The 72,089-nt window shown below is 40.6% G+C and overlaps 3 protein-coding genes and 1 long non-coding RNA gene across 12 annotated transcripts; 3 read left to right on the top strand and 1 right to left on the bottom strand.

Annotated features, from left to right (window-relative positions):
* Positions 1–305: 305 nt before the first annotated feature.
* On the bottom strand, positions 306–800 carry LOC135211806 (craniofacial development protein 2-like). The gene has a single exon (XM_064245017.1). It carries the CDS (start codon positions 798–800, stop codon positions 306–308), a length of 495 nt encoding a protein of 164 aa, XP_064101087.1.
* A 12,973-nt stretch (positions 801–13,773) lies between these two features.
* LOC135211874 (sorting nexin-9-like) lies at positions 13,774–19,333 on the top strand. Its single transcript, XM_064245094.1, has 2 exons — positions 13,774–13,970; positions 17,159–19,333. Exons 1-2 carry the CDS (start codon positions 13,920–13,922, stop codon positions 18,533–18,535), a joined length of 1,428 nt encoding a protein of 475 aa, XP_064101164.1. The 5' UTR covers positions 13,774–13,919; the 3' UTR covers positions 18,536–19,333.
* A 1,515-nt stretch (positions 19,334–20,848) lies between these two features.
* Positions 20,849–31,290, top strand: LOC135211873 (uncharacterized). 9 transcript variants are annotated; one of them, XR_010313763.1, is made up of 3 exons: positions 20,849–20,872; positions 24,994–25,127; positions 30,686–31,290. It is a non-coding gene; the product is annotated as an uncharacterized LOC135211873 (long non-coding RNA). The 9 variants fall into 9 exon arrangements; XR_010313761.1 differs by lacking the exon at positions 20,849–20,872 and adding an exon at positions 22,541–22,568; XR_010313756.1 differs by lacking the exon at positions 20,849–20,872 and adding an exon at positions 22,550–22,662.
* Positions 31,291–43,716: 12,426 nt separating this feature from the next.
* LOC135211805 (CD109 antigen-like) lies at positions 43,717–63,154 on the top strand. The gene is made up of 5 exons (XM_064245016.1): positions 43,717–44,586; positions 61,327–61,507; positions 61,736–61,904; positions 62,069–62,139; positions 62,966–63,154. The coding sequence occupies exons 1-5, from the start codon at positions 44,387–44,389 to the stop codon at positions 63,152–63,154; spliced, it is 810 nt and encodes a 269-aa protein (XP_064101086.1). The 5' UTR covers positions 43,717–44,386.
* The last annotated feature ends 8,935 nt before the right edge of the window (positions 63,155–72,089 follow it).

Here is a 72,089-nt window from a genome sequence, read left to right as displayed (position 1 = left end):
TCTGGTGTCTAATATAGACTTCTTCCATTTCTGATTTACAATAACATAATCTATCAAATTTTGTACCAATCCATTTGGCGACACCCATGTAGTTTTGTGCTCTAATTTATGGTTGAAATATGTTTCAACCACATAGCTCTAGGAGTCTTCTCCCATTATCATTTCTAACTCCAATTCCAAATTTTCCAATTGTTCCCTGAAAGCCATCATACTCTCTTCCTACTGTAGCGTTAAAATCCCCCATCAGCAACAACATATCATGTCTTCTAACCCTCTGTATAACTCCAGTTAGCTTTTCATAAAATTCATCCTTCTCCACTCTCTTCAGTAGGGGCATACACCTGTATAACGGTGATGTTTGTATATTTACCTCGCAACCTGCAAGTGACTATTCTCTCATCATACATTCCTAATGCTCCAACCATTTTTTCAGCTTTCTTACTCAAAGCAATTGCTACACCTCTCTCATGTTCTCCCTGGTCTTTACCAGAATAGATGAACAACACATCCTCTATTCTTACTTTTCCACACCCAAGCCACCTAGTTTCACTCAATCCAGCAATTTCCAAGTTGTATCTCTTGATTTCCTGTGCCACTAAACTTGATCTTCCTGTCATATACATTGTTCTCGCATTTAGACATCCAACTCGACAACTTTCTTTTGTGTTGAAGGGTGGCCGACTCCCTTCTGGTGAGGCACCTCTGTGACCATCTTCCACCAACCTCCTCCCACCAATGTCTTGGGGGTTTGGGAGGAAAGCATCATATGAGCCAGTTCGAAGTAAGGGACCAAGGTCCATGGCCACCCTGGCTCGGGCCTCATTAGTATCCTCAGGACCATGGTGAAGCTCACATCTCCCAATGTTCGCAACCCCAACTGTATCAGTTTCTGTCGTAGGGGTATCTTTTTATGATGCAGGTTACGAGCCCACACCCAACCCTCCCCATTTATCCGGGCTTTTTATGAATTATTTCTTTCACTAATTCATTTACCATAATTCAACTTATTTAACCTTCATTACGGCGCTGAATGACTTTTTTGGCCCCAGCGCCTGGGTTTTAGCAGAGCTCAAATCCTCTCAAGAAGAAGTGGACACCCGCATGTTGCTGCATGCTCTCAAAGCAGCAGAGTCTGGTTACAAGGCTGTGATCATTACTGCTGAGGACACAGATGTGTTGGTGTTGTGCTTGGGCTTGAGCAACCACATCCCATGCAGCATGTATCAGAAATGTGGAACACAAACCAACATCTGGTCTGGCCCATGGACTATTGTCCATGGGCCAGACCAGATGTTGGTACCATCTGAAAGGGCAAAAGTTTACTTCTACTAAGTTGTTTATGGGTTAATATAAGTGATTTAATATGTGATAACCTTTGCACAAAAGCAGCTTTTCATACTTTTTTTCATGTTACAATTTTTGGGGGTCGGCGCCTTTGCGAAATGTGCAAAATCAGTCAATATCATGTGAAAATTGATGTTATTGGGCATTACATAACATTACCACAATTATTTGGTTGATCATAATTGTGCAAAAGAATGCAGCTTTCAACTTTCAGCTTTCAGCATTTCAGTTTTCAGCTATTTCAGTTTTTAATGGAAACGTTACTACTTCCAGGGAGACTGCTGAATCTGAAAAACTTGGAGCTTTCAGGTATAGAACTTAAGCTAAATTTATTTCAGATACCACCAGCTCATGGAAAGCTGCTGGTTGAACCCATTCAGTCCAGATCATGCAGAGTTTGTCAGCTTGTCAACTGCCATTGTTGCACCACCAGATGTAGCCAGCGATCTCCTTGATGCTTACAGGATAGGAGAGAAAGTGTGCCAAGCTTTTAAAAAAAGAATGACTGGAGTCAAATCCACCAACAACTCAGTTCTATGAAAAAATGACAAAAAATAAACTGAAAACGTTCTCAGACATCCAAAAGAAACCACAGAACCAAGGGCAAGCCAAGCAAGCAGTTCTGAATGCTGACAGGAACCTGTTTGGCCACATGATTCTAGTGGCTGAGAGTCAAAAGCTTCACATGAGTGACGTCTTGGCACATCCCCTGGGTCCCCTGCCATGGGCCCTTGCCAATGGTGATGGATCTCTACGCAAGGCGAATAAAGCAGCTCTAGCCAGGGAACTGGAGAAGATTGTTTCTCCTGCAGAAGTTATGCCAGAACCATCAACAACCATCATAGACGGGATGAGCTTGATACAGAAGATGAAAGGGAATGACAAGACATTTGCCCAGTTAGCAGAATCAGCCCTGGCCAAAGTTCTCCACGAAGGAGCCAAGAGCCGACGCATAGATGTTGTCTTTGATGTTTACAAGGAGGCATCCATCAAAGATGTAGAAAGAGTAAACAGAGGTGAGGACAGGGGCATCCAGTTCAGGAATATTGCGCCTGGCCATAACATCCAGCAATGGCAGAAACTACTTTGCAGCTCTGCTAACAAGACAAATCTGATCAAGTTCTTGGTAGACGAATGGAAAGGATCCAAATACAGGGAGAAACTCCAAAACAAGATTTTGTATGTCACCTGTGAGGATGACTGTTTCAAGATAGGCAAAGACCGATGGGAAGAGGTTGCAGAGCTCAAATCCTCTCAAGAAGAAGTGGACACCCGCATGTTGTTGCATGCTCTCAAAGCAGCAGAGTCGGGTTACAAGGCTGTGATCATTACTGCTGAGGACACAGATGTGTTGGTGTTGTGCTTGGGCTTGAGCAACCACATCCCATGCAGCATGTATCAGAAATGTGGAACACAAACCAGGACAAGGTTCCTTGACATTACCAAGCTAAGCAACTCATTGGGAAGTAATGTATGTGACGCTCTGGTTGGCATGCATGCTTTCACTGGTTGTGATACCGTCAGTACATTTGCGGATCGTGGAAAGATGGGTACCTTCAAGTTTTTGAAGACTGAAAAGGCCTTCCAGGAGGCATTCACTGAGCTTGGAAGTTCATGGAATGTATCCGATGAGCTGCAAGAGATCACATGCCATATGTATGCACCCTGCACTCACACAACAGACGTGAACACACTTCGCTATCAACACTTTTGTGCCAGACGTGGTGAAGATGAATCCAGTCAGCTCCCACCTTGTGAGGATTGCCTCTCAATGCATGTTGCCCGTTGCAACTATCAGGCTGCCATATGGAGGCGGTCTCTGCAGACTCGACCTTCTGTACCAAATCCCAAGGACCATGGGTGGACCACAGATGATGATGGAAAGATGGTCATCAACTGGATGCGTGGCTCACCATCACCAGATTCGGTGCTAGTTTCTCTCCTACAAGTGTGTGAGATCCTGCAAATTACCTTGATTGCACATGTCTCACCAATGGCTTGAAGTGCACAAATATGTGCAAGCTACAAACCTGCACCATCCAACCGAGTGAGGAAAAGCCAATTGCGGAACTAACAGACTCTGATGTAGATGATGATGGTGACTGAATTACAAGTGTCGTAATATAGTTGGAAGTATGGACTTTACTAACAATGATATCGGCTCAATTTAGGTTGAGTCAAAGTTTGTTAAGTTGAACACACCAGTTATTAAAATAGAGTGAACCAAGTCTAGTGTACCAGCTGTATAATAAATGATGCCGCAGGATTCACTGTATTATCAATCAATTATTCAGTTCACACTAATTACCGCTAAGTAGGTTTCCGCGTATACAACTGCATTGTGTTTTAAAATAAAGGAGCAATTGAACTATATGACATATCACATTATTTGGCCGTCAACTTATAAAATGCAAAGTGGTCGATTTGTTGACTACAGGAAACTTAGCAGTAGGAAATAAATTATAACAAAAAAATCCGAAAAATTACTGACCAAATGCACTGCAAATTTGTCGAAAGCAGCCTGAATTTTAATGCATAACTGAGAATAAGTACTTAGGCTAGTAAGTAGGAGCGTTATATGTATTTATTGGTGATTAGTAACTAGTCGTGGGTGGCCATAATGACATAACAGCTGATGCTCGGAGAAAGTGTCTTTCTGAGTCGAACTGATGTTGGGTCTGTCAATTCAAGAGGCGATTACCAGTAATAAGCTGCCACTCTGCAAGGGTTATCTTGTCAAATTGTGATCTAGGGATATACACCAATAAAAAGAATAGCAACCAGAATTTGCCCACCCAGGTGGTACAGATACGTAAAATTTTAGGTCTTGGCCCATGGACTAAAATATACATCCATCTAGACCACCCTGTCTGCTTCAGGAAAGAGTGAGGTGGAGGTAGGCCTATAGTTGTCAGCGGGGAGTAATATGGGATATGCGCTGGTCGATCTTATCCAAAATACTATCTGAGAATAAGGTGGTAGTAAAAATATAAATAAGTAAAAATAAAGAAGTGGGAGGAGGAGATATAGGCCAAGTAAGTGACGTCTAGTTGTCATAAGAGAGAAGATGGAACTCAAGAACACTTATCGAGGAAGCATGAAAGTAAAGAGTAAATACAAATGTCATATTTTTTAAAGTATCACGTGTATGCAGGGGGTTGACGCACTCCTAATGAGCCCTCTCTGAAGGTATTTGAACCGGCTGTTGATAAATATATATAAAAAAATCCAACGAAGGCATCGCCTTGTCTCGACACATGAAAAATAAAATTGGCCCCGCCTTTTTTTTCCTTTTCTTTGTCCCCGGGAGGACTTTTAAAAGGAAATCTATGGCTTATTGATAAAATAAAAGCCACAGAAACTATTAATCTGTTAAACAAGCCTTTGCGGAATATTGTTCATATTCAAAACACACTTACAAATGCGTTATAAAGCATCAGAAAGGCCATACTTATTTTGCGGCAATAGGCCGATGTTCGGTTACGAATCTTCAGTAATGAACTTAAAAAAAGGATCGTAGGCCTATACCGTTTTAAGAACTGTGCCATAACGTTCATGAAAAAAATATAATAATTCGGGGTTGGAGATGGTCTTCCATTTATGTTTTCTAGACATATAAGGTTTATTATTGTTTTGATCTATCTATATATACAAATGGTATAAGTGATGCTCATGTTACAGTACTTCATCTTTAGCTGAAATGTGTTAATTCTGATCCAGAACAAATGTAACAGAGCGAAAAACAACAAATATCGAAACCTTACACGTGTATTTTTATGGGGCTTTAAAACAGGCAGTTTCTAATTCAAGTGACATATAGTATGTCCGCTGACAGCTAGACAAGTTTAACACATCCGGATTTACTACTCAAGATAATTGTGTGTGTGCATACTTATCACGTAACCTTATCATAACATCGATAAGGTTTACTTTAGACCCACCGACAATATCCCGGGTTTCTGGGGACACGATAAGTAATCTGTCCTTCACAACGGTGATTTTGTAATGAAACACTCACCGTCAATTTGCATTAGCCACGTCCAGAGACTGCTAATCTCTCTCTCTCTCACACACACACACACACACACACAGGCATGCACTCACACGCATCACGGTATCATTTCCAAGGCAGAGCGAATTGGATATTGAATGACATTCGTAGCTTCATGTTTTGTGTATAAAAATGTCACTGTGAATTGCGATAAAAATTCATGTATAGGCCTACACACACACACATATATATATATATATATATATATATATATATATATATATATATATATATTGCTACGTTTATAGAACGCCTCGCCTTCCCAGCAGAGTTTTAGTTTTGTTTAATTATAAAAGTAGCAGCCATGCCGTCTCTTGAAGCTACTGTTGTTGGGAGAGTGGGGATGTCGTAGGAATGATATTTCGGTCTGACGGAAGCTTAGGGTAGAGAGGCAGGTCACAAGAGTAGCTAGGCTTCGAGATGGATTTTAGGGACTTCTACAATAAGACCTATTTTCCTTCCCAATTTGCTGGCGTTGTGTTTACCACCTTTCAGGCAATGCTCGAGGCGGTTGTTGGAAGCCCCGTGATTCGAAAGCAAGGAGGTATCGCTCTCAGTCGGCCGCGAGACGTGGTCTCGGACAGAGGTCAAATGGCCAGCTCCCAGAATTAGGCCTACCACGACGCACTGGTGGACCGGACCCCAGACCTGAACAGAGGTCGGACCGCATTCTTCTACAAGGATACCAGAATATTGCATAAAGGTACGTCTGAAAGTGTAAACTTCAACCCAGCACCTTTTACTACCATAACGACTCTTGCTAAATTCATTTCCAATTCTTATTTTACCCCTTCTACATCAGAAGCCCTTTGTCCTCATCGGGCCACGTGCTCCCCTTTGTGACTTGTTCAAGACCTAGTTTTCGTGCATACCTCAGTGAACCATTCGAGTTTACCTTCCCCAATATTAGAGAATTAATTAATCAAAGCAAGAAGTCATTTTTTCTTTCATGTCGTTTAATCTGGGATTCTTTTCCAGATTCCATGAGTCACGTGCCGTCTCTCTGTCCGCAAGTGTGCATTAACCCACGTGAATGAAAATCAGCTTGAATTGAATGAGACTATAAGCCCCAACGTGGGGGCCAATATCCTTTAACTTTTCTCCAGGCCAGCACGGGCCTCTTTGTAAATAAATAGTTTTAAAGTAACGAGCTGAGTTTTCTGGCGACCTTCCCTCTAAAGAAAGAAATCAATAATAATCAGTTTACGGTAAGTTCAAGCAATTCCCTCTTGAAATCCCTCAATCATTTCTGTTTACGTATCTAGCTTCTCCACAAGGCCCTATATACGTAATATTGTCGACCTCGCCGAGGATCGAATCCGGGCTTGCTTAAAAAAGCTTGTAAATCGCGTTATCTGTTGTAAAACGTAAACTGTAAATTATTTTACAAAGCGTAAATCAAGCACACTTGCAGGGAAAGAAGACACACTGACTCACGGTAAGGTATTCCATTCATTAATATGATTATTTATAACCTATGTTAGCTTAAGGTACGTTAAGGATTTTTGTTTAGAAGTGTTTTAAACAAATGTGAAGGTAGAAATATTATTATATTGTAACGGCCAGAGCGCCGAGCGAATTCTGTTATTTTATAAATCGCATTGTGCTCGTCGGACGAGACAGCACGTGTGCAGATAGATGCCAGAAAGGACCAGATCAAACTAGGAAGTGCTTTGCCAGGGTTTATTGCTGTGTTTGAAAGCCTAGCTAGTTAGGAGTGTTTTACTAATAGTTACGGCAAAAGAAGTGTACAATTCTTTTGTCTGTGATATGTTAGGTATTCATTTTTAACTTAGTTTTCATTCCAAGTGTTGGTAACCGCTTACCTCTCAGCTAATTCAGCTTCGCGCTCTCTCGCGCCTGCGCGGTCTCAACCAGCCGTCGTCTTCGCTCACAGCGGCAGCCATGTTTTTATCCCTTTCAACATTATCTAAACAATTTAAGCAAAGTAACGTAAGTCTCGAAGTTTTAACGTAAATAATATCGATCTCGGTACTAGTATCTATCGTCCTGCCAGAGAAATTAACGTAATTCGCCTTTAATAAGAAACTAAAAGTTCGTGTTGTAAATTACCTTCGCATTTACAGAGAATCAGCTGTTTTGAACGACATGCTGCGCGCTAGCAGCGCTACCCAGCTCGCCTCACGTGTTTCACCTCGCATCGCTCACTCGCGCGCTGAGCGAAAGTTTCTTTTCACTTCGCACTAAACGTAACCTCTTCTTTTACAATTGTTTGCTAACATCGTTTTCAAATCCTTACCATAATTTTTCACTTGTCCTTACGTAAAGTTAACGTAAATCTTAAAAGTAGAGTCACTTGCAAGAATTGTTAACGTAAAACGCGTCGTTGTAAAATTCATATTGAAACGCAAATCATTTCATAAGCGCAAGCCGCTAACATTAACGTAAAAATCGTTCAACGCGAGCGCGTTATCATTTTTCATAAAGCGTTATCAAAAGCAATTCTTTCACAAAAAACGTTAACGTAAGTAGATAATTTAACGCAAGTTGCGTCATATTAAACGAACATTAGTAGTTCAATTCAAATATAAGGGAGTTCATTCATATATCATTTTCACCCTCTCCGAGAGAGAGAGAGAGAGAGAGGAAAAAAACCAGAATCCATTATTCACGAAGCCAAGAGTGCTACATCTTACCATTAATTATAGCATGCAGAATTAACATTATTTTAGTCTCTTGTGTCTTTCATTTACACAGCGTGATACGTACGCGCATGTGTCCATTGCAGTTTGCAAGCATTTATTTATTTCATTTATCGAGTACTTCAGCGAGTGACTGAGCATTTCTAAAATTTCCATTACCTGTCGTTGCCCGAGTGGTCTTTTCATTTTTCTTTTATCACAAAAGACTTGCGTATACCGCAAACACAATTCGCACAGTGTGCCACGCAAATTCATTACTTCCAGACAGGGAAGTCGTTACCAGTTTAGGACTGGCCACCACCAGTGCACGTCAGGTCTTACCATTTTACAGTGCCACTAATTCTTGACACTGTCCATCGACTGGCTGCTGAAGTACTCCCACCTTTTACTTTCTCTCCTCCACCATTACACTCTGCCCTGAGCAGTGCCCTTTCACTTCGGTATACTTAAGTATACTGCATCTAGTGTCGTCCGACGGGACACACCAGCACGATACCAGTGCTCCAAGGAACGCCTCCATAAGTGCCATTGCACCTGTACAGGCCGTACAGGTAGCCATTAAACCTGCGTGTCCGTCCTTACGGAACGCCCAAATAATTAGTGTGTCCGTGTACAAGGGTCAGTGATCTTTCGGAACACTCAACAAAGGGAACGCCTCCCGAAGCGCCGCAATACCAGCCCTAAGTGCTGACAAACCTGCGTGTCCGTCCTTACGGAACGCCCAATTCATTAATGTCCGTGTACAAGGGTCAGTGACCCTTCGGACCAATCAAGGGAACGCCTCCCGAAGTGCCGCAATACCAGCACTACTAGTGCTGCCCAAGGAACGCCTCCTCATAAGTGCCGCGCACCTGTACAGACGTACAGGTAGCCCTATACCTGCGTGTCCGTCCTTACGGAACGTCCAATTCATTAAAGTATCCGCCATTTTGGATCACTGAACCAAGGAACGCCTCCTCATAAGTGCCGTGCACCTGTATTGGACCTACAGGTAGCCCATTCCAGCGTCTCCCAACTTAGGAACGCCCTTAAGTGTGACGTACGCCGTACACTCCATTGATTTTTTCGCCTCTTTAGAAGGTGCCAATCCAGAAGTGCCACCAACTTACGGGACACTTCCCAAGTGCCACCGAGCACCCAGTCTTTTCACTTTTCACTACCACATTGCAGAACCCATTTCCAAGTGAGTGCCACTTTCCACAGTAGGCACTCCTATTCCATTCAGTACCCTTTCCTGGCCATTATTTTCATTTTCTTTCGAGCCTCTACTGTAGCCTAAGGGAAATGTCTTCCCCTGCTTCCCGTGACTTCTTTGCCAGAGAGCTAGAGAAGCTCGGAGCCCTCATAACTCTGGGCAGGGAGGCTGGTTACACTGGACCAGCACTTGACCAGTGGATAAAGACGCAGCAGGCTGCTGCGCGCCAGCAGGGAAAGGAAGAAAGCGAAGCAGAGAGGAAAGCCGCAGAAGCAGAGAGAAAAGAAAGAGAAGCAGAGAGGATAGCCAGAGAAGCAGAGAGAAAGGAAAGAGAAGAAGAGAGAAAGCATGAGCTAGCTCTCCTAGATGACGCAATCTCTCTGCTAGTTTCCAAGCCCCAGACCATGAGCTGGACTCCCGGTAAGAGGTGGTTGCGGAGGTTCTGCACCACTTGTTGTGTGCGTGGGCATGCTGTGGATTCCGACCAGTGCCCAAGTCGGTCTCTACCTTGGGAGGAGAGCTTCCAGGGTGAACTTCTCCAAGGCTACCATGTAGCCCTGCCTGATGAACTGTCTCTACGCCCTATCAGTGGGTACAAGTCATGGCCGACACCGAAGCCCAGGTCTCCCTTATTTACCAGAAAGGCATGTGCCATAGGGGTTGCCAAAATCCCCCGGTAACGGACGAAGAAATTCAGTTCGAATGGATTGACGGTAACCTCTATTCTGTTCCTTCAGTCCTTCTGAATGTAAAAATGCCCTTTCTGGACCAGGTGACCAAGGAAACCACATTGTGCCGCCTGGGCGTAGTGGACCAATTTCATGATGTTTATCAGGTGATATTGGGCCGAGATTTACTTAAGCCGTATCTCCCCTGGACGCAGCTCCCACTACCAGATGCACCGGACACCTGCAGCATGCCAGATAATCAACCCTATATTTTAGATTCAGAGGCTAGTGCCTCCGATGTCCCAGACATCCCTTTTATTTGTGAACCTGGCCCTGACCCAGTGTCAGAGCCAGACGTTTCTCCCGCATCATCTCGGCCTCTTACCATTTTACCGCCTACCTCCTCCACTCTGGAAGAGGTAAGCCCACCAGTTAACCCCGGACTTGCTTCCGAGGATGATTCAACGGAGGTTTCCTTAACCTCCCACGTCACATCACTGCCAGAGAGGACTCTCACCTGTGCCAGAGCACACTGCCAGCCTTGGTGACTCCGCAGATTCGCAACCTGTGGGGGCATCTCGGCCTTATCATCCAGTGCCACGGAAGAGGTTCTGGAACAAGTTCTGCCGAGACTGTGGGCCGCAAGGGTCACATGTCTGCAAATTACGGAGGGTGCGCGAACCACAATATTCCGGCCATCGCAATGGCCGTCACCAATCCTTCTTCTCTAGGACCCCCAGCTAAGGGCCCTATAACCGTCGCACCCCTCCAAAGCCATTATCAGCCAAGCCACGTCAGAGCCTACGAGACTCTGGCGCTCAAATCTACCCTGATACGGGAAGACCGAATCCCCCGAGGGGCTAACATTGATAGACGTCGATTTGATCACCATTGAAGGTATCAATCACATTAAACTGATCCTTCCGACCGTCCAATGAGGGTCACTAGACCTCACTTCTCCAAAGTTTGTACCCTTGCAGTTGCAAGCTACATTCCAGGAGGTTACGACCTCCTCCTAGGGCAAGACATGAAGTCTCCCTCGCATTCCAAACAGCCTAGGGGTCCTAACCCCACAACAAATCACTCTAAAGCAAGGAGTAATCGAAATTTTACTTCCTCCAGGAAGTACAACCACCAACAGTCTCCCTCGTTACCAGGAAGGGAGATTGATCATTCACAGTTCCGTTGCAAAACCTGCAACGTAATAGGGCACTCTACTAATTGGCCGCCTAGGTGCCCTAGCCGACTATCAGCAGCGGACACTGGTCCATGTTCCACAAGGCCTAGCCTTCAACCAGAGACAGGAGCCTCTGTCTCCCATTTCCCAAGGGCACGCTGAGAGGTATTGCACCTCCGGTACCCGCCACAGGTCCAGTCGACCTCAACTCTCTGCCAGTGCCACTTGGCAGCACTGTCCAGTACCAAGCTCCGTCCAGCCTGGACGTAGAGCCACCACCGAACTTGACTTCTGCGCCTGGCCCCGAGCTAGTGCCGGCGCCTAACCTACCCAAGGATCCTCCTACAGGAGATCCTCCAACAGGCTGGAGCTTACCGCAGCCCATGGCCAATCACTAGTTCCGTCTTCTTCACCCTCACCACTGTCGCCCGAGGATGAACCTCCGGCAGACCTCACCTTCATACCGCCTCAGGCTACCACTGCTCTGCTCCTGCGGCGTTTTCTGGCCTTTCCCAGAGTCGGTGCCTCCGTCTACTCCAAGGACTGGTATAGCCAGTCCTGGGGGAATAAGAAGAAGAAGAAGAAGGGACGTCATTAACAAACTAACATCAAAAGAGCCACATGCTCTCCTTGACACCTGTGCCCGAGGTACAGTGTCGCATTCATTTGCAGAATGATCCTGGCACCTACCCAGAGAAGTAGCCAGCCTGATCTCTGCCAGTAGAACTAACCTCTAACCCCTAGAAATTGTGATACTAACACTCATGTAAATGTCATAACTACCTCATTGCATTTCCCTCCTGGTAATTTAACCACTCATCATCCCAACGCATCATTACCTCTCATTATGTATTTTACAATTCCGTCGCTGAACTACTGCTGTGGTACCACACTCTGGAATGATTGCGTCTTCATTTAACTGTATTGAGTAGGTTAGGCTAATGATTTAGTACCAGGGCATTAGGTTAGTAGCAAGTAGAATTTTCAAGTAACCTTATCTAGGGGTAGAGTAGACTGTCGTCACAAGACAACCTGTAGTTGTTTATTAGGCTAGGACTACATCACTTATATTAAGTAGTACACTTAGCATCTTTGCCTATAAGTTAGGTAGGCCATTGTAGTCAGCCGTATCGCTGCTCAAAAAAACTTCAAGTTAGAGTAGGAGAACTGGGTTGTCGAGGCGATCAACTTATTTAAGCCAAGACCTTCACGCCCGAAAGGGAGATGAACCTGCTTCTTAACAGGGGGAGCTGCTACGTTTTATAGAACGCCTCGCCTTCCCAGCAGAGTTTTAGTTTTGTTTAATTATAAAAGTAGCAGCCATGCCGTCTCTTGAAGCTACTGTTGTTGGGAGAGTGGGGATGTCGTAGGAATGATATTTCCGGTCTGACGGAAGCTTAGGGTAAGAGAGGCAGGTCACAAGAGTAGCTAGGCTTCGAGATGGATTTTAGGGACTTCTACAATAAGACCTATTTTCCTTCCCAATTTGCTGGCGTTGTGTTTACCACCTTTCAGGCAATGCTCGAGGCGGTTGTTGGAAGCCCCGTGATTCGAAAGCAAGGAGTATCGCTCTCAGTCGGCCGCGAGACGTGGTCTCGGACAGAGGTCAAATGGCCAGCCTCCCAGAATTAGGCCTACCCACGACGCACTGGTGGACCCGGACCCCAGACCTGAACAGAGGTCGGACCGCATTCTTCTACAAGGATACCCAGAATATTGCATAAAGGTACGTCTGAAAGTGTAAACTTCAACCCAGCACCTTTTACTACCATACGACTCTTGCTAAATTCATTTCCAATTCTTATTTTACCCCTTCTACATCAGAAGCCCTTTGTCCTCATCGGGCCACGTGCTCCCCTTTGTGACTTGTTCAAGACCTAGTTTTCGTGCATACCTCAGTGAACCATTCGAGTTTACCTTCCCCAATATTAGAGAATTAATTAATCAAAGCAAGAAGTCATTTTTTCTTTCATGTCGTTTAATCTGGGATTCTTTTCCAGATTCCATGAGTCACGTGCCGTCTCTCTGTCCGCAAGTGTGCATTAACCCACGTGAATGAAAATCAGCTTGAATTGAATGAGACTATAAGCCCCAACGTGGGGGCCAATATCCTTTAACTTTTCTCCAGGCCAGCACGGGCCTCTTTGTAAATAAATAGTTTTAAAGTAACGAGCTGAGTTTTCTGGCGACCTTCCCTCTAAAGAAAGAAATCAATAATAATCAGTTTACGGTAAGTTCAAGCAATTCCCTCTTGAAATCCCTCAATCATTTCTGTTTACGTATCTAGCTTCTCCACAAGGCCCTATATACGTAACAATATATATATAAGCTAATACCACAGAGATGCACGTGACTTTAATTCAATTAAATAAGCGAATACTACAAGGAAAATGATATATGCAGAAATCCAAGCGCTTTATTCGTCTTTACTAAACCATTTGTCAAGGAACAATATGTCTTAGTGAAGAGAAAGCGCTTGGATATCTGCCTATCACTTTCACACACACACACACACACACACATATATATATATATATATATATATATATATATATATATATATATATATATATATAAAACATTACAATCCCGTACAATCTTCATCATCAACGATAATGTCTCGACCCCGACCCTATGTTTCTAATGTCCTGTTAACAATGACGTAACTGCGCTTGCGCAGTGAGCCTGAGCGGATCCTCGCGGGCCGCACGTCCCCGAGCAGCCTTCAGCCATCCAGCTTAGCGTACTCGACAACAACCAACGAACAGTTGAAAACTAAACTTTATTTCGGTGATGCGCCTTCTGTCTTTGCCCGAGAATCATGGCAGCTTCGATTTTCAAACAAGAAGTCACCAGTGCGAAGGGCAGCAAGGTTGGTTAGCGTTGTTACGTTCAGGAATTATAGGAAAATAACACGTGAAGTGTTGGAATGTGTTATGGACGGGAAGTCTAGTATATACATTGCTCTCCCAAAACTACCATTCGCGTATAATACGAGTTGAAAAAGCCACTTTTGGTCATTAGTGAATGTTTTTAGTGACGTTTAAACGTAAATGACGTTATGTGAGTGATAGTTTTCACGATAAATGAGAGTGATTTTGGAATCGTTGTCCAGTTGAGAAGTTTTCTCTAAAAAAATGTTGAAAACAGCGATGTCTTAAGTGTAGTATGTATACTAGTATGATTTTATGTTCATTCGATTTAATGTAGCGTAAGTGAAACGCCATGTTTTTGTAATAATTTATTAAAAGGGTGGATAGCGAATACAATACTCAGAGTAGTACACTTTGCTGTCGGGATTTATCAGTGCCATGTGACCTTGGAAGTTGCTGAGCTACTGTTAACTCTCGCCGATCAAATGGTTGTGTGGAGTGCTGGGTTTACCATGAACACGCTCCGTACACGAGCACTTGTCAGTGTCGTTAGATTTATAATGTGAAAATCTATGCACTGATCGACATGATTAATGTTTGATGATATAATGAACGTTGTCCGGTTGAACGGGGAATCGGACATCGATATTGTTGCCTCTTTTGTTTGGGTCCAAGCAAGTTTTTGTACGCTACTCCTATCCGTGATTTAAATGTAACCTGGTTTTTTGTGTGCGATAAGACGGCACAATGTTTTTGTTTTGGGGGTGGCTGTGTGCTTTTGAGAGAGAGAGAGAGAGAGAGAGAGATTGTTATACATCGCTTTGGAGCCAGCACATTGTGGGGGGAACTTGGCGACTTGGTAAACATGGTCCATGCCCGACGCCTTGACAATTTCATTACCAAACCTTGAATACTTATTTCTTATGATAGAATATTTATTAAGTAAATGTGAAGGTTGCGAGGCATGAGTGACTGGATTGCCCAAAACATCTCAGCTTGTTTTTTACGTCAAAGGATGTTGCGTTTTACGTCAAAGGATGTTGCGTAGACCACATAGGATATCAGACTATGTTCCTCTCCCCGCTGTGGCGTGCAACTCATCACGCACGGTGACGCAAGAAGTGATGAATTCTAACTTAATCGGTCGGTCATTTCTCTCTTTCGTGCATGGAATTTCCGCTGTTTTCTAGAATGAAAAAACTCCTTAAAGTATCATTGACAATAACGTATATTTGACAGTTACGCTATCAGCATTCGGTTGTAACCAATGAGGATTTTGTTCACATATCTCCACTAGTACCATGATAATGTACCTACACAGGATTTGAGTGAGATGTCTCATTGTGAGTTGATGCGGTCTTCGGCATTGTTGAATAGCTCGTAATAGATTTTAAATCATTTATTAAGCCGTATAACTTTATTTATGCGTCCGTAAGTCGTGTCAATGGATGAAAATCCTGAACGATTATGGACACATTATACAGGTTTACGTATATCAATGGCTCATGAGTAGTTTTATTTTTTATTCTTCTGAGTTTAATTTTTATTCTTCTGAGTTTTAAAACTTAAGCAACCGGTATAGTTTGGATGATAAATATTATTATTATTATTGATCCCCCAAGTTAACACACAAATCATGGTGTTTGTAGCATGACCCCGTTTTGTAACAATAGTTTAAAATGCAAAAAAAAAAAAAATAATAATAGTAATAAAAAAAAAAATAATCTTTTATTTTCGAATGAAGGGTGAACATTTGACCAAGGCTAAGTTAGGCGAGTTGGACAGCTAGTAGGGAAAAAGACAGAAAAGGATTCAAATTAGAATGCAGAAAGCTTGATGTTAGAATACCAAGAACCCCTCTCTCTATAGCTGCTACCCACATAGGTCTACTAAACAGCTAGGTATATAGCTCAGTGCTAAGGTCCACACACTCGTAGTGGATGTAAGACAATGCTCTCTACAGCTGACCATGGCTACCTTTACAATATAAAATAGATATATATATATATATATATATATATATATATATGTGTGTGTGTGTGTATGTATAAAAAGATATATACCACAAGGAAAAATAAATGAAGGAGTATCTGCGAGACCTTTCAACGTTAAATGTCCTTCACTAAGCGGAAACTGATATACATGAGGAAAAAGACAATACAAGAAGATTCGTATAAAACTGACAGAATAGGTACTAATCTCTTTATAATCCCTATCTGTCAGTTATACGAATCTTCTTGTATTGTCTTTTTCCTCATGTATGTCAGTTTCTGCTTAGTAAAGGACGTTTAGCGTCGAAAGGTCTCGCAGATACTCCTTCGTTTATTTTTCCTTCGTGGCATATATCTTTATTTATGAATTTATCACGTTCCTAACTTTCGTGATTTCAGTTATACATATATATATATATATATATACTATACTATAAGATATATATATCTATATATATATATATATATGATATATATATATATACTATATATATATATATAGATATATTATATATATATATATATATATAAATAACCAAAAACCACCAGAAGAGCAAAAAACCTTTATACATAGCATCACGTTTTATATACTTCGTGATCAAGTTTTATTCATATATATATATATATATATATATAGATATATATATATAATATATATATATATATGTACTTTATGAGTATACACTTCTTCAATTCATATATTTACCTAAAAGGGTGCAGCTGTAAGAAAGTATATATTCAAGTAGAAGTTGAAAAAGTATTTCGTATTATCCAACTGAATTTAACTTTCATACATTTTGTAAAGCCCAAATGTATAGGATGTTGAAAAGTATATTGATCACACTCTTAAAGAAACTGTATCTTAAGAAAACAAAAGAAAATAAAAAAAGAATGAGTCCTCTCGAAAGTTCACATATGCAGGATGTATGTTCCACCTCTCCTGAGGGATACATCTTTCAAAAGTATACCTCAGGAGAAGTGGAACATACATATATCCGGCCTATGTGAACTCTTGAGAGAGAGCCTGAGAGTTTCTAACCCTGTGGTTGGCATATCAACAGCCCATCAAGAGCTTCGTAAGGGACAGGCCTAAACATCAGATGCACGGTTGATGTGATCCTACTATAGTATAAGTTTTTAGCTTGTTATTACCTGACATTCTACAGTCGAATTTACAGTGCCACTTTCTATTTTAGGAGGGCGACCCAGACCTGCAGTGCATTGTGTGTGAAGAGGAGTATAGCGATGACTCGCCACCAAGGAACCTTGGCTGTGGCCACACCTTGTGCACAACATGCCTCAGCCAGTACTTCTCCAAAAACCACCAGAAGAGCTGCCCAGAATGCCGCCGACCATTTCACGCCAAAAGTGCCTCGGATTTGACCATCAACTACCCCCTCTTGAGGTTAGCCCGTTCCCTGAGCACAGCCAGTTCCACTTCGAAAGGTTCCCAAGAAACTAAACTCAGGTGGGACAATAGAGTTATAATTGAAGACAGTGACTTTGGTCCTGTATGGAAGCCGAGTCCATTTGATTACATGTGTGAAATAACTTCTCCCAAGAAACAGACCGAGTTTTTTGGTATGAAAAACTACATTGCGTATACTGTGACACCGTCTTTCTCAGCAAAACACGTGTTAAGAAGGTATAAACAGTTTGATTTTATTCAGGAGAAGCTGAAGAGCCTCTTTCCTCTGATCATTTTACCAAAGTTGCCTGAAAAACAAATTCTAGGTAAGTTTAATGATGAAGTTGTTGAATACCGACAACAGGTACTTCAGACTTGGATCGATTATATTTGCTGTCACCCAATCTTGTCACAGAGTGACATCTTCCGTCTCTTCATCACTGTATCAAATGAGGTATCTTGGGAGGCAGCTGCCAAAAAGATGAAAACTGAATCTCATGTCCACCGTAGTTTCTTCTCCGGTGTTCAGACGCCAAAGTCGGACTTTGATCTGCAAGAGGTAGACACGAAGCTTGAGAGCTATGCTGTCTTTGTCAGGGAGCTTAAAAATTCTGTTAAGGAGCTGCAATCTGCTAGTTTAACTCAATTTAATAATTGGCAGATGGAGTATATGCAAGACAAAGAACAAATCAGTCAAGCCCTCTTGAAGCTTGCTCAGACTTTCAGTACAGCGTCATGTGAGGACCCAGAGCTCCCTCTTCTTGTCTTTCGTGTGAGCGAAGCTTATTCCAGCCTTGCCACTTTACCCAAAGAAGAAGTTCAGGCAGCTTGGCAGTCTTTATATAAAGTGGCATCTGAGTATTCTGTGTTAATCGATGAACTGGACAAGATCCTGACTGTTGCTAGAAAGAATGTGGCCCAGGCATACCGTCTGGAAATGGCTGATTACGAAGATGCTCGAGCGTCGTCTTACGTTTTTCTAGCTGAGGTGGCCCACCTGAAATCCAGTTTTATCAGGGACATTAAAAAGGTTATCAAGGTTGTTTTCCAGAACCAGTATGAGTTTTACCAGAGTATTACAGATCATCTGAGAAGTAAACTGGAAGAAATCATGAGTGATGGCACAGGAGTACCATCAGCACCTCCCCTTGATCTTTGGGAATAACTTGAAATAGAAAATGATTGTACTATTCAACATGAAGTTGTATAAGAAATCTTTTCGCATAACATTTGGCTAAAGTCTTGGAGCATTGAAGAAAAAAGCAGTTTTTATAGCATTTTATTTGTCTGAGGTAAGAAACTTGCATATAACAAAAGTTCAAGGACCTTGTAAGGATTAGTGCAGCTTGTGAACTTCAGTTGTGGCACAAGATTACTGTGAAATTTTTTCCATAACTACACTTGAAATTGAAAATATTTAGTTCTGACTTATTGAAATCAACATCAAAACACTGAAATTTACTTAGACTTTCAAATAAAATTTATTTTCGCAACTTTATATAGGCTTATCGTTTAAACTTTTGCATTCTCTGCATTTTGAAGAACTTGTTATTGAATACGTTTACCGAACATTAAATTTAATTAGAATATACGTACAATAAGTAGAAAAAATATCTCCTTAAAATTATCCAAAAGCCTATTAAAAGAATCAAGAAGTTGATTTGGTTTGTTTTGTTTAATTCTGATCAGCTGATCCAGCCGTGCCACGAGTGTTTCATGTGACTTTTATAGTGAGAAAATGTGTCCAATGCACCATTTAATTTGATCCGATACTAGTCCGGTCAGTGCATTGTAGGCTATAGATTTAAGCCTTGATGCATTCATGAATTTTTATTAATACTTATATTTGATTTGGTAGTACTTAAGATACCTTGTGCTATGAAATTTTGATGGCCTAGTCTGGCAACCTCTAGCAATCGTAGCATGGGTTCTGCGTATGTGGATTATTGGGGGTTTGCTGTATATATATCATATATAAATATATTATTATATATATATATATATATATATATATATATATATATATATATCATAACGTTTCAGTGAGAATTATCATGATTAATTACTTTAAACAATATTTCTCTATGAAGTTTCACAAATCACACCAAGTGAGAAGTAAAATGTAAGTTTGTATGTTTTCATGGTGCTCAATGATGACAATCATACTTGAGAATTAGGTATTAAGTTCATGTAGTACATTCACCAAGAGTATATTTTTTTATACATCAGAAACATTAAATTTTGTAAGTTTTTGGGAATCTCGTGTATTTTCCATTAAAAGTTGTATTAAAAGCTTGTGTTAATTATTTACTTCCATATGCAATAGACCAATATGTATAGTTTAATTTTTATTTTTAAATATGTAAAGCTAAATGAAAATTTCTATGTAGAAAGTTCATGCAAAGGATCCCTTCAAGTGAATTTATATTGAACAGTGGGGTTCTGCAGGAGTGTTATTTCACCCTTATTGTTTATTCTTCTCATAGTTTTGTCATAAAAAATGGTCGAAAGCATTAAAATACAAGATTTAGAATGTTTGCTCAGTATATAGACTGCATCATATAATAAGAGAGCTTTGGCTGAAAGTAAATAAAAGTAGAACCAATGCGGACGGGGTACATACATTTAACATTAGAGAAAGGACTAATTAGATTGATTCATTCAAATATTTAGGAACAATATCCAGCACAGGTTTCCTTCAGTTAGTTAGACTAAAAAATGGTCAGGTCGAAAAAGGTTTGCAAATCAAATAGATTAATTATAATTTACTACCAAAGTACAATTATACTTGAGTCTATAAGTCTTAGTATCATTGTATGGATATTTATCTTTGTTCTTAAAGCATTAACAAAAATTATTAGTGGATGCAAATGAGAACATGTTAAAGAGACGTGGTCTCTTTCTATTTTAACGTTACCCACATTTTTGTATTTCGTGCAAGATAATGCAGACTGAAATGAAAATTAAAAAATCCACAAGATACTTTATTATCTTTTTACTAATATTAGAATTATAAATTACGGTTTCTTTTCTTATCAGTTGGCCATTCCTCTCATTAGCCTAAGGACCATTTGTATAAAAAAAATTGCTTTCATAAAGTCAAACATCAATAGAATTAACAATATTGTTCAATATTGCTTACTTGTACTTATTCTTTAGTTGTAGGACATCAATTTAACCGAACATTGTAATTATTTACTAAATTTGAACGAATTATGATATAATGTAATCGCCATTGATCTCTCTCCCCCCCCCTCCCCTACACATAGTTAATTGGAACTTGCATAGGCCTAGAGATACTAGAAAAAACAACGTAAAATAAATAGTACAGTGCATTAAACAGTCGTTAAAATAAAAAATATACATAAAATATGTAATAATACCTCTAAAGGAGGTAGGTTAGGTTTATGGCAAATTAATATTGCAGTACCGGTCAGTGGTCACGATCAAAACATTGAGGCAAGAGCGAGACCAACCAGTTACCTGTGTAGTGAATTTATAGGTGAGCCATATTTCGTTATTAAAAATTAAAACAATGTAAAAAACAAGTAGAAAGACGACTCTAAAGCCACGGTAAGTAGTCCCTACGACCCCGACCTCTCACGACCTAAACCCTTCGAAACATGGCGCGAACATTAAAAAACAAAAAAAGGGCAACATGTCTCCTATAACTCACCCAGCCCCCACCCCATTGGATTTACGCTACTGTCATTCCCGTTACGAACTTACGATACCGCACTTTATTAACATAGGTGACGATGTAGGCGTATTCCGTAATTATTTACCTACAGTTTTGAGAGCCAATTTCCAATTTCCCGGGCCGCACGCCATTCAAACAAGCATGGCGGCTCCTCCGCGCCGCGAATATTCAAAACTGTATCCTCTAAAAAACCTCACCGAGCCCCCATTGCCTTTCCTTCTGCGAATTCCGTTACGATATCGCACTTTATTCACAGTTTTGGGAGCCAATTTCCAATTTCCCGGGCCGCACAACACCCAAATCCAACCGCTGCGCTAAGTAGTCCCGTCGACCCAGCATGGCCTTTATCAGCTGGGCCGACCCCGCGAGTTTTCAAAGCAGTCAACATGGCGCATCCCGTAACATCACACCCGTCCCTCGCTGCTTTTTTGAGTGAAAGTCCGGTTACTTTTGGTGTGCTACATACTTTATGTCAAGACGTTGATGTACTACGTACATATCTTTTCAAAAGCGGACTGTTGGGCGATTTCAGTGGAACTTGTGACAAGTGTAGAGTGGGAACCGTCAGCCTCGTTAAAGAGGAAGACAGTTTCGTGTGGCGCTGCAGCTTACGCACGTGTCGTAAAAGAACGACGATACGGAACGGCTCTTTCTTCTCCCGCTCACACCTGGATTTCGGCACAATCCTCCAATTAATTTATGGCTGGATCTACGAGCTACCACAGGCCTTTATGAAAATGACTCTTCATATCGGTTCACCTAACACCATGGTGGACTAGTACAATTCCTGCCGGGAAGTCTGTATCGACATTTTGGTTCAGGACAATCGCAAAATCGGTGGAGACCCGGCCACATTGTTGAAATTGACGAGTCAAAGTTTGGCAAACGTAAATTCAACAAAGGTCGGCGTGTTGATGGTTGTTGGGTTTTAGGTGGAATAGACCGCGAAACAAATCGTTCAGGACCGATCGGCCGAAACCTTGCTTCCCATCCTCATTGAAAATATTCATCCAGATTCAATCATTATTTCAGACTGTTGGGAATCATCACACAACACTAAGTAAGCACTTTAAAGAACACTTAAATATCAATCACTCTTTACACTTCGTCGATCCAACCGACAAAAACATACACACCAACACTATCGAATCTACATGGCGGGTTTTAAAAAGAAACGTTTTGCCGCGGAGTGGTACGGTGAGATCACTGTACCCTCCGTACTTTTCAATGTACTGCATTAAAAAACGATACTTTAATAACAGTGGTTGCCCGTTCAAAACATTCCTCGACCTCATCAAACGCACTTACCCATTAAAGAAAGCAGAGGCAACGCCAACGAAAATCGGTCCTTTGTGCCGCAGTACTCCTCAACCTCGGCGAACCCGTGACCGCGGTGTCCAAACCGAAATGCCGATGCTAGACGTCCCGCCCCCAGTCAAAGGCCTAATCGCCCAACCATAATTTCTCTGATCTGACATGGAAGATTTTCAAGTATAAGGTAGTTTACTTTACATCCTAAGTGCGGTTAGGTTGGTTTCTTCGGCCTTACCGACCGTACACATAAATCGTTTCCCGTTTGTAGAGTAAAATATGTTAAGTAGTCCTAAATTTGGGTAAGGAGTAGGCTAGCAGCGCGTTTGCAGAGTAAGGGGTCAACCTGCTGTTAAATTTTACGTTTTTTTTTTCGTCCCACAGGCACCGACTCTGCTTCCCCCCACCCAAAAAAACACCCGGTTCCCAATACGTTCCCCCATTACCGTTTATATAAAGTTTTCGGTGGTCATCGACACTCGTATTTGCATCCCCCCAAAACCCCCGGATTCCTAATGGGGTTGTCCTCCTTTACCCTTTCGCTTTAACTTTCGGAACTACTGTCTTTGTTATTGTTGTGGTATTTTGGTATCGCCGCCATATTGGTTTTGGTGTTCTTTTGCCGATTTCGGACTTAAGGCACGGCCAAGGTGAATGCCTAGACCTAGGCCTATGCAGTTTGGTTTTAGTCTAAACCTAATTAATGACTATCTTACCCACCATGGCCTGTATCTTCTATTGTCGTAGGTAATGATCCTTTCCCTTTTGGATTTAGCTTAGGCCTAATATTTAAGGATCTTGCCCACCATGGCCAGTATCTACTGTTGCTTTAGATGTAGGTATTTCATCAGATATTTTACTATTTAGGTTATACCTAATGGGGTTTGGTTTAGGTACCTCAAAGCTTCAAGTTTACATTGTCGTAGGTGTACCTAGTGAGCCTTTGCCTTTTGGTTTTAGTTTAGGCCTAGTTGTTGACGATCTTACCTACAATGGCCAGTATCTACTGTTATTTTAGATGTGTTTTATCATGTATTTTACTATTTAGGCCATTATGTAGGTTCGTATACCCATTGTCGGAGGTAGTGAGGGTGAAGGTCTACCATTTTGGGCTGCTGGAAATTTTGACTTCAGTCCTAAGACTAGGTTCTTTTCCTGAGGTATACCTACACCAATTTGGAAGCCTTGCCTGAGTCTTTTTCACTATCATAGACTTTTTAATTCAGTTTTTGCCCTTTAGGAAGTAGCTTTAGCCTATTTCCTTCAAATGGGGTTAGACATAGGCTAGATAGGCTATGACTAATGGTAAAATTAATGTCAAAATCACGAGCCATTATTTTTGGGTAGAGTGCCGTGATGGGTCACAACTAAGCCTACTTTGTGGCAGTCCGTCCGTTGGGCACTGCGTCTAAAGTTAGGTTAGGTAAAGGTAAATCTGGTCAGACCATATGCCCACTGAAATGTGTACTAGGCCTACAGCAGCCTGACCCTCACTCAGCATACGATGCAGTGTAATGTATGTTACTGTGCCCATTTTATACCTTACTGCACTGGGAGCTTTCAGAACTGGAAAGCAATGAATAGATCCTTCCGGCAGTAAAGATGGAATATTGTCAAAACGCCATAGAAACAGTAAAAGTACCTATATGATTGTGTTGTGGGCTAACCCTAATTATGGTAAAAGAGTATTAGCTACAGTTGTATAAATTGTGGCCACAGTTTATGACCTTTAAATGAATTCAGACATTTATATTTCAAATTTCATTAGGGATGCACTCTAACCTAACCTTTCTTAAACCGCTGTACCCAGACTTGGCTGAGGTGAGCCTTGGCTTTGTCCTCCTTGGACCCCAGACTGAGATATCATGCATAACAGAATGTGTCCATAACTATTCTGCAGCATTACCCTTGTTACCAAAAATCACAAGATAAAAACAGGACAAAGTGCGTTTGGTAGCCTCATTACAAAGATGGTTTGGATACCAACCTTACCTGACCTAGGGCGCCAGACTGCTGGTGCTTTGTCCGCCATATACACCCTGAACTAACCTTTATTATAAACCTTAGCCTAACCTAACATAAGCTGAAATTTTCCAGACTAAAGGTATTCGCCTTCTTAAGCAACTTAAGGCTTTTAAGGGAATTTTGCTTGTAAAAATTTAAGTAAATGAGTTTGGTCATTTCCTTTTGAGAAGCCTAGTGTCTCTAGGAGGCTCACTCATCACCATCACCTGCCCATCTTATATATTTTAGTTCTTAGCCTTCAGTTACTCTTAAGTAACTGAGGGACCTATGGCACTCATAATGCATTGAAAGGCAAATACAGGTGATTAAAGACATTTAAAACTTTATTTTTTCAGGTTTATTCCTCACGTACCTTTCCATAAATTGTCATTGCCAGAAATTGTAGTTCTAATAAGTATTATGTGTAAGTACTCTTAAAGCTGAGGTATATACTATAACATAATGTATTTCATGTTGAAGCTCATTTACAAAATACAGTACTTTGGTAATAATACTTTATAGATAATTTTAGTTAATTGTGATTTGTATTTTCTATGTAGACTTATTCATATTGTAGATTTTCACACTAATTGCATATAATTCAACAGGTAGACTGCTACCACCCAGACAGTTGTAGATGACAGCCCTGTGCCTGCCCCAACCTTAACAGAGGTTATTCTTCTGAAAGGGTAGTAAATTTGGCACTGCATAAGAGATATACGTACTGCACTAAACTTACTAGGTAAGACATAATCTAAACCATATTGTAGTTTTATTGCTTTAATTTGTAATTTTATGCCCATTGATACTGTAGCATAATTGGTGATAATCGATGATTCATACTCTTTCTCATTGAGCAAGTGATTGTTTGACGAGTACTATGTTATTAATGGTCACTATCTATAGGCTACTGCAGTGTACTGTATTCTATTGTTCATTATGCAATAAGACAGGGTAATAACAATGTAACCATATGCTAAAGCAGGAGTTGGCAACCTCCAACTCATGGGTCGTATCTAGCCCTCCAATTTAACACCTGGACACTAATTATTTAATGGTTGTTACCTAGTTTAAGGCGTTGAGTGATCCTTATAGTACATTTAATATCATGGCCCTCCTACGAGACACTACATAGCTGTTTGGCCCGCTCTCTCCAAAAGGTTGCCAACCCTTGTGCTAATGTTTGCTGTCCTTAAAAACAAAAGTTCCTATTTAGGCTAGAAGCATACTTATGCCCTCAGCATTCTTGTCCATGTAGAGATTGATGAAGTTGGTAATTTTGCAATAGTACATAGCTACGAGTAAACTTCTAAGATTCACAAGTGTAGCCATACTGTGTGTAGATGATCTTAATTGAGTAGATGTGATGCATTGCAAGATGGTAAATCATGTGTATTCCGTAGAATGAATAACAATGTACTACTGTGTGAGAAGGGTATTTGAAAATTATAAGTTGATCTTTTGTAGTATCTTTCAGAAAACTAGATACCTGGGAATACCTTAAAATGTTAGAATCTTGCTAGTAGCCTGTTTATTACCACATGGGGAGTTCATTATTATATCTCACCTATGTAATAACTTGTATGAGTTGTACATTCTAATTGTGGTTTCTGCCTGGAATTTAATTTTTTTTATGTTTTTAGATATTTTAACCTGTGCAGTGTAAGACTGATCCTCACTCTTTATGAATAAGTCTACCTAAACAAGTGCCGTTCTTTTAAGGGGGCCGGCCGGCTAATGCCCTTTTTTAAGGACAGGACTTTGATATTCATACCACTTAATAAGGTGACTTGGGACATCTCCAAACCGCATATGATTTTCGCCTCTGACCTTAGGTTTTGTGACGCCAAGGCGATTTATCCCGAAAATAACCACTTTTCAAATTCTATCTCCTCCCTTGATATTTAATATTAAGACCTGGGATTACTACCATATATAGACCTGATGTAGACCTCCAATTGAATGAGGATTTTGTTTTTTTTCTAAAAGTCATTTTTTGTTTTTGCTAGATATTGAATTTTTTTCAATATGGTAAAAAAATAAACCCTATAAATCAGGAGAAAAAAAATTATAAAAAAAATACGAAACAAAAATTGGAAAAAAGGGCTCTATTTGATTGTTCTATAATGTCTTTCTGAGTTATATACCAAATTCCAATGTTATAGCTTTAAAACGAAGTGAGAAGATAGATTTTGAAGGTCAATAAGTATAGTTTTGAGATACGGGCGTTCCAAGTTTTCCTTCGTATTTCTATAAAGACAATGTTAATAATTAATGATTATTATGAATGTATATTTCTTTTTTGTGTATTAATAAACCAAAACTATTTTATTTATCATAATTTAATCATAAATGATAATCCTCGCAGCCTGGGGCACTGCTTGAGGCAAGATGGGGCACTCCTTCCTACGCAATTCTCTCTCCCCTTCGCTAACTCGGCTTATTACAGCGAATTTTCTTCTTCTGTATGTTAGCGAGATGTTTTCCTTGTATTTTCCTCTTTGGCATGATGAAATTCTTGCCTGAAACAAAGATAAACAAACGTAAATGCAAGAGAATGTTACAAAGACAATTTAATAAATCATGATTATTATGAATTTCATATTCCATTTTGGGTATTAAAAAACCAAAACTTTGTTATTTATCATAAATGAAGATCTCTTTGCTCAAAGATCATATCATCGTAGCCTTGGGCACAGTGTGACGTGTGCTGTCAAGCAAGACGGGGGCGTTACTATGCAACCCTCCCCTCTCTCTTCACTACCTACGCATATATTATGATATTCTGTTTCTTCGTCTGTATGTTAGCGAGATGTTTTCCTTGTCTTTTCCTCATTGGCATGATGAAATTCTTGCTGAAACATGCATAAACATACGTAAAAGCAGGCGTATATCAGAGGTAAAATGGAACGTGTAGACTACTTGAAGTCTGTGATCGCACTAAATCATGACTGGACTTGGTACCTGAGCCTGAAGTCTCCTTCTCGACTCGGGGAATGTCTACAGATGTCATTTCTCCCATTTCGTTGACTTTAATTTAATTATTAAAATTTACGATAATAGAAGAAATATTGCATTTTCTTGTACGGATCAATGTTTTAGGCTTATTGAGTTACGTTAACTAATTACCCTGTAACTACGAAAGTAAGAGGAATTTTGACGAAATATTTCGTATACGTATTCTCAATTGCCATATGAAGCTCCATGAGTTTTTTCATGACTGCATTTTTCGTCCTATACCACCATATATAGGGGTTCCGGCCGGCCCCCTTAAGAATGGTCGAATTTTTGCATGTATCATTTGCATGTCATTTTGTCATGCAACTTACTCTTACCTTCCATTTGCTTTTTGCACTTTTTATTGATAGTCAGTGTTTAATGTATAACATGCAAGGTTAAACTGAGATACAGTATAGATGGCATGTTAAAGTTAGGGTAAAAATGTTAGATTTATATGTGTAATGAGGTGAGGATGTTAAATAGATACTTGAGAGGCTCACTTATTTTTCTTCAAAAAACTTTTGTTCACATCTAAAGCAATAATTGATCAGTGTAATATTCATGTGCCCAGCTGAGTTAATCTCAGTGACAAGACTATCATTTTCATACTAAACATAAATCATCATAGTAGTGCCCAGTATCCCTGTGATCCAGGGCCTCAGTGGCAAAGAATAACAAAGGAGGATGTTGTGCACTAATGGTAGCTGAGATGTATGACACCCATTTTCTTAAACCCTCTTCACTTGCAGAACTTTGAACATGTGTATACACTTTCAACTTGTGTTTAGTGTGCATTGTCTTGCAGTCAGTTGTCTTAACAATAGGATATTTCCAAGCGCAGCTGGTAAACTGCGCTTGGAAATATCCTAGAGTTAAGACCTTAGGTTTGTTAACTATGAAAAATACAAATTGATTCTAAAATTTGTCATTTATGGTAGTCTAATGTTTCAAATATTTTTCATGGTCAGTCTATTTATTCCCTATTACTGTAAGCAAACTAGTTCACTTCTTTACAACATGTTACCTTTCGTAATGTTTAGGTTGTCTTATTCTGAAAAGCTTACTTTAATTTCACAAGTTGATTTTGCTTCTAACAGCAGTGGTGCCTTTTTTGCTGTTTATCTGTTTCTGTGGTTAACAAAAACAAGAGATAAACATTTTATTTCTCTAACTTTATACAAAACTGCACTTTTGCTCTGCTTTAAATGGCACTAAGTCTATTTGGCACTGATGCTATAAAATCTTGCAGAGAAAATACCAAATTTCAGATTACTAAAATAATGAAATAAGAGAAAGAGAGCTCATAGTTTTCATTGAGGCTTAGATGCACTTTTCATATGATCGCAAAATCACAAATTCTCATTCAAGAAAACTCAGATGAAGAGGTTTCCTTTAGTTTCCAGTAGAAGTTCTTGTTTACATCTCCTGCAAATTAGTTTAACAGGACCACTGAGCCATATCTAGACTCACAGACCAACTTTTTGGGCTAGGCCCATATGAGCAACAACAAAACCGCACCAGACTACAAACGAATGGTTATAGAGTAAACGGTTGGTTATTCATATAGAAAATGCTTGTTAATACTCAGACGCGCCAATTACATACTGAAGTTAATTCCGACTGCTATCGCAATCAGTGGATGGTATCACCCACAAAACTGTTTGTCATGTGTGCTTGAGCAGCTCACAGTCCGAAGTAAGAACCAGTAGCTGCCGACAGTGAATTCTGCTGAACTTCTTCAAAATCTATGTTGAAACTAGCTTGAATGCATGTGTACATATGTGTTATAATGGACTTCAATTGACCACTATACTGTGTTCCTTTCACAACAGCAAAACCATTCAATAACTGCAAGATAATAGCTAATGTGTGGTACGTGTGAGCCTAGCCTTGGAGTCTATTCAAAATTCTGTCACTCATGCAGGGCACTTCTTTTTTTGCTAAATCTGCTTAAGAAAGTTATGCCTCTCTTTACTTGTGGCAAGTTTTTTTTTTCCATGTTTGCCATATCCATCTGTGTTTGTGGTTGCTTCATTTTTTCATGGTCATTGGAATATTAAGATCTGGGAAGACAATAATCTTTTGACTAAAATGAAGCTCCTGAGAAGGACTCTACACTCACTGAAGTCATAGCACATTAATTTGAGCTCTGGCCACATCATCCATTGTCAAACACATCTTGAATAATGTTTAGTGAATATTAGGTGCCAGTCCTTCTTGGATTGGCTGTGGTTTCAAGTAGTATGTGTGTATGTGTAATAGTTATGAAATTAATCCATAACCTCATGCATTCATCCATTTAGGGTATTTTGCAACCTTGCTACTCCTTACAAACTCATAAATTCACTCATTACAGATGTTCACTCATATTTAGTTGATTCGTAACTGTAGTCAAACTCAGCCTTTTTGGCCACTAAGGCGTTGGCCGCACAGTTGCCACAGTTCTCTAAATACGCCACAACAGTGATGAAGAATATCTGATATTTTTTATACTAACTAAATACATATATGGTGATTACTCTTGTTTTATAATAAAACTTAATATGTTTAAGAATGACCAACTTTTTGATGGGAAAATGAATGTTTCTAAAAATGTTTTCCTAAGATTTGACATCACCTCTATGCTGGGTTAGTGCTCCGTTGCCACCTCAGCCCGACAAGATCATTCCGTGTCACTGACCACCATGGAAACATTTCCCGCTTCTCGCTGCCCCCGCCTGCACAGACTAAGGAAATAATTTATAATGTTAATCGGTCCTTTTAGATGAAAAGGCCAACGGCGGACACAGCCAGAGCTGCAGAGGTAAGCAAAAAGGACAGTTAGAGGGATTTGCTCCAAAGCAAATCAAGAATGGTGGTCAGAGGCTGAACACGAGAGAGAGATAGAGAGAGAGAGAGAGAGAGAGGTGGGGCAGAAGTACCTACCTTGGGAGAAGTGGCTATGGTGTGGAAAATCCAGGGTAAGCAAGGCCAATTCCTTTGTGGCCAAAAAGGCGGAGTTTGACTATAGGAAGGATAAACATACCAAGTTGCATTGCCAGGACAGCCCATACCGAAAGCTATTTTGCATTAAGTTGCAACATAGATTCATGAATGTAATAATGACCTTAATGCTTAGGTCTCTTATAGATAGAAATACTTAGATGATTAGTACCTTCTGATTGTTTACAAAAATAGAGGGAGGGAGTGGAGGTCATACCCTGATGAGAGACATCTTTCATCTTCCTGAAAGCACAAGATCTTTTGGAATTCATAACTAATGACCCCTTCATGTGTCTACAAAAGTTGATTGTTTTCCAGGTTGGTCAGAATGGCTCCTACCCGTGCTCAGGTGTTGCAACTGTATCGTGCTCTTCTGCAGTACGGTAGAACGTTACAGTTAACAGATCAAGAGTATTTCTACCAGAGGGTGCGAGGAGAATTTGAAAGGAACAAAGGGATCGTTTCAGAAAAGGAAAAGAATTTTTATTTTGACAAAGGTTTGAGTTTCCTCTCAAAGCAGAGGCTTGTGTAGTTGTTGCATTATTATTAAAATTTAATAAAACATTTATTTTGTAGATATTTTGCAAATGGAAATTGTGGTTTTGCCAAATCACATTGTACCAATTATTGTCATTGAGAGTCATGTTAAGATGATGAGAGAAGAAATGTCATACTTTTTACCTGAATGTATTTATTATAAAGCCTTGTGATTGAATGTAGATAGGGTAGTTTAACTGACAGCTGATTTTAAGCTTCTTGGATTGAAGTTGTTTATGCACATTGTGTGACATTTATTCAGTTTTTTTCATTTAAATCTTTATCAGATTCAGTGGCGGCTCATGGATCATTCACGGGGGTGCTGTTACTTAATTTCTTTTTTAGATTCCTTCATATTACCTGCATAAACACGCATTATATATACATATATAATATATATATAATATATATATAATTATTAAATATATATATATATTATAGATAATGCGTGTGTTTATGCAGTTAATATGAAGGAATCTAAAAAAAGAAATTAAGTAACAGCATCCCCGGAATGATAGCCACGAGCCGCCACTGATCAAATTATTTGTAATGTAGTGGAAATAATAATGAAAGCTGTCTTGAATAAAGAAAAGACATTGTATTATAATGAACAGAGCTACATATTTATAAATTGCAAATGTGATATTTTTATATTGTAAAAACTATGTATGTGAAATAAGTACAACAAACCTTCAATTTGTGTTGTTTTTTTCAGTTGCCCATTTTATGTACAGTATGTATAGTGCAGCTTTGTTTTTGTAAAAAGGATTTACTGCAATACAATAATAAATGTACATAATTTTGTAGTTTAAAGATTTATTTAAATTTAGACTGAGTATGGTGGATTTTTCCTGCTAATTCTATTACAGTAGTTCAGCTTTTGAGGTGAAACTCTTAAGGTTTTGACCACTGACTTTTACTATCCAAACAGTCGCATCACAGATTTTTTTTTACTAATGGGCCTGTCATATTTTTATGAAATATTCTAGTACCCTTGAGTGGCTGCAGATGCTTGTGTTGTGTTTTTTTTTTTCTAATCCAGGCAATTTAGCATGTTCTGTTTTACTTAATGAGTAGGAACCTGAGCATCTCATCTACTATATGTCCATGCTCCTGTAACTTCCATAGAAACATTTAGCATTATCCTGGCTGAGAATTGGGCAAACTAGTACTATAGCATATTGTTACCTAAGACCCAGTCCTCATTTCTATTGTGTTAATACCTCGACTTCATTCAACAGCAAATGATGCGTCTTGGCTGCAAATCCTCCCATAAAAAGTGTCAGAATTTTTGCCATTTTCATTTTTCATAGTTCTTAAATGTTAACAGAATTATAATTTAAGAATATCCACGTGAACACTTGTTTTAGCCCCATTTGAGTTAGTAATTTTAACGTAGTGGTCTTATTATTAAATGCAGTCTTGTTAAATTATTTGTTATAAGTCTTTAATTTTCTAAGTACTCATTCTGATGGTATCATTTTTGCATTGCACTAAACTTATTAGTTGTGGTCTTCATTCCATTTATTTTTCTCAAATCTTCATATTTGTAGCCCACCCAATCTCTCATGACAGACACTGATCAGGTAAAGGCATAACCACGCAAAGCACTGGATCAGAAATTTATTATACTTGTCAGAGAGGTTTCAAGAGATGAAATCAGTAAAGCTGTTGGGTCTTTCTCATTACTCTTAACTTTCTCAGAAAGGGCCAGAAGGCAAGGGGATCCTCATTAGTAGATAGCAGTAGTCAAAAAGCAGAATCGCCCCTTAATTCAGCTTCACCAAAATTTTGTGACTTCATTCAATGATGCTGTGTGCTCACAGTAACAATATAAAATTACTTGAATGGTGGGTGTAAACAAGCAGATCTTCTATATAAATAATTTGGAACTATCCTATTGGTAGAGGTTGCTGGAATTTGTTTACTGGGGCTCCTGTTCAGAGGTTTTCAGCATCCATCTGTTTTAGTGGACAGTTATTACCCTTCATGTCAGTGGCGTACCTCAGGAATTGTCTGTGGTCCAAGCTTTTTGCAGAGTAGCACTCATAATTTTATTAGAAAAGAAACAAACTTGATTCCCTGATTTTTGGTAGGGGGAAAGGGATATGATTATGATGTCAAAACCAAATCTCTCTATTTGGTCCTGTGATAGCACCTTCATCTCTGTCGTATGGTGGAGTTATTAGATGATAAATCAAATGATCCTATCTAAATGGTAATTGTGATCTAAGGTATGGAGACAACTCAGAAAGTTATGGGATACATTGGAAACATGTTTGCAATGCTCCAACATATGGTGATAACATGCTCCTTTACACTACAGAATCTAGGCTAGGAGGACAACTTCATAGAAGGCCATATTTTCCCACTCTTTTCTCATAAGGTTTGAGCATGATGATATACATACAGACAACTCAGTTTGATTTTATTAGCATGACTGTGACACCAGCGGGAGTGTCCTACAAAGTTTATCTTTAATTAATGGATGTTCCTATTGAACTACAGACATCAAGACCTTCTGGAGGAGCTGAACCTTATTTTTCTTCAGAACTTTCAGTTAGACATAAATGAGACTTCTATTTGATCCTGTAGTTCCAAGTACTTGACCACTTAATTGTTCATATACGAAAAAAACCCTTGGTCTTAACATTAGGATAAATCTTCTAACGCCAGCTGGAAACCGGTAAAGTTTATAAAATTGTGTATGCAAAGGAATACGTATTGGCATCTGTGCTTGGTCTCGATTTATGTGGGAACACCCACATACCCCTCGACAACCTGTGACCACACCGATAACTTTTATCACTTAAGAGAGGACAATTTTGATTCCTCTTTAAAGCCAGTTCAGTTTGCCTGTGTTTCCTTTGTTCTATTTTCCTAGCGGCCATTTATCCTCATTGTTCCTATTGCTATTCCACTTTGAACTTTCTGTAGCTTACAAATGTTTCCAAGTCCATCCACCACTATCACCTATACGTTTGTGAACATGGCCACTCCAATTACTATCTCGTCCAACTATTTGCTCCTACAGCATTTTCCCCCAAAGTGGGGATATTGTCGTCAGTGCACTGCAGGCATTACTTAAGGTTCTTTGCAGCATGCCTTCAGCCTGTAGCTGCAACCCACTCGTTTCTTTTACTGTACCTCCAGTCATATTCTCTCTGCCATCTTACTTTCCATCCTCAACATGTAATTGATTCAGAGTGCTGAATAACCACTGGTTCCATGCAACATAAAAACACCATACAAACAAACAAAATAGTGCAACTATGAGGTTTTCCTCCTGTTACACCTTTCAAAGCCAAACCTTTTACTGTAATTTCATAGGTCCCAGTGCTTGGCCTAAATTCTATATTCTATTCCTACAGCATTTGCCTTTTCAAAATATTGAAGAATCTGGCGACAGTATATCCTTGTTTCTGACCAGTTTTTACACCAGTCCCTTTGTCCCTTATGTTTGTAGCATAGTACCTTCTACATAGATCATACATCTCCGACATCCTTTGAATTACATCTTTATGTACCAAATTTCCTCAATGAAAATCCTACCACAATACTGTATCACCTAACCCTAGTATGCAGAGGAACTGCTATTCCTCTCGTCCATCACTGAGGAACCTTTCCAACTTGTCATCCAATTACCTTGCATACACTGGTCAGCTTATCATAACATGAAGCCTGTAATCCTAAAAACTATGGTATATCTTATTGACTCATTTTCATAGACTATATACCGCCATAACAATGTAGTGCCAACAATGCATCTCAACAGGGTGCACTGTAGGCATTACTGAAGGTTCTTTGCAGCGTCCCTTCGGCTCCTAGCAGTAACCCCTTTTGATTTTTTTTTACTGTAGCTCCATTTATTTTAATTTTCTTTCACCGTACTATCCACATTCTAACATGATTCACATAGTGCAACCTCTAACCTACTACTCTCGATATTCTTTCCATTGCTGAATGACCTCATAGGTCCCAGTTTTTATCCTTTAGCCTAAGCTGTATATTGCATATATATATATATATATATATATATATATATATATATATATATATATATATATAGATATATATAGATATATATATATATATATATATATATATATATATATATATATATATATATATATATATATATATATATATATATATATATATATATATATATATATATATATATATATATAAAGGTTTTTTGCCACGAAGGAAAAATGAAAAAGCGAGGTAGCCGAGTACTTTCGGTCTTATTCGGACCTTTAAATATGTACATTTTTATTCTGGCCACCATCTTGATATTAAAATTTCAATTTTTTTCTTCTATGTTCCTACGCGCTTTGCGCATCACGAGTCCACAATATGTGGACCAAGAAATAGAATACATAAAAAAGATAGGAAACGATCTCTGCTACCCACCTCATTTAATTGATTTATGTTATCAAAAAGCTCACAAAAAGTTTTATAATGTTGCTATTAATGAAAAAGAAATGCCTAAAAATGTACTTAGCTTACCTTATTTTCGTCTATTTGAAACCATAAAATCAATATTTAAATCGTTTAATGTTAATGTAGTGTTCTCTTATAACAATACCATTAAAGATATGCTAATTAAGAATAGTCCCGTAACAAATAACAAAATCATTTACAAAATTCCTTGTAAGGATTGCCCATTGCTTTACGTTAGTCAGTCTATAAAAATTTATGTGTTCGGATTAAGCAGCATATGTATTCAGTTAGAACAGCCCAGACTTCAAATGCACTGTTTATCCATCTGAGTGAAAAATCTCATTGTATTAATTGGGGTGATACCTCGGTAATTGCTAGATCTAATTAGTTAATGTTTTCAAGAAATTTACTGGAATCGGCAATTACACAAATCACTAATAAAAACAACCTAAATCTTAGTCTGGAATGTACCATTTGGACCCATATATTTGTCAGATGTTTATGAAAAACCTCAAAATAAATGAACAACTAATAAATTAGTCCACTTTATATAGTTATTAGTTTTTTCTTTATATCTCTCTCTCTCTCCTCCTCTCTCTCTCTCTCTCTCTCTCTCTCTCTCTCTGGTTCGATATTCTCTCTCCCTCTTTCTCTTGCTCGATATATATATATATTTATATTCTCTTTCGTCTTTTCATTAATAATAATTTTTGTTGGGAAAATTTGTGTAAAAATTCATGATATTAAATTGTATATGCTCCCGTGTCAAAATTTTTTTTTTTTGTACTGTTTTCTGGAAGAATCACTTGTTTACTGCGGGTATCCTTCAAGGTGTGGCTAGCCTCTGGCGACTCCTCCTTTCTGTAGAGTGAAAATCGCCCTTATGGCTAATCTGGTAGTGTCAGTTTGTATATTAAGCCTTCTTTTGACTATGTTGTTCTTTGTAAAATCAGTTTGCCTCAGTAAAGGGTCCGAATAGGACCGAAAGTACTCGGCTATCTCGCTTTTTCATTTTTTCCTTCGTGGCAAAAAACCTTTATTTATACATAGCATCATGGCATCACGTTTTATATACTTCGTGATCAAATTTATTCATTATATATATATATATATATATATATATATATATATATATATATATATATATATATATATATATATGTGTGTGTGTATATATATATATATATATATATATATATATATATATATATATATATATATTTATACATATACACACACACACACACACACACACACATATATATATATATTAATATATATATATTATATATATATATATATATACATATATATATATATAATTTTCTTTGCTATTTTTCTTGTTCTCTCAAATAGAAGTTCTGTTCTTTAGAAACCCACCGTAGAAGTCTTGGCCTTTTAGTTGATTCTTATGAATAAATATTTATTTTCAATAATGTTTAATGCTGTTGTGACAGTTGTAATTATTCTCGTTGTTAGTTCATATGTGCATCATTAAAGTATATCTTTCTGGTAAGTTAAAGGACGGGAAAATATGTAAAAACTGGTACTAAAGGTACACTACTTGCATTAATCTATTCAGGGCGTTGGGTTTTATGATAAATTGTCGCTCTGTAAGGTAATAAATGAATAATGTATAGTCTAACGGTTGTATACCGATTTTCCAAGCGAGTCCCATATATGTTTTTTGTTCGCTATGCACCAAAGCCCTTATAAAGGGTGATATTATTCAGATAGATATGTCGCAAAGTGGAGAAGTAATTTTCTTTATTTCTTCTCCTTGTGTTGGTTAAGGAAAGGCCGCCCCTTTTTCTGATGTTATGTCTGCGACAAAAGCACTGCTTAGTGCTTACACAAAGCCAGATTGTTGTCATTATGTCGGCCAGTTACTCTGGCAACAAATCTGAGTCTACTCCATTAGAGAGTTGCATTGCTAGTTAGACCCAAGCTCATAAATTTACTATTTTAACTATTATTCCCTGTTCTACAAAGTTGGGGGCATATTTTCCCCCACTGTTTTCAATATCTCCTTAGCGCCGTGGGATGGTAATACCATCAGTCACTTACGGTATTACCATCCCACGCCAAGTAAGGTGCACTTACTTGGCGCACTGTAGGCATTATTTAAAGCTCTTTGCAGCGTTCCCTTTTACCCCTAGCTGAAACCTCCCATTCCTTGTGCTGCACTACCCCGGTTCATATAGTCTCCTCCATGTTTGTACCTCTAACAGTTGTTTCATAGTGCAACTGCGAAGTTTTTCCCGTATAGCCAACACCTTTGACCCTACTGGCAATTTCCCTTTCAGTGCTGAGTGACCTCATTAGTTCCAGTGCTTGCTAAATTCTATATTCTAATTTCCACTTCCAATTACCTCTGTTTGTCCGTCCGTTCGTAAGTGTGCACTCGGCTGCGTTACTTTTATATTGTTGGGAACTTGCCAAAAGGTGGAAAAAGTTATTGGTCTAACTTCCGTAGACTCTACACCAGTGGTTCCCAAACATTTTTCTGGTCTTTAGCCACTTTGCATACAAGATCCTTGTCCACGGCCCATTGCCAAGTATAGCCCCTTTATCTATAAAACCTGCGGTTTTAAACATATCTCCACAGATTATGGCCCCTTCCATTCTGCTACATGGCCCCAGTTTGGGAACCACTGCTCTACATAACGTGATATTTGGCATGCGTAGTGACCTTGCGACCTGGACTATGACCTTAACTCAAGCAACACTCTTAGAATGCTTGTCAGTTTTCAATTAATTAATTTTCACGTCGATTTCGGTTACTCAAATCAATCCTAACCGGAAGTGCATGTCCTCACGGTCTAGATATTCCCAAAACTCCCCAACAGAAGAAGAAACTTAGCAACATCTTCAAACAGTAGAAGAAAAAGAAGTTGAAGAAGAAGAAGAAGAAAGTAGACGCAATTGTTTTACTTCCAAGCACCGGGTATGGCATTCCGTTACGCCTTTAATAACTCTTACTTAGTCATTATTGATAATGAGGCTATGTCCCAACACGGCGAGGCCAGATTAGGATGTTGGATTCCAGTAAGACACCAAGACAAATTTATTTTCCATTATCGTTAAAAGCAATGATATTTTCATCCCGTCTTACCATCTCTCTCTCTCTCTCTCTCTCTCTCTCTCTCTCTCTCTCTCATTGCAACCCTGCACAGTCAGATTACTCCGTAAGTGAGATAGGGAGATATACTGCTGTAATTTATCGTAAGATTTTAGATTAAGTAGGTTAAGAATGATTGTGAGCTGTGTTTATAGATTTCATTGGGCTAATATTCTAGAAATCCTCCATCAATTGCCTATTCCAGTTTTTAGGGGGGAGTAATGCCGTCAGTGGCCGAAACCCGTTTCATTCCTTTTACTGTACCTCCATTCATGTTCTCATTCTCCCTTGGGACGCCGTGTTTAGCACTATAGTACTATAGAGCCTCGACCATGCTTCTGGGATCAAAGTATTATTTACTCCTATTTCTATGTGTGGTCATAACCTTACTTATCGTTACTTGCATGATGTGTAAGTGGGTGTTTATAGTACTAGGTAATTAGCCTAAGTAATCATTTACAAGCTTTGAGAGTCAGTGGAAAGTGTATTTGACTTGTAGGTATAGTTGTTACGATTGATAGCAGCTTGCTTCAGACATGTCATATTTCCCCGGGAATCCACCGTTTTTTATTTTTTTATTTTATTTTATATTTATTTATTATTTTTTTACCAACTAAAGGTTAGGAGAAAGCATTCAATCGAAGTCTTTATTTGTTTTCGTTTTCTATTTTGCGAGGTAAATGAAGATGTTACGTAATTGCTGACTATGGTGAATATTATTGTTAACTTTACCAAACTTTTTCTGTAAACCATTTTGACGGCTATTAAGAAATATTTATTCAAATTCTGGTTCAAATTGCTATCATGATTTTATAAGTGTATACATTTGTTGTGTATCTTAATATAATTTCTCTTTCTGGCATTGTTATTTACATTTTTTTTAATCAAGCATGTTTGTTCAAACGAAGAGTATGACATACCTACGTAAGAGTATAGTACACCGAGATCATTTATTTATTGATTTACTTATTAAACAAGGTGTTTGGCTCGGTCCATACAACTGTCTGAGCATTGTGAATAATCATGATAATAATTCCTTTCACTTTGGATTTCGTTTGTCTTGTAGAGGCAAGCTATAGTGGCCTAAAGTGACAAGAATCTAGTGGGCTGAATATATTAACCTTGAGTTTGTGTGGGGACCCCCGTATCCCCCAGCCCGGTAGCACAACAACCTGTGCAGAATGTGATAGTCCCAGTACGTTTCATATACCCAACCAAACCGCTTTTTATCTCTGAATTATATATAAGCCGCCTGGGGGCTCAGTTCATATTGTGGCAGTCGTATATAGTACCAGCGGTGGCGGTGCATGGTGTCTGAAGCGTCAAAGCTTTTGTTATTAAACCGTTCTGCTCTTAAGCGTTTTGAAGGAATCTCTCTCTCTCTCTCTCTCTCTCTCTCTCTCTCTCTGTTACACTTGCCGATCGTATCAGCCAAGCAAGTTTTGGGAGTGATCGAATGAGAAATGAGTCTAGCGCTGTGTTGTAAATTTGATCCAACTGGTTTTCAGTTGCATTATTTTTTTTTAAACTTTTTTTTTCCTGGGATTCCCGAGTTCCTTCAGTCACCATCTCCTGGAGACCTAACCTTGTAACCCAAAATAATGCTTATTAGTGTTACAAACCTTCGGTAGTACTAACAAAATTTGAAATATTCACATTGTGAAGCATTGAAACGGAAGTGACAGAGTGGATGGATATCCTGAATATGATCTTTCAAAGAAGGGATTGAAAGCGTTTGTGAAAATAGCAGAAATTAATTGGCATATTATAAACACAGCCCCATTTCACCCCTTTTGGAGAACAAAAACCAGTTCTGGGCCGAGAAAAAAAGTTCATGTTGTTAGCCTGTATGTGTTTTGGTGAAATTGTTTAATGATTGCAAGTGTCCTCTGTTGCAAGTGGAATACAGTGCATATCCATTTTGAATAGACGTCTATGATTAGCACTCCAAAGCACTTATTTTTTTTTTTTTATCCTAACAAGAAAAAATAAAGTAAGAATAAATCACACTCCACTCATGCCAATGTGATAATGAGGTTATCGCCAACAAGGAGAACAAGACAAAAACCATTTTGAGAACAACAAAGTATCATGAAAACAAGGACGCAATTACGATAACGTCAAGAATACCTTCCATTTTAAGATATCATCAATTGCACGCAAACCTTGTTTCGCGTGGTAAGGCATTCGTATAGGACTTTCATCTACTTATATATATATATATATATATATATATATATATATATATATATATATATATTGAATTAGCATTTTTGCCCCCGATTATATAAAGGTTTACATCCTTGTTTACAAACTAACGGCAAATTTGTGACTGACAAGAAAATAACTAAATAAATAATCAAATAAATCAAAACGGAAATTTACCCAGGCTATATTCCTGTTGTGTTAAAAGCAAGATGCTACAAGCACCCGGTGGGGAGAAAGATACAGAGCAATAAAGAATGACCCATATAAAAGAAATAAGGAAAAATAAACTAGACAACGCAATTACAACTATATGAAACCAGTCTCATGGGAGCCTTCTCGAAGGAAATATATCAGCTAGGCCTAAAAGCTCTCTACCGAGTTCTGTTATTTAAAAAGACACTTTCTCTCGGGAATCATTATTGCAAATTGACAAATATAATTATATAATAACATCTGCAGTTTCTAATGTTCCGTCAAAATGTCACATCCTTGTATCTTCCATTCTGTCACTCGTAACATTGATATGTCTATGTTTGAAGCTTTAAAGTGGCACTCGACCATAATTTTCGTCACGGGAGATAAACATGCATGTCATTTGCAACATTCAAAGGCACTGATCATGCCGTTATATTGCGCGTGAAATTGCACATTGCTATCGTCCAATTGCTGTTATTTAATCGTTTTTACTTTATAACTTTTTTGTGTGTATTACGAAAAGATGCCGTCACAGTTATCATTTATTTATTTCTCCTTTTATTACAATTTTGTTTCGTGATGTTACAATGCGGTTATATGAAAACTGAAACACCCCTTTTTATTATTTGTAGGCCTATGGTACAAACATCAAAGCGCCCTCACATAGCCGTCGATGCAAACAATTGAAAATGAAGAAGAGTTGGAAGAAGAATCGTTAGGCCTATGAGGAAATATAGAAGCAAGGACGGAATTCCAAAGCTTGGAAACAAAGGAAAAAAAGGTGACAGTTCATCCGTGCTATGTGTATGAATGTGCAGAAAAAGTCAGGAATATGGAATTGCTTATAGGCCTAGCAAGGAATGCAACAGTTTTATAAGAGTTGAATTATAAAGTAAACCACTTTCCATTCCTGACAATATACGAGATGATCGAACTTTCAGGATTAGAGAGAGAGAGAGAGAGAGAGAGAGAGAGAGAGAGAGAGAGAGAGAGAGAGAGAGCAAACCAACTGTCATAGCTAATCAGTTTTATTATATATACAGTAGGAACACTTGCTTACACCAGCAATGGATACGTGGGACCGTGATGTTTTGAAGTGCGTTATTAATTCTGCCCACGTTTCATGTCTAGTTTCAAACAACTTTCTCCTCTCTCTCTCTCTCTCTCTCTCTCTCTCTCTCTCTACAACGTCTGAGATGCTGAGTTCGTCTGTTTGAACACTTGATTTACCAAGATCGAACAAAAACTGCTTAGTTCCTTATCTACAGACGAACTCGGCGGTTACGATCGTAAAAATGATGACGATGAAAAACAAGGAAAAATAAAAGTTCGAACTACTGCCAGAACTTGATATTCTTGATTTTACAAGGTCGAACGCGTGGTACACATAATGCCCATAATCTGTGAGTAGTTTTAAGTCCATATGCTTACGCATGGGTTTATACGTATGAATGCATAATACGCATAGCTTCTGTATTGATACGCATCCGTACGTATAACATACAATTACCCAAGGTCTAGACCAATTGTAATCACCTCTCATACTCTTATGGATACGTATGTTAAGATTTAAGAATAAATGTAATCTTAATCTTAGGAATTTATAATCTCATTCACATATGCCTCCTTATGTATGTGTGTGTGTGTGTGTTTGTTCGCACATATGTAAGTATTTTGTACCCCTGTGAACTCAAATTACGGTGCTCTTCAGGGTTTTTCAAATAATCACCATGCCAAAGATAAGTATAGTCAATTCTCGCGAGTAAGCACATTCTTAAATTACGTGATTGAACGTATGGTTTTTTTTATGGAGTGGCTTAATCAAATTACATTTTTGTTCATAGTTATTTTAGCAGCGCTGAATGACCTTTGCAGGTCCCAGCGCTTGGGCTATGCCCTAAATTCCATAATCAATCAATCAATCATAGTTATTTTAAAACTTTTCTATTGTATTTCTCGTATACTTACATACATACTACATATTACATATTGTCGGGAGAAATCTATATGAGATCTTTGCCCTACCCACTTAGTATGGTGCAGAGACTTCTTGAGCAGCTATAGTACTACTACCTTCGTCCACAACAGCCTCAGGATACAGAAAGAAAAAAGTAAATCCCACGTTATGTATATGTTGGCTTCATATGGTCGGGCAAGTAATACACCAGGTATGCAAAAGGTTATTTTTATGAGCTCTTCACCTACCATGTAGGTGGTCTATGAATAAATGTTTCCTAGGAACAGTGATGTGATGTTGTAGGCCTATGTTCATATTTTATTTTTCAATTGGCAGGATATATACGGTAATGTTCTCTCTCTCTCTCTCATCAGAAAAGGTGTATAGTCTTGATTACTTTATACCATATAAAAGTTTCAAACGAAGCCTGTTCCAAAGAATCCAGTTTCTTTTGCATTGTGACTTTTTTTTTATGTGGTGACATAATTGACATTCGCCCGGGAACGGAGAGCGTAAAACAAAGAAAATGAGGCGTGCTGTTTACCGAGCTGTTTTCTGTTACACCTGTTCACATACCGTTCGGTTTCCTGTGTTTTGCATCACCGTTCCTTGGATGCCTTGCTGTAATGCACAAGGCAGAGGACACAATGGAATTATGAGAAAATGAGTCGATATAGAGTAGCGCGCTTTTGAATAACGTCTTTAAGTAACATTCATGATACCTCGAATACTTGGTGACGTCCATATATATATCTCCATAATCTTTCATCAGCTATGGCTTACTGTCTTTCATCCTAGGTGGCAAAGCACGTGACTCACAGCCTCACAAGTTATTAATGGACGGTTGCCTCACTGGAGTACAGTACGTCTCTCCCCAGAATTAATTAATGACCGATACCAATCTTGAGTTGCCACCAGAGTGAAGGAACAGGTAGAAACGTAGCGGATAATTACAGACTATTCTCTAACGTCACGGGCTCTATTTCAAATAAGATCTATAAATCCGCATGACTGCAGCTGTTGTTGAATCATAGTAGAGTATGGCGTCGCAAGGGGCGTGATCTTACCCTGCTCCCCCCGGGCCCACCAGGCCACCACACAAGAAAAAAAACAAAAGACATAGCTGCGTCTTTGTGAAAAATCTTCAAATGTAGCTTGCGTAAATGGGTTCATATGTCTTTTCAGTGCCTGTGTTTATGTTGGCGTATATTTATTGGCGTCTAAAATATTGAATAATGGGAGATTTGTAGCGACATGTAAGGAGTTCGGTGGATAAATAGCAGAAATGCTTTCAAAAGGGAGTTAGTCTGCGTCTAGCAGAGACCGGACGAGCAGTGCAATGGGTGTGGCTGTGAACTCCTAGTGTAAATGGCGTTCTTATGCCTAGCGTTTTATTTCTAACGCCTACTTTCTAATCTAAAAAACACCAAGAAGTGACAGTGCTTATGGAAACCTCGTTAACGGAAAGATCACGGTGGTGAATTGTGAATTATAGTGAACAATATATGTCGTAGGGGGAGCGTTGAAGTCTCCGTGTGCCGAATACGTTATCGTGATGGCCTCCTCCTCCTCCTTCAGGATGTGGTGGTGGTGGATCAACGCCATTATTATTTTCGGGTTCCTCTCCTTGCCCTCTTTATCCCAAGACCTGGGACGACCCGCCGACGACCCCAGGAGGATACCGTACGGACAAGATCAGAGTTGGAGGAGCGTGATTGGGAACAGAGTCCGTTTACGGGACAAGTACAATCATCCGTAAGTTATAGCTAGTAGGCCTATTTTTTTTATTTTTGAATTGTAAAATTATTTCTTCTTTTAGCGGTAACTCCTATCATAATTTGCGTATTGAATTACGCCAAATTGTAAATGTCTAGTAGGTATATAGCCTTAGTAATGCTTTGAAGATAATGTTTGCTGTACGTAATTTTGTTTTGAAGGAAAGGGAAAGTATTCGAGTCAGTAGGTAGGCCTAGGGAAAATCTATAGGTCAGTGCATAAATATTGTTAGGCCTAAGCTAAGCATTGCCAATAAATAGTATATAGCCTAGCCATTACTGTTGCGTATAGTAGTAGTAGTAGGTATACCTACCTAGTATAGGTAGTATGAACATGCCCATTCAAACCTATTCCGAAATGGGTAGCCTAATTGGCTGTTACTAGGTAGGTATTCTTAAATAGGTCCCAGTCCCAGGTCCAATTTGCTCACATTTATTTAGGACATGATTCAAAATAGGCTGTGGCACCTAGGTCTATGAGACTAGCCTAGTCAAGAAAGCAAACTCGAGACGATGTTAAACTTGAAAACACTTTTAGGTAGAGTCCTTTTTTTTTCTTATTTGCTTCCTTTAATTTATACTGGTGAGGGACATAGGCCTATTTAAATAAATCGTGAAATTTAATTTTAATCGTTGTAGCTACAGAATTAGAAAGATTGAACTAAGTTTGCAGAAATATATAGGTAGTACATGGCTTAAAAGCTACAGTTCACCCTTGAGAATAGTCATAAAGCCCTTCAAACCTGGATGCAAACAGCTAATTAACCAAAATAATACTAAGTAGGAGGCACAAGGCTATTGTTGAATCAGCTTACCACGTAAAACAAGCTCTTAGACCGTGTACTAATTCTAACTAACCGTCAGTGGTTAAGAACAAAGGTTTGGCTACTCGTTGATAGGCCACACGTACATGACCTAACCTGATTACTATAGGCCAATGCTGTACCATCTTGCTGTAATTAGGAACCCCAGGGATTTTTTGTTTTTGTTCTTTCTTATTTTCTTAACTTGCCCTTCACTTGACTTAGAATTGGCTTAACAGCAACTTATGAATCGCACTTATGTACAAAGCATTTTAAATTTAGGTTGTTTTTATAAATGCCTCTCCTGTAGTTTTGCATAGTGATTTTATACTTCACTAGCCTGCATATGAGTTGTGATGATTTTTGGTTTTTACTTTGTGTATAATTTTTTTTTTTTTTTTTTTTTTAGTAGTAAACTCAATGACATTGGGTTGGGTACAATGTTTTTGTTTTTAGTAAACTACAATGACATAGGGTTGGATTCCTTGATCTTTCAGCTTTTCTGCTTGAAGAAAAGGGTGCGAATGAAATCCTTTTTGTCACAGGAGAGAAAGGAGTGATAGAGTTAAGGTTTTGCTGGAGTGATAAGAGGCCTGGCCTATACGATTGTCTACTCCGGGATCGGTAGGCTGGTAAGATGTAGGGGCCTTCTTTTACACAATTGAGCAGCCAAGTAACTTCACAGCAGTTTTGATGCCATCAAAAGGGCGTAATTTATGTGTGACTGGAGCTAATAGTTAGTTAGTTTATTGACAAAACATACAATATAGGTATTATGAACGATGAAAGTAATAAATTTATGCAAAATTGCATTGTTTTAATTACAAAAAAATGAACATAATCTGGCATGGCCTCTCATTACGAGTATACAAAGGCTTTGTGCTCTGTAAAAGTTCTTAAAAGACCTGATCCCTCTATACAGAGATGTGGCACAAGGTGCTAGACCTGAACTCTCTAGAAAAGCTAGTTCTTGAAAGCCACTTTAGACAGATCTTTAATTATTGAAAATTGTGCTAAAAGATCTTTAATTACTATTACCTTTGACAGTTTTATCACTGCATCTCCTTCAGGGGACATCTTTGTGGCGCTTTTCACTTTGTTATGGGATGATTTACATCACATGGGTCAATTTAATGGCTGCTGTATGCATAGGCTGTAGCACTTATCTTTCCTCTTCAAATTCTCCTAACTTATTACTGTACACTTAACAAAAGCCGAGTAACCCTCTGGTCAGCACAGATACCTTCATCATGATATAAAATTCATGTCACATCTATCACCAACTGAACTTCAGCAAGGGTTACTAATTTCAGGAACAGGTTTGGTCTAGGAATGTTCTTTCTTGTCGCAGTGCAGTATACATATATTGCTGCCTATATGACTTGTAGATGATGAGAGTAGCATACAGAAGTCTTGGTATGTTGTTCTTAACTGTGTAGCATATAGTCAAAGAGGTAAAACTGTAAGCTAGGAATGAAGAAAACAGCGAGCTGGATGAATAATTAGATAATTGTTTTTAATTTGAGTTTCATCAAAAATTATGTTGGAGTTTATTTTTGTGAAGTTTTAAATAAGTCTAACTACAGTATTGAAAATTTGGTGGGTAATAAACATCCTTGAGTTAGGTTGAAAAGTACAGATTTAATCGATAAGTAACTTTAAAATGTGAATTTAGCATTTTTTTCAATAAATCGTTTATCCTTAAGGGAAAGTCATGCAGAAAAATAACCTGTGTTGTTAGTAGATAATTTTTATTGTAGTGTCTTACCGAACAATTATAGAGCCGTGATTTCCACGAGCGGGCAGGATACGAAATTCAAATTTAGACGGCGTTCGGCGTCGCCAACACTGGTGGTGATGACGTCATCTCCCTCCACTCGCGGGAGAACCAGGTACAACTGCCCAGGTGAATCCAATTCTTTCCTGCCGGCGTCCGGTTGAACATCGGTGGTCGGTGCGGTTGGATGAACTTGCTTCGCTTTTTTCTTGTGGAATTGATCTTCGGAATTGGTGAAGTACTCTTTTTTTGGCGTTGTTGTTATTTTGCTTTTTATTTAGGCGTTGCCATGTCGGATTCTAGTCCGTCGGGAGTTAGGTTTTGCATCTCAGGATGTAAAACTAGATTATCCAAGTTAGAATATGATTCTCACACTAAATGTGTTAAGTGTAGGGGACAGGTTTGTTCAGCAGATCGAACATGTAACGAGTGTAGTGATTGGACTGATTCTCAATGGGAAGTTTTTTAGTTCATACTCGGAGAAATTAGCTAAAGACAGAATTAGAAAAGCAGCGCTTAGGGAAAGTAGACTTAGCTCCGCTTCGTCTTGCGATGCTTCTGTTCTTCGTTTCTCCTCAAATTGTTATGTCTCCTTTAACTACACCTCCTATTCCTCCTACTAATCACGATTCTCCGGCTTCCCGTGTAGTTTCTTCCGACACCATTGCCAGTCTGGAATCGAGGCTAGATCAGAAATTTTCGGTACTAGCGAATACGGTTTTGCAACGTGGTAATTCAGTTAAGACGTTTTTGGAGAAACGGCTTCAGGTAAGAGTGTAGTTGAGGGTGCGTCTGTCTGTCCTGACACGTCTCACCTAGACAAAGGTCACTGTCCAGCTCCCCCGCACCGGGGAGAAGACATACCGGAAGTCCAAGGGAGTCGATCGGGATTTGCCCACAGACAGGCGCCTCTCTTGTTGAGCCTGTTGCGCCTCAACAGGGCTCGGTTAAGCGTTGGAAAGGTGTTGCGGTCAGACGCCTTTCGAATGATTCAAGCGATTCGTCTCCGGTCGCGCGGCGCTCTTGGCGAGATTCGCCCGTTTCGCGTCCCTTAAAGAGGCGTTCAGGCGCCGATTCTTCGCCTCCTCCAGTCAAGCGGTATAAGGAGCCTGAGAGTAGGGTTGCGCCGCGACCATTAGCGGCTCGTTCGTCGCCTCAATCTGTGCCTTTTTCGGCTCCATCTACTAGTAGAGATTGGTGGTTTTTTAGCGCTGTAGCTAAGCAGGTTCCTAAAGGGTGTTTCTTTAGGCGCTTTTTCGTCTGTTACGCCTGATGCGCCTGTTTCGCCTCGAATTTCGGCGGCTCCGAGCGAGGCGCAAGTAGTTTTTCCGCCTCCTGCTGCAACATTTAGGCTCTTCCAAGCCTACGTTAACTGTTTTTGATTCGTCTCTGGCGCCTTTGCGCAAGCAGTTAGAGATGTTAACCAACTGGATGAATGAGTCCAAGGGTGGTTCGAAACCTTCAGATCCGGTGTAGTTCCGTCTACTTCTTCGGCGGTATCGGAGAATGAAGAAGAAGTAGAGGAGGAGGTTCACATCACCTCTCGTGTTATTCACGTCTCCTTAGATTTCTTCTGGTATCTTATCCAGATTATTTTGAGAAAGCGGCCCCGCGCTCCCCAACTTCGACTTTTTTGATGAGGAGGAAAACTTCAGACCCTCTCCTCCCAAAACTTGTTCTATCTAAAGCGGTTAGACATTCGTTGAAAGAGACGGAGAAATGGATGTCTATGAAAAGAGACTTAGGGAAGGCTCTTTTGCTTACCCTCCCTCTAAGTTGCTTCGTAAGAGGTATAGGTTTTATGTAACTGGGGAAGCTCCTTCTCTGGGAGTTTCTGCCTCCTCCCAGGGAGACTTCTCCAGTTTAATCGACTCCTCTAGAAGATCTGCTTTCGCCGCAGCGAAAGTTTTCTTTACAGCGCCTGAGTTGGACCACGTTGTAAAGAATCAATTTAAACTTTTGGAAGTCTTTAGCTTCCTTGATTGGACTATTGGCGCTTTAGCGGCCAAGATCGAAGACTGTCCTTCTCTTTCTCAGGAGTTAGCGGAGGATTGGATTGGTGTTCTGTCCTGTGCGGACAAATCCATTAGGGATGGATGTGATGAGTTAGCTTCGCTCATCGCCTTTGGTACCCTTAAGAAAAGGCAACTTTGGTGCTCCTTTGCTTCTAAAAGGGTTACGTCCCAACAGAAGTCTGCTCTCTTGTTTGCTCCTTTTGTGAAAGATAACCTCTTTCCAGACGATGTAGTGTTGTCAATTTCGTCTGCGGCTAGATAAGAAATCTACTTCGGATTTACTGGCACAGTCTACTAAGAGACCTAAAGCTCCTGTGGAGACTGTTTTCCTTCGTTTCTCCTCTGACCCAAGCGCCTTTTCGAGGGAGAAAACCCAAGCGCTTCTTTCGGCCGAAGTCGAATTTGCGACCTCGTCTAAGCGCCTCGGCCAAGGTTAACAAACCTTCCAAATGAAAGCTCGGTTCTTCATGCACCAGTGGAGCCAGGCTGGCGCTGTTTTGGGAGGAATGGGAAAACAGAGGAGCAGAAGCCTGGGTAGTGCAAGTACTCAAGTTCGGCTATCGTATTCCTCTCGTTCACCTCCCTCGCTCTCACCTGTGCCAATTCCATTCCAGGCATACTCTCCGGGCTCAGACAAATTTCTGGCGCTAGCCGCAGAAGTGGAAGCGCTTGTTCTCAAAGAAGCGATAGAACAGATAGAAGAGGATTTTCCTCCAGGCTTTTACAATCGCCTTTTTGTAGTTCCCAAGTCATCAGGGGGCTGGAGGCCGGTTTTGGATGTGAGCGCCCTGAACTTGCATGTCCAGAAAACAAAATTTCATATGGAGACCACTCGGTCGGTTTCTGGAGTCATCAGACAGGGGGATTGGATGGTCTCTCTGGACATGCAAGACGCTTATTTTCACATTCCGATACATCGCGAATCTCGGAAGTACCTGAGGTTCATGTTCGAAGGCAAGGTGTTTCAGTTTCGGGCGCTTTGCTTCGGACTAGCAACCGCTCCTCAAGTTTTCACCAGGGTTCTATCCCCGATAGGAAGCTGGCTGCACATATTAGGAGTAAAGAATCTCCCTCTATCTGGACGATTGGCTTCTCCGGTCGGAATCAGAGAGTCGGTGCATGAAGGACCTTGGAACAACTCTGGATCTTGCCAGAAAGTTAGGAATTCTGGTCAACAAACAGAAGTCCCAGTTGGTTCCATCTCAGAGCATCCTTTATTTGGGGATGATTCTGAATGCTCAAGTTTTTCGGGCTTTTCTGTCCCCGAAGAGGGTTCAAGGCTGTCTGGAGACAGTTCAGGAGTTCTTGGACAAAAAGGTAAGTTCTGCCAATCAGTGGATGAGGCTCCTGGGCAAATTGACGTCAGTGGAGAAATTTGTGACGTTGGGAAGACTGCACATGAGACCTCTGCAGTTTTTCCTGAGAGCCTCTTGGTGCAGGAAGACACAACCAGACTCGATTACCTTTCCTGTCACAGATCAAATAAAAGAGGACCTAAGGTGGTGGCTCTCTCGAGCAAGGTTGGAAGAAGGGTTAGATTTACGACCCATCCTCCCGAACCTACAGTTCTTTTCCGACGCATCGAACACAGGTTGGGGAGCCCTACTGGGAAATCAACGGACTTCAGGAGCTTGGTCGGAGAAGGAGAAGAAGTTCCACATAAATGTAAAGGAACTGTTAGCAATTTTCTTGGGGCTCAGACAGTTTCGGAGCTTAGTAGAAGGTCGAGTAGTGGCAGTGCATTCCGACAAACTCCACGGCTCTCTCGTACGTGCGGAAACAGGGGGGGACTCAGTCTTTCTCTCTGTACGAAGTAGCCAAGGATCTCCTCCTGTGGTCAAACGAAGCGAAGGTTCAGCTAGTCCCGAGATTTGTTCCGGAAAGATGAACGTCCTGGCGGACGAGTTAAGTCGTCAACAGCAAGTGTTACCTCTGGAGTGGACTTTGGACAACAAGATTTGTCAGAAACTTTGGCGCCTTTGGGGACGACCGTCAATAGACTGTTCGCGACATCAAGGAACAACCGTCTTCATCTCTTTTGTTCGCCAGTCCCAGATCCTCTAGCTTGGTCGGTGGACGCAATGCCTGTTGGATTGGTCGGGTCTGGAAGCTTATGCATTCCCTCCGTTCGGTCTAATAAGAGAGGTGCTGAACAAGTTCATGTCGCACAGCAATGTAACGCTAACGTTAATCGCTCCCTTTTGGCCCAGGAAAGAGTGGTTCCCGGACCTTCTCCAGTGTTAGTAGACTTCCCCAGACTTCTTCCTCCAGAGAAGTGGCTTCTCAAACAACCTCACTTCAAGAGGTTCCACCAAAACTTGTCCGCTCTAGCTCTGACAGGGTTCAGACTGTCCGGAATCTTGTCAGAGCGAAAGGATTTTCAAGAAGAGCTGCAGAAGCTATCGCTCGTTGTAGGAGAGAGTCTTCTAACAAACTCTATCAAGGGAAGTGGAGAAAATCTTCAGAGAGTGGTGTAGAAGTGCTAAAGTCTCTACTTCTGCGACCTCTTTAACAGAAATAGCAGATTTTTCTTCGATTTCTTAGGAACTCTAAGAAACTGGCTCCTTCGACGATCAGAGGATATAGAGCCATGCTCTCTTCGGTTTTTCGACATCGAGGTTTGGATATTTCCTCCAATTCAGATCTGTCGGACCTCATTAGGTCTTTCGAAACCACTAAGCTCCCGCAAGATACAGTGGCTTGGAACTAGATGTGGTGCTTAAGTTCCTCATAGGGGCCACCGTTTGAGCCTTTGAAGTCGGCTTCACTCAGGAACTTGACTAAGAAGGCACTCTTTCTTATTGCACTAGCTTCTGCTAAGCGTGTCAGCGAATTGCACGCTATAGACAAAAGAGTCGGTTTCTCTCAAGGCAATGCTGTATTTTCGGTATCTTTGACCTTTCTAGCCAAAAATGAGAATCCTTCTAATCCTTGCCGAGGAGTTTTGTGGTAAGGAACTTATCTGATTTGGGTTTGGTTTGGACATGAGGAGGAGGAAAGGCTCTTATGTCCAGTCACGGCTATTAAGCAGTATCTGTTTGCCACTAAGGGTATTAGAGGACAATCTTCTAAGCTCTGGACCTCGGTTCAAAATCCCTCTCGTCCTCTTTCTAAGAATGCTATATCGTTCTTTATTAGAGAGCTTATCAGGGAAGCTCACTCGCAGTCCGAGAACGACGATCTTCCGTTCTGAGAGTTAAAGCTCACGAGGTTAGAGCAGTGGCAACTTCTTTAGCATTCAGAAAGAATTTATCTTTAGCTTCGATTCTTCAGAGCACGTTCTGGAGATCGAATTCGGTTTTTTGCGAGTCATTATCTCAAAGAGATAGAAACGGTTTTCGAGAATTGTAAAACGTTAGGTCCGGTGGCGGTTTCTGGCATGGTGTTGGGAGAAACGGCACAGGGGTCGTCACCTCTATGTAACTTTTCACCTTGAATAGGTTGTCGAGTTCAAGGGAAGCTGGGGGTACTGAGTACCTGGGATACTCACCAGTCTGTTAGGTCAGATTTTACAATGGTTGGGTATATGTGTTTTTAAATCTGGTGTTGGTGACAAATGTTTTGTATGATTGAATTTCTGGTCTTAGCCCAGGGCAAGGGCAATCTTTGTTGTTACTATCCTCCGTCAGTCAGCCTTGACTCGCTTGAACTACGGAAGGATTCCACTCCGGTAGAGGCTAACTTTGGTCAAATTCCAATTCCTCTACATTAGTAAGAAGAGCACCGACCAGAGGCAGTAACAGTCTGCTGTAGCTCTCTTACAAGGTAAGGTACAACAGACACCTTGAGTGTTTACTGGTATTGCAATAAAATGTAAAACCATTAAAAAGAAAAAATACTAGTGGTCCCACTGAATCCAACCTTCCATAAATGTGTAATCAGCTCTATAATTGTTCGGTAAGACACTACAATAAAAAATGAAATTTTCATTATTAAAATGAAGTTTTATTGTATACTTACCGAACAATTATGATTATACCCACCCTCCTCCCCTTAGGTGGACGGACGGGCAGAAAGAATTGGATTCACCTGGGCAGTTGTACCTGGTTCTCCCGCGAGTGGAGGGAGATGACGTCATCACCACCAGTGTTGGCGACGCCGACGCGCTAAATTTGAATTTAGTATCCTGCCGCTCGTGGAAAATCACGGGCTCTATAATTGTTCGGTAAGTATACAATAAAACTCATTTTAATAATGAAAATTTCATTTTATTGTAAACAGTTCAAATGGAGTTTTGTGTTGATGGGCAGCACATATACCTATCTAGATAGGATTGACAGATGTAATTGCGACTTTGCAATACTTCTTTGCAAGATTTTATAAATCCTAAGTTCTCATGAGGAAAATGAATCAGTGTAGAGAAATTATAACCTCTGTATTGTCATTATTAGGTAGTGACTAAGCACGACTGCACTTAATTGAAAATTAATCACCTTTGCTCCTATTCTTCCATTTTATGCATGACACTTACCTGGCAGGTATATATATAGCTTATCCTCTTGACGCACTGGCAGAATTTCAAAACTCGCGGCAACTGCTAGTACACTGGTAGTTCAGGTGATGGCCACCCCGTTCCCGTGGCGCTGGTACTTGGAACTATTCCCGTTTTCCTCAGATTTTCTCTGCCAGCCGAACCGGCAACATCGTTGTTGGTTCTCTGATAGAATTTCCTGCTCGTTGACTGACTTTTTGGATATTGGTATCGTATTCACGAAGTTAGCGTGGCAATCGCATTTGGTTTGGATTTTGAGTTAGTATGTCTGATTCAGGAAGTATGTTTAGAGTTTGTGTGAAAGAAGGGTGTAAGGTGAGACTGCCGAAATCATCGGTAGATCCACATACTATTTGTAAGAAGTGTCTGGAGTTTGTATGTACGTGGGACAATAGGTGCAATGAATGTCAGTGTCTGAATGAGAATGAGTGGAAGGCTCTTATGAAGTATGTTGAGAGATTAGAAAAAGATCTGGTTAGAAGATCTGTCTCTAGGAGTGAGAGATCGGGGTCTTCGAGTAAGCCTATGAATGAATCTTTGCATGTGTCTTCTCCAGCTCATTCACATGTAGACGTAGCACCTTCCCCTCAGGTTTCTCCTGCGCCCGTTGCTGTATCTGAGGATACTACTGATCCACAAATTGTGAAAGTGTTCGCTTGCCCTTGCGTCCATGGGAGATCAAATTAAACGATTAACAGACAAGTGGAAGTGTTTAGTGACAGTGTTTTGTGGAGGGGGGGCGCCTGATCGTCCCTCTCGTGCTCCTAGACCGAGACCTCTGTCAAGCTCCCAGACCCAAGGGAGAAGGCATGTCGACAGTCGAAGGGAGGCGAGAGGGGTTACTCACGATCAGTCGTCCCTTCAGGCAGTCCTGTTGCTTCCCACCCGGCTGCAGCAGTACGCCATGGAAAAGGCGATACTGGGAAGTGCCGTTATTCATCGGATAGTTCGGCGTCAGGAAAGGAGTAGGCGTTTCGCGGAACGTATCGTGTCCTCTCAAGAGGTCATACTTTCCGTCCTCATCACAGGATGAAAGGGCTGTTGATCAAGAAGGATGCAGTAGCCCTGAGATTTTTTCATCGGAGGATGAAGAAGCTATCCCTATCAAAAGGAAGAGGATCTCTCGTCAGTTGGAAGTAACTAGCGGTGCGGTGAGAGGTGTTTCTCCGCTTAGAGGAACTCCACTGCGTAGACCGCAGGTTCGCTCGCCTCTCCGTGTTAGCCCGGTGCGTCCTCGATCTCCTCATCATCAGGAGTCTCGTAAGGAAGCGGAGACGAAGGAAGTTCTGCGGGACATGCAGGAGAGATTAGCAGTGATTGTCCAATCATGGGAGAAGCCCGAACAACCTTCGGTTAGACGTAAGGACTCGTCTCCTCCCTGGTTAAGTCCTCCAAGAGGACGCAGGACGTGCAGCGCAAGCCAGGACGCAGTGCATCCCTTAAGAAGGACGAAGCAGTGCAGGACGCAGACGCAAGAGGAAGAGTGATGGACGACATGGTGGACGCATACGTTCAGGAGGACGCAGGACGCAGGCGGCAGCAGGCGGAAACTTTTTCTCGTCAAGGAATAGAGGAGTTTTACAAGGAGACAGCTCCGCATCGCTCTCTAAGCAGGCTCTGCATAGGGATCCCGCTTTGGAGAGTCATCAGGATCTTGGTTTTCAAGATATTTCTTCGCAGGAGGAAGAATTTGTGGAGGAGTGCGGAAGGAGACGAAGAATGTGGAGAGCTCCTCCTCGGACTACAAGAGATAACAGAGTGCCTCCTTTCTTTGTTTGAAGGAGATTTTCAACCTTCAGGCACGCCATCGCCTTTGTCTCAATTTTCGAAGACGAAGACAACCAAGAAATCGTCTTTTTTGAAAATGACTTTGTCTATTTCAGCCAAGAAAGCCCTTCAACGTGTAAATGAGTGGTTGAAGGAGAAGAGAGAGTCGGGGAAGACTTCTTTTGCGTTTCCTCCGGCCAAGTTGGCTTCTAAGTCTGGTGTTTGGTACGCTACGGGGAGGGGAAAAGTCTTGGTCTGGGAGTTCCTGCCTCCTCCCAGGGAGACTTTTCCAACATAGTGGACAGCTCCCGTAGACATGCTTTACATTCAGCCAAAGTGTGGTGGACTTCGTCAGAGTTCGACCATTTACTCAAAGGTATCTATCGGACTTTTGAGGTTTTTAATTTTCTTGACTGGTTGTTGGGGGCTCTGGCTCGGACTTCGGAGATGAAGATTCGTCAGAATCCGAGTTACCGAGAAGTATCATGTCCTGTATGGATAAAGCCTTGAGAGATGGAGCTAATGAACTGGCTTCACTTTTTACAGCAGGCGTTTTGAAGAAAAGACATCTTTTGTGCTCGTTCGCTGCTAAAGGAGTCTCGAACGCGCAAAAGTCGGAGTTGATGTCTCTTTCAGGACAGCTCTTCCTCAGGATATCATTAAGGACATCTCGCTCTCCCTCACTCAGAAGGCTACTCAGGATCTACTAACGTCTTCTGTAAGGAAGTATTTACCTTCTAATGTAATGAAGAAGACTCCGAAGGATACAAGAACATCACAGCAGCCCTTTCAGGGTAGGACTTTTTCCCAACCAGCATTTAGAGGGAAAAGAGTTCCAGCCAAAAGAGGTTCTAAAACCTCAACCAAGCAATGATTCAGAAGTCCTCCAGACTTGTGTGGGGGCCAGACTTTTAGACTTCTGGGAAGTCTGGCAAAGCAAAGGAGCGGATCCTTGGTCTGTAAAGGTAGCGAAGGAAGGATACAAGATCCCCTTTCTCAAGAAACCACCTCTCGCTACAGCTCGAGAGACTAGGGGGCTCATTACATCGATTTAGAGAAGAGAGAGGCTCTTTGGCATCAAGTTGTCAGCATGTTAGAAAAGGGGGCACCATAGAACCGGTTCTGGATCACGAATCCCCAGGTTTTTACAACCGTCTCTGTTTCTAGTACCGAAGTCATCAGGAGGTTGGAGGCCAGTACTGGACGTAAGTCAGCTAAACTTGTTCGTAGAAAGACCAAGTTTACGATGGAGACGAAAATCGATTCAGTGTGCTGGCAGTTGGTACGACCAGGGGGACTTGGATGGTAACCACGCTGGACCTTCAGGATGCGTATTTCCATATTCCGATTCATCCAAGGTCCAGGAAATATTTGAGATTCGTGATCCAGGACAGGATTTATCAATTCAAAGCCCTTTGCTTCGGTCTGTGCACGGCTCCTCAAATTTTTACAGAATGATGTCGAATGTGGCGAAGTGGCTTCATTTGTTAGGAGTCAGAGTCTCTCTACCTCGACGATTGGCTCATAAGAGCACAATCAAAACAGCAATGTCTGGAGGACACGAACTTCACATTGGATTTAACTCAGCAGCTGGGTCTGATGGTAAACCTGAAAAAGTCACGGTTGATCCCCTCTCAGGAGCTAGTTTATTTGGGGATTCTGATATCCTCAGTGACTTTTCGGGCTTTTCCGTCACCCGAAAGGCAGACCATGTGCCTTCGGAAAGTGCAAGAATTCCTATTGAAAGACCAATGCTCGGCGAGAGAGTGGATGAGCCTGCTGGGGACACACTCTTCGTTAGAGCGGTTCATTTCCCTAGGGAGACTTCACATGAGGCCCTTACAGTTCTTTCTGAACGAAGCAAAGTCTGGCCAAGAAGATCGCAACCAGATTCCTTCCGGTTTCCAATTCCTTCAAAGATAAAGGAGGAATTAAAGTGGTGGCTAGTTCCGGGGGAGGTTGTCAGAGGGTTACGTCACTCCAGCAGAGGAACCCAGACCGGATATTATTTTCCGACGCGTCAGACGCAGGCTGGCTTTTGGGGAGCGACGCTGGGCCCTCGGGAGGAGTCAGGCCTTTGGAACGAAGAAGAGAAAGCATGGCACATAAACAGGAAGGAACTGATGGCGATCTTCTTGGCTCTGAAAGCGTTCAGACCGTGGATCAGCGGCAAAGTGGTGCAGATCAACGCGGACAATACCACAGCTCTGGCATATACGTATACGAAAAACAAGGAGGAACCCACTCGTTGTCCCTTTGCAACTTGGCGAAGGAGATTCTTCTGTGGTCGGAGAGAGAAAACGTCACCCTGCTCACCAGGTTCATTCAAGGAGAGAAGAACGTCAGAGCGGACCTGTTGAGCAGGACGACAAGTGCTTTCCACGGAGTGGATGTTGCATCATCAAGTATGCCAGAGACTGTGGAAGCTCTGGGGCACACCAGTAGTGGATCTTTTCGCTACCGCAGCGACGAAGAGGTACCGAACCTATTGTTCTCCAATCCCGGACCCTCTTTGCAGTCGCAGTCGATGCCTCCTACTAGATTGGACGGGTCTAGATGCGTACGCATTTCCCCCGTTCAAGATTTTAGGAAGGGTAATGAAGAAATTCAGAGAAAGTCGAGGAACAAAGGCTGACTACTGATAGCCCCATACTGGCCGGCCCAAACGTGGTTCACAGAGGTACTGGAATGGACAGTGGATTCTCCGAGAAGTCTACCAACGAGAGTAGATCTTCTCAAACAACCCCACTTCGACAGGTTCCACAAGAACAACAACCCTCGCTCTGGGTCTGACTGCGTTCAGACTATCGAAAGACTTGTCAGAGCGAGGGGGTTTTCTAGAGAAGCAGCGAAGGCAGTTGCAAGAGCACGAAGGCCATCAACTATCAAAGTGTACCAGTCGAAGTGGGAGAACTTCCGTAAATGGTGTAAGAATCGGAAGATTTCTTCATCCAGTACCTCTGTGACACAAATTGCAGATTTCCTTCTGTATCTGAAGAAGGAACTGGGTTTGGCTAATCAGACAATTAAAGGTTATAAATCTATGTTGTCTGCAGTGTTTAGGCACAGAGGTTTAGATCTGTCCAACGACGCAGATCTTAGAGATCTTCTCAGATCTTTTAATACAAAGAAGGATTGACTTTGCAGAACTCCTTCTTGGAATTTGGATGTCGTTCTCAAGTTCTTGGAAACGGATAGGTTTGAACCTATGGGCAGTGCGTCTTTGCGAGAGCTAACGAAGAAGACTATTTTCTTAGTAGCCTTAGCTACAGCTAAAGGATTAGCGAGCTGCAAGCTATTGACAAGCAAGTAGGTTGGAAGCACAACAAAGCAGTTTGTTCTTTTCAACAGGAGTTCTTAGCAAAGAATGAGAATCCTTCGCATCCGTGGCCAAGATCATTTGAGATTGAAGGACTGGCTGATCTAGTAGGTCAAGAACAAGAAGGGTTTCTTTGCCCGTAAGAGCCTTACGGTTTTACGTAGAAGAACGAAGAAGCATTAGGGGGACTTCATGTTCTCTGTGGTGTTCTGTTAAAGATCCTACTAGACCTATGTCTAAAAACGCGATGGCTTTCTTTGTAAGAGAAGTCATTAAAGAAGCTCATTTACTTTGTCAGGAAGAATGCTTCGGCTTGATTAAGGTTAAAGCTCATGAGGTGAGAGCAGTAGCTACGTCCTTAGCATTCAGGAAAAATTTAGCCCTCAAGGACATTATAGATTCGACGTTTTGGAGGACAAACTCGGTGTTTGCCTCTCATTACCTTAGAGACGTGAAGACAACTTTTGATAATTGTCAAACGTTAGGCCCGTACGTATCCTTAGGTACAGTACTGGGCAAAGGAGTTTCCACCCCATAACCTAATAACATGCTAGGTTTTTATTTTAATTAGGTTATAGTGTTTTTTATGGTTGTCTGAGAAGGTTAATACCAGCTCAGTTTTTTGGTGTAGTGTTTATTATTGTATGTGTGTGTGGTTCAGGTGACTAACTTTCCTAGCATGAATGCCCGTGGTAAATGAGGGCTAGGGTTCTCTGTCAGCAGATTGGTCATGTCCAGTTGTCAGACCCTTGTTGTTACTTTCTCAACAAACAGGTCACATCCTAGGTTGAGAGCTACTAAGGTTTAGCAGGCTAAGAGGCAGGACCTACGAAGTCAGCTACCTTAGCAGGTAAGGAACTTAATAAGTAATTTTAAAAATTAGTTAATTTTTGAATTATGACGATGTTGCTGTCTATGACCCACCTCCAAATGTGTCAATCAGCTATATATGTATGTACCTGCCAGGTAAGTGTCATGCATAAAAATGATATTGTTATGATACAATAAAGTGTTATGCATACTTACCTGGCAGGTATATATAATAAAATTCCTCCCACCCTCCTCCCCTCAGGAGACAGGGTTCAGAGAAAAATCTGAGGAAAACGGGAATAGTTCCAAGTACCAGCGCCACTGGGAACGGGGAGTGGCCATCACCTGAACTACCAGTGTACTAGCTGTTGCCGCGAGTTTTGAAATTCTGCCAGTGCGTCAAGAGGATAAGCTATATATATACCTGCCAGGTAAGTATGCATAAAACTTTATTGTATCATAACAATATCATTTTCCTGGTATTGAGGGCTGTTATCCATCTTACAAGGAGTACATATAATAAATGTAGAAGTACATTGGTCTTTTTGGGGAAGGTGCTAGTATATTTGCAATAAATGTTACAATTTTTGCTGAGAAGGTTTTGTTAATTTTAAATTCTGTATGGATGAGAATTTTTATCTATTAAATGGAGTAGTATAATTCTCCTACCATTAGCATAAGAAGGTTGTATGTAGTTAAGGAAAGTGCCTGTTAAGAGCTGCAGTGAAGAAACTGAATTATAAAAACTGAGGACATGATTCTAGTGTATGATGTATTTGTAAAATCATGGGTCTACATTTGTATAATGTTTGTAAAAGGTTATATATATCAATCTCTGAGGATTGAAAATATTGTTTAAACATCAGTTATGAGGTTTTCAAAGGAACGGTGATGCTAACAATTTCCAAAGAGAATCATTAAGGTAAATCATCGTTATCAATATCATCTCTTTGACACCTGGCATCCTGAAGGGCCATTGTGAAATGCTGCTCCTAAGGTCTTTCTGGTGCTTTATCTAAACAAATTTCATAGTTCTCATTTGGGCAGTGCCCTGTCTTCAGACTCTGGGTGCCCATAGGGGCTTAGCTGTCACTATCACATATATGTAGTACTATTCTTTTTTTGGGTTGCACAAAGGACATGTCCAAGCCATTGGGCCCATCCCTGTCAACATTATCTCGTCTACATATGGAACATGGAGTAAAAAATGTTTTCCTTAGGGTATCATTACTGTTTTTTTCTGCCATATAACTTTCAGTATTCTTGTTAAAATTACAGTATGGAATCAACAAAATCATTTACACACAGTGTCATTTTCGCACCATGATTCGTGTTTGTATAGTACAGTAATGTGGATTGTACTATTGTACTAGAGTAGTGCTTAATCATTCATTTGCAGTTGCAGTCTTTAGTATTTGATATCCAGATCCTATTCAGTCCTCCCACTGTTTGATTTGTCTTTTAGTCTTTCACTAAATTCCAAACCCAAGGAAGCTTCCGTTTAGTATCTAGTTCGTAAATATTTGAAAGGTTCACTCACAGTCATCTTTTAGTGCATACTCTGTCATTATTATGTCTTCTTTTTCTTAGATTCATATTAAGTTCCATTTCTTTATGTGTATTATAGGTATTGAATATGAATAGTCCTCTGTTAATGTAAGGCTTGTTTTATTTGAAACTTTTATTTTGTGGTAAACTATATTCCTCAAATTCCTTCCATTTATTGGTGTTTTTCAGAACGCACATGATCATTGCCTCACAAACTCTAAGACCAGGTTCGGTGTATAGAGTGGTTGTGAGCATCTTGTACCTCAGGCATCCTGTCGACGTACGAGCCTCTTTACAGAAGGATGGAGTGGAAGTTGCTTCAGGGAGACAAGAGGTGATAGAGGGCTACCCAGAAACAATGCTTTTGCAGGTAATTTTAATACACTTGATGAAAAATGCTTCATTCCTGTCTCAGATAAAACCCTTCCTTGGGTCTCCTGTTCAGTGGTTCTGCCCTGTCAGGCTTTTTTATTTATTTATTTATTTTTTTTTATTTTTTTTTAGTCTCTGGGTATTTGCTGGGTTTCTTATCTTCCCCCCATGTAAAAGAATGCATATCTAATTGTAAAATATACCTAATGAGGCTTTTAATCCTCAGGTGCCAAAAACCAGCGTTGATGGCCACTACAGACTACGAGTTGAGGGAAACATCCCTGGGACAATTGGTGGCACTGTATTTATGAATGACACCAGACTTCATTTTTCAACTCGATTCTTGACCATTCTTATTCAGACCAATCGGCCCATATACACTGGAGATCAAGTTGGGTGAGTGTATTGTGTCTTGGAATGCCTATTGCCTAATTGCTGTTTTATTTTGGTGGCCATGGAAGAAACATTAATTGTATAGAAAGTGAATATGTGTAAATTACGTGATGAGATTATTTTTGCACCAGTATACCAGATATAATTTTATCATTCTTTGTTGCAGTTAAATTCCGTATTATTCTTCTAACTACCGAGCTCAAGCCTTATGATGATCCAGTGGATGTTTACATTTTGGTAAGGAAACAGTTAGTAAAAGCTAATTATTCATTCAAGATTGACTGATGTCAGGGAGCAAATCAGAATCTTGGAGAGTGTGCCGTATTTATAGAAATTTTTTTAGAAAATTTTTTTTATTTTTTTTTTTTTTAGAAGATAGCCAATAGATATTTTAGTACTATTTGCTCTTTTGTATTCTACATACAGATTTTTGGAATTTTATGGTTGAAATAAGTTATCATAGGCTTTTTACATTTGTACATTCATTAACTCAGTTGGCTGCTGTTGAAGATGAAAGGACTTTCCAGAAGTGCTTTGTAAATGCCTTATAACTTTGTTCTTGAGTAAAATTTTAATGTGGAATGTTGTGCGGTATGGTTCTGTGAATTGAAACAAAACTTGAATAAAATGCTGAAATTCAGTCTGTCTGTATGCAAAGATTGGAGTTGTATGAATTGCTGCTGTTTATTGTCAAGTAATAGGAGGTATTGTCGGAATCATATCTGGTGAGATCCTTTTATTTTTAATCATATAGAACTATAGTAAACAGTATGTATACACGTTATATACTACAGATAATTGATAGTGTAAAAAGTTGAATATAACGTAATGTCCTTTTGGGTATATATAATAGCAACGTTGTTGTAATGGTGACTCAGAACTTTGTGAATAGACTGGAAAATTAATGTGAAAAACTTCAATAAGGAAATTATTTTTATATATGAGGAGATTGTACTTTTGAAATTTCCCCAAATATTAGCTTTTTCCACGTTGTAAAAGAAAAAAGTATGTTCTTAAGAATTTAATTTATTTGTCTAATTTATATGTCATCGGTACTCGATAGGACCCAGATGGTTATGTCATGCGCCGCTGGCCTTCCCGTCCTACCAATGTTGGTGTGGTTTCCATGGAGTTTACTCTGCCATTCCTTCCGAAAGTTGGCTATTGGGGCATCAAGGCTTTAGTCAATGGTCAAGAAGAGATCATCCAATCAAGGTTGAAAAATGGTACACTCCAAGATTTTGAAGTATAAGTTGTGGCACACATTTTTATTTTACTCTGTTGCCATAAATTTTGTAGCCTTGATCTACATCATAATACTGTACAGTGGTTTTTTTAATGTATATATAGCTCTAGCCTTCAGAAGTTACAGTTTTGTTACAGTGGAGAGAAGTTAATTGTAATTTTGTCCAAGGAGGAAACAAATGTTTGCTGTGAATTTGATGTAGTGTGTCAAGGGTGAAATAATCATTGCTGGTACCCAGATAAGATATTTGATGCATTTTCAGGAAGTTTGAATTACTTTTATCATGATGAATTTAATTGTGAAAAGCAGTGAATACCATTGTAAGAGAATATTGATTCATGATTTGTAAATGGATTACGTGTGAAAATGGTTATATTGTTCAAGTAACAGGACATAATTGAGTTTGCAGCGAATACATTTGATTTTTATGTATGTAGTTTTGAAATGGTTGTTTGTTCATGAAACTTACCTGTCAGATATATATATAGCTGTATTCTCCGAAGTCCGACAGAATTTCAAAACTCCCGGCACACGCAGTGGGCGCCAGGTGGTTAGTACCCATTCCCGCGCTGGGAGGCGGATATCAGGAATCATTCCCATTTTCTATTCAGATTTTTCTCTGTCGCGTAGTGAAAACACCTGTTTCCACTACCTCCGCCTAGGATTTTGAAACTTCATTAGCCGCTTAAGTATCCTACTTTTTTTTTTTTTTGAATGATTGACTTGGATTTGTGGCTAGGCATACGCTATCATAAATTAATTAAAATTTTTTCATTGCATATGATGTCTGAATCTAGTTAGCCTAGTTTCAGACTTTGTTGTCTGCAACGGGTAAGGGGAGGCTACCGAAACCTTCGGTAGACACTCGCTTAGTATACATGACGTTTACATGTTTTCTTTGTTGAGAGATCAATGTAATTAGTGTAATGCTTGATGATTCCGAAAGAGACGTATGATTCGTATGTACGCAAATTAGAGCGTGATAGAATCAGGAGGTCTTCCTCCACAGTAACAGAAGTTAGGATAATGAACCTACTAACCTCCAGTAGACTTTTATTTTGCCTAACCCTGTGGTATGGCTTACGGACCTAGAGGAAGTTCTGTGAGAAGTAATGCCCTTTCTATTATTGTGGATTACATCAAGTAAGCTTGAAAAGTGCTCGCTCTCCAATCAGTGTTTGTGAGTGTAGTTGATGTTGATTTTGCCCTAGTGTTGTGGAGGGGGCGTCAGATCGGTCCTATAACGCCTCTAGGTCTAAACCTCTGTCGGACTCCCATGACCAGGGAGGGGGCAAGTTGAAAACCGAAGGAGGGTTACGGGAACCCCCCACCGATCTGGCGTCCCCCCCCTTCGGACAAGGATAACAAAGGCTGCCAAAGATCGTGCACGTGCACGAATCATGAAAGATTGCTTCTCGTCCTCCGAGCGTCCTCCCCGCAAGGTTGGAGCTCTCGGAAGGACTCGCGCCCTCTAAGAAGCTTTAGAGAAGAGGACGCTTCACGTCCTCTCTCTCGTCAGGAGGAACGTCAGATCCGCCCCATAACGCCTCTAGGCCTGGACCTCTGTCGGACTCCCAGGACTAGGAGAGGGCATGTCGAAAGCCGAAGGAGGGTTACGGGGAACCCACATCGATCTGGCGTCCCTTCGGCTTGACTTAATATCGATAAGCGTGACAAAGACGCAAAATGTCGCACAGGCGGCTGTCGTCTTGGTCAAGAGATTAGAAATGTCCTTAAGGCAGGACCCTCACAAGGACGCCTTTCGAGACATTCAACGCTCTATCGAGAGGAAGGAACGTCTTTACTCGTGTAGCAAGGATTGTTTTCTTGCTTTCCAAGACGCTCCACCTTCACAATTAGCCTCATCGAAGGCCAGGAAGGCCCCTGGCTTCGTAAGATGGCCACTTCGCTCTCTGCGAAGAGAGCGTTTAAGAGAGTCCAGGATTGGATGGATTCAAGGAAGGTTAAAGGGAAGACTGCGTTTGCACTTCCTCCATCTAGACTGAAAAGAGAGGCTGGGGATCTGGTACGAAACCAGGAGAAGAAGCAGGATTGAAAGCACCGTCTTCTTCTCAAGGAGATTTCCGCCAATTTGAGTGGACGCTCCAAGGAGGTCTTATTTGTCATCGGCTAAGGTTTCCTCCTCCTCCCCTCATGGCGCTATGTATACGTTATGTGACGTTCGCTTTACTACGAAACGGGATATTGTTCAAGCTCATAAGCTTGACGTCCGGCAAGCTGATTTGCATAGTCAAACAGCTCGCCAAGAAGCATCTTACTCGTCCCTAAGGGACGCTCTGTCAGGGACAGAGATGACACTGGACAGACTATCCTAGTTTTCGACAGGAGAAGGGCAAAGAATTCCTCATACCCAAGAACACACAGGCGTCCTTTTAAATGCCCTTCTGCAGTGTACGATGAGCGTGACAAAGACGCAAGTATGTCCCACAGCCGCCGGCCTCGTGTTTTTGTCAAGAGGGGCGGAAACGTCTAAGACTCGTCCTGATGACGATCACCGTACTTATGCTTAGGACGCTCGCGTTTCATGAGCGGCTCTCCCCTCGCCAGGAAGCCTCTCAAGTTACTCGTGTTGACGCACGTCATTCACTATGACGCTTCCCTTGATGTTCGTCGCTCTTCTATTCCGGACGCTCTTCAAGACGCTCAAAGAATGCAATCAGGACGTTCGGCAAACACCTCGCGACGATGCCTTTCGGAACGCTCGCGTTCCTTTTTTTTTTGGAGCGCGTGTCTGGATATATTCATTTGCATTACTAAGACGCAAAATGTTGCACAGGCGGCCACCGTCTTTGTTTGAGGTAACGAAAGTCCCTTTTTTTAAGGCCGTCTTGGAGACGATAGCCTTACGTCCTTCCTATAGTGCTCTCACACTTCAGGAGCAGCGTGCGGCTCTCCAGGACGCTTTTCGGGTGGCCTTTCAGAAGGACGCTCGACGTCATAAACATTGATAAGCTTTTGGAAGACGCTCGATGTCTTACACATCTGGAGGACGCTCGCCAGGGACGCTAGCGAGGACGCTCGCCCAGGGAACGCTTAGCGAGGACGCTTTTTTTTGAAGACGCTCGGCATCATACAAGTCATGACGCCTCGGTAAGAGCACAAACCTTTGCCCCCAGGGACGTTTTCTTGCAGAACGATAGGCGTCCTACGCATCAAGACGTTCGGCAGGATTCCTGCAAGAACGCTCTTCAAGAGGGCGTCGTCGAAGTAGAGGAAGGAGTTTGGTCTCGTCAAGATGTCTACTTCGCTTTCTACGAAGGGAGCGTTCAATAGAATCCATCACTTGATGAATTCCAGGAAAACTGTAAGCAGATTTTCGGTGTCATAAAACGCCTTGTCCGCTTTCGGGATTGCGCTGCCGAAGGGGAACATTAAGGTCCTTCCTGTCGTAACCCATCTCTAATCAGGAATCCTGCCCCTTCCTCGATTTCTGCGGGAATCGGGAAGGCTATATGCTCGAATTCCTGGATTACTTTCCGTCATGCAATTGGGTTAGTTCTCATTGACAAGTTCTTAATAACATACATTTTATCGCATAAGCGGATAAGTAACAAAATTTCGAAAGAGCTCTCATTCATTAGTCAGAGGCTCATCCAGGAAAAAGACTTATAGACTACGTCCATGAAGTCTTATGTCAAATATCATAAGAAGCTTGAACTTTCCTTTTCGATCTTCGGTTCTCACTTGAGGATTTTCCATTTGAATAATATTATTCCTTTTCTTGGCAAAGAGAATGAAGACAGTCATTTCCATTCTCTCTCTTCCTCGTCGAGGAAAGAATGTAGTAGAATTAGATGTTCAAGTGACTGCAATACTTAGGTATTTATCTTCGCGTCATATTACTAATGTAAAGTTTCAAGTCATATACGCATATCGTGGTTACCTCTACAGATGGCAACCGAAAGGACTGTTATTTTAAGTGTATTTAATCGGTCCTTCCTGCAAACTTCCAGGAGTTTCCGGTGTAAGGACAATGCTTGAAGGTATTGTTACAACAACACCAACTCAGCTTCTGCATGTAGCGAAATTATGTTTTTTTCGCTTAAATATGCCTGCTTGAGAATTTTCTTATGATCGATAATAGTAACGAACCTCTATTCCTTACGTAGAATCGAGAGTAGCTGGTAACTCAGGCAGAATAGTGCGAAAACGAGAGGTTGCTGTCATTGTGGTTACGCAGTATATTTAATCGGTACTCCGGCAACTTTCCAGGAGTTTCCGATTTAACATTTGGTTAATTAAGCGTAATGTTACGACAACACAAAATCAGCTTCTGTATTAGCGAATTCTGTTTCGCTTTAGATATGCCAACTTGAGAGTTTCTGTTCAAATAATGGAAAATCTATTCCTTAGATGAATAGAATAGCTGGCAACTCGGCATAAGACTGCGAGAAGGTGAACATAAGCTGTCTGCCTGTAACTGTCACAGTGTCTCACACTGTCACCAACTCAGTTGTTAGGTAGCTCGTTGTACTGCTCAGTCGGTTACGTCTCTCTCTCCCGCGGGATTGATTTACGAACCGTATCTCTGCCCTACAATCATGACTTTCGCCTCGGGTTGAGGGGATTTCTGGTAATCATGAATAAACGACTTCCTTTTGCTAGAAGTTTTCAAACAGAGATATCTCTTAGACATGTTTCGGCGCTGCTTACCGCACTGTAACAGAATTCTGTACGAGTCTACCGCAGCATAGCACTATAATAATGCTCTCCTGCTTATGCAAAGCGCAGCCTTATTAGGGAAGGAAGCATGCTTAGTGAGGGAATGGATGAGTCCCCCCTGTGCCTGGGGACCCAATTTTTTTTCCCTCCCGGCTGGAGAAGCTTGTTTCCCTGAATAGACTGCAATTTCAGACCTCTACAGTTTTCCTACAGGAGAACTTGAAATAACATCAAAGATCTAGAGATAATTCTAAACGTCTCTCAATGGGTTAAGGATCACCTCAGGTGATAATGAGAGGGAGCCAGGCATCCGGACAGAGGTCCTGGCACATAATCTAAAAGAATTGGAAGCAATCTGGTTGGCTCTCCAGTTCCTCGAAGGAGTGGAGGTTTTGGTCGAGTGGTCCAAATCATCTCAGATAATTCCGCAACTCTCTCATATCCCAAGAAAGAGAGATGGTTATCGGCATAGGCACGGAACGTAACGATCCTTAAGAGGTTCGTTACACGATTGCACGTCCGTGCGGATCTTCTCGAATCGACGGCAGCAACTACTGACGTTTGACTTTTGAGTAATCCTCGCTTAGAAGTATGTCGAGAAGTTTTGTGGGACTTTGGGGACGTCCTTTCGTAGATTTTGCAATATTGAAGACGAAGAAGCTTTCTCTACGTTGCGCCCTTATTCTCGATCCGAGAGCGGTAGCAATAGACACCATCTATAGTATGGAATGGGGGTGGATGGTTGGTTAGCCCTTTTCCCCTATTCAAAAGCTTATGAAATGTAATAAGAATAATCGCTGGCGTCAGAGGGAGTGAAAGACGCTGATCGCCCCATGTTGGCCTTCGAGAGGCTGGATTCACAGAGGTCACGTCCTTCAGAGAGCACTTTCCAAGGACCCTTCCCGAGAGAATCGGTCTACTCTAACAGCCTCACTTCGAGAGGTACCTAAAATCTCTCCGCTCTGAGTCTGAATGCGTTCGACTGTCAAGAAGCGAGAGGATCTTCAAGATTAATTGCAAGTGCTCATTGCCAAAGCAAAGCAGTGCTGCATATTTTGCAGTGTACCAATCGGAGTGGGCCGTTTCTGGGACATAGGGCAGGAAGAATGACTGTTCCTCCACCTCTGACCTCTGTGAATTACTTTACGCCTTCCCATTCCGTCTGAAGTATGGGATAAGCTAGCAGTCCCAACTATTGTAGAATACGGAAATATGTTGACGGCCTCTAGGCTCAGAGATTCGGATCTGTCAAACAACAAAACCCTTCACGATCTTTGAGGTCTGTGGAAATCTTGAAATTTTTTTAGATCGAAGCTTCCGGCATGGAACTTAGATGTAGTCTGAAGTTCCTGATGTCAAAGCATTTCGAACCTCTCCTTTCTGTAAACTTAATACACGTAACCAGAAAAGGCTAATTTTCTAACCACTCTAGCTGCGGCAAAGATGGTTAGTGAGGTTTTAGCCATCATCAGAGGTTTTGGCTTTAGAGGACATAATTCGGTGTCCTCTAAGCCTTCCGTTCTTGCTAAGAACGAAAACCCGTCTAACCCTTGGCCCAGAGACCTGGAGATCAAGGGGATGGCACAAATTTTTGGGCAAGAGCCACAGAGAGTCCTGTGCCCTGTCGGGACTCTCAAGTTTTATCTTGATAAAACTAAAGAAAGTCGAGGTCATTCGGACAATCTGCGGTGTTTCCGATAAAAAAGACCAGACTTGCCCATGTCGAAGAACGCCCTGGCGTTATTTTTAAGGAGTCTTTCTAAGAGGCTCATTTGTCATGTTTGAACAAAGATTTGAAACCTTTTAAAGTAAATGCTCACGAGGTGAGGGCGCGGCCTCGGAAGCATTTCAACAGAGCATGACACTCGGTAAGGATCCTGAGTGCCACGTTTGAGCGAAGCAACTCTGTGTTCGCTTTCACCACTACACTCCCGACGGGATGTGAAGACGACATATGAGATCTGCGAGTCGCTAGGACCATACATATCCGTAGAAATATTATTGGAGGCAGGAAGCAGCACGAATCCTATCCTATAGAAAAGGGATAGGTGTGCTTTTAACTTTGAAGGGTTGGTCGCTTGAGGCGCTTTCCCTTTCGTTAGCCTAGAAGTTATGGGAACTAACTTCGATAGGTTAGGTCAGGTGGTGGTTTTAGCTTCGTTGCCCTCACAGTATGGTCAATATGGTCTAGTCACATTGTGGTCACGCTCCCGTTGACAGATCATCTAGAGCGCACCAACTACACAGGTCACTACCTTGTTGGCAACTCTAGTAAAGCAAAAGCAGACTTCGGTGACAGTAATCAAGAAGTCAGCTATGCTAACAGGTAAGGAATCAAGATGTCAATCATCTGCACTTGAGGTGTTTCCTAATCCTTCTATTCTGTCCCTTCCCACCTCCAATGGTGGGATTCAGCTATATATATATCTGACAGGTAAGTTTTCATGAACAAATGTTATTGTTATGATACAATAAAGTTTGTTCATACTTACCTGGCAGATATATATAATTAAAGTACCCACCCACCTCCCCTCAGGGGACAGTGGTATGAAAAATCTGAATAGAAAATGGAATGATTCCTGATATCCGCCTCCCAGCGGCGGGAATGGGTACTAACCACCTGGCCGCCCACTGCGTGTGCCGGGAGTTTTGAAATTCTGTCGGACTTCGGAGAATACAGCTATATATATATCTGCCAGGTAAGTATGAACAAACTTTATTGTATCATAACAATAACATTTTTATGTAACACTGTAGTTAATGGTATCATAGATGGTTTGTTTGTATGTAATATTTTTGCCATAAAACTTGTGATTATCATTTCAAGAAAGGTGGTAATGCATTGGAGATATATATTCAGTACATATTCTTATTCATATGACATTCTTGTTAATCATGATTACAAATGGCAGATTTAGGTAAGCAAGTGGGTAGAGTACGGAGTGAATATTTTGTTGATTTCATTAATTATTTTTTAAAAAATTTTTTAATTATATAAAATTTGCTCAGCAACACATTCAACATGAAACTGTTCTGAACTTTTGCCAAAAAGGACGTGGATTCTGAATTTAGGAATATTTATATAGGTAGTTTCAAAAATAATTGTTTATTGCTTAAATTAATCCTTGTATTTTATGTAGGTGAAAGTATTCATGCCCAAGTACTTTTTGGAAACGGATGAAGCAATTACTGGGACAGCAGGAGGAGAATTTGGCAATGATAAGGGAGCATATGGCAATGCTACAATCAAGCTCTTCGTCAAGAATGACAGACTGCGTAACTGGACCTATGTTATGGAAGAAGTTGTGGATCCTGTAAGTGCTTCAAAGAACTTGATAGCTTGGCAACTTGCTTTACAAATTATCAACAATTGAGATTACCATTTCCTTCCCAGAAAGGAATGTGAGGCATGTTTGTTGCTTTGTCAGTTAAGAGAATTGTCTAGCATCAGTTGGCCTCAGCAGCATTTTGTGTTTTTTTTTCCGGAATCACAGAGTTGGAGTAACCCTTGTACCCTTGTTCTTTTATCCCTATCTGGGTTTTTTAGTGATTCAAATCCCAATTTCATTTGGCTTATCTGGAACTTTGGATTTGTAGAATTCAAATTTACGTAGCTAGCATCTACCATTTTTTTTTTTTTTGTTTTTCCACCCCCATTCAAATTGCTGCCGTTCATATTTACTTTTTAGCACTTGACATATATTGTGGTAGCCTTAGAAATTTATTTTAAGATCTCTTTAATGATAAAAAATGCTCTGATTGATTTTACTTTGGTTTTGATGTTTACATGAAATAAAATACAATGGTTGAATTTCATTACTCCCTTCTTGATATTGCTTAAGTGTCAAAGAATGAAAATCATGTACAATGTCCCAAAATTTTACTGAAATGTTTAGTTGGTTTCTTTTGAAAGACTGGTGTAATTTGGTACAAAAGTATGTTTTTGCTTTTATTAACTATTAATAACTATTAATATCAATAATGACCGAGAACTTTCCTTTTCAAGTTTGATGGAGAACATGAATTTAGTTTTCCAATGGACGAGATTTCCCAGCGAGTTCAAGATTTGGATGGTGCAGAAGTACGTATTGAAGCGCAGATCCAGGAGACCTTCATGATGCTGAACGAGAGTGGCTATTCTATGGCAAAAATTATCAATTCCTCAGTAAATTGCCGCTTTATTGGATCTCCACCTTATATCTTTAAACCTGGAATGCCATTTGAAGCATCAGTAAGTATGGTACCTTTAAGGAAGTGA

This window comes from Macrobrachium nipponense, chromosome 40 (assembly GCF_015104395.2).
Source record: "Macrobrachium nipponense isolate FS-2020 chromosome 40, ASM1510439v2, whole genome shotgun sequence".
NCBI lineage: Eukaryota > Metazoa > Arthropoda > Malacostraca > Decapoda > Palaemonidae > Macrobrachium > Macrobrachium nipponense.
Note: the sequence above shows the minus strand (reverse complement) of the source record. Positions and strands in the feature narration are given on the sequence as shown.

Bases quoted from the DNA above. Each gene is read 5' to 3' on its own strand.
- LOC135211805 (XM_064245016.1), top strand. From the start codon at position 44,387: ATGGCCTCCTCCTCCTCCTTCAGGATGTGGTGGTGGTGGATCAACGCC. The intron at 61,508-61,735 runs GTAATTTTAATA...TTTAATCCTCAG, and splicing joins CAGAAACAATGCTTTTGCAG to GTGCCAAAAACCAGCGTTGA. The intron at 62,140-62,965 runs GTAAGGAAACAG...GGTACTCGATAG, and splicing joins CAGTGGATGTTTACATTTTG to GACCCAGATGGTTATGTCAT.
- LOC135211874 (XM_064245094.1), top strand. From the start codon at position 13,920: ATGGCAGCTTCGATTTTCAAACAAGAAGTCACCAGTGCGAAGGGCAGC. The intron at 13,971-17,158 runs GTTGGTTAGCGT...TTTCTATTTTAG, and splicing joins CCAGTGCGAAGGGCAGCAAG to GAGGGCGACCCAGACCTGCA.
- LOC135211806 (XM_064245017.1), bottom strand. From the start codon at position 800: ATGGACCTTGGTCCCTTACTTCGAACTGGCTCATATGATGCTTTCCTC.